This window comes from Acinonyx jubatus, chromosome C1 (assembly GCF_027475565.1).
Source record: "Acinonyx jubatus isolate Ajub_Pintada_27869175 chromosome C1, VMU_Ajub_asm_v1.0, whole genome shotgun sequence".
Taxonomy (NCBI): Eukaryota; Metazoa; Chordata; class Mammalia; order Carnivora; family Felidae; genus Acinonyx; species Acinonyx jubatus.
Genome location: NC_069381.1, coordinates 17,441,868 through 17,502,815, shown reverse-complemented (window position 1 = coordinate 17,502,815; position 60,948 = coordinate 17,441,868). Strand labels below are relative to the sequence as shown.

Genomic DNA, 60,948 nt, shown 5'->3' with positions numbered 1-60,948 from the left:
AATGTTTTGGCTCCCTCCTTCTCTAACCTTTTTTTGTTTTCCCCTCCCCCACGGTCTTCTGTTAAGTTTCTCAGGATCCACATAAGAGTGAAAACATATCTGTCTTTCTCTGTATGACTTATTTCAGTGACCATAACACTCTCCACTTCCATCCACGTTGCTACAAAAGGCCATATTTCATTCTTTCTCATTGCCACGTAGTATTCCGTCAACCATTTTTAAGTGTATAATTCTCAGTGACTTTTAGTACTTCCTCAGTGTTGTGCAACTACTATTTCAAAGATTTTTATTATTCCAAACAGAAACTCTGAAACCTTGAAGCAATAAGTCCCCATCCCTCTCATCCCCACTCCTCCAGCCCATTTTTTTTTTAATGTTTACTTATTTGAGAGAGGGGGAGGGGCATAAATAGGGGAGGGGCAGAGAGAGAGGAAGAGAGAGAGAGAATTCCAAGCAGGCTTCTCGCTGTCAGCGCAGAGCCCAAGGTGGGGCCTGATGCTACAAACTGTGAGATCATGACCTGAGCCAAAATAGAGTCTGAAAGTCAACTGACTGAGCCACTCAGGTGCCCCCGGTCCCTGGTTATCTCTTCTACTTTCAGTCTCTGTGAATTTCCTAGATACTTCATGTAAGTAGAATCATATTTGTCTTCGGTTACTGGCTTATTTCACTTGGCTAGTATTTCAAGGTTTATTCATAGTACAGCCTGTATCAAAACTTCATTCCTTTTTAAGGTTGGAAAATGTTCCACTGTATGTGTATACCACATTCTTTTTATCCATTCACAATTGATGGACATTTGGATTGCTTAGACCTTTTGACTACAGTGAATATGCTGCTACAAACATTGACATGCAAGTTATCTCTTTGACTTCCTGTGTTTCATTCATTTTGGATGCGTAACTAGGAGTGGAATTGATGGATCATATAGGAATCCTGTGTTTAGCTTTTAGAGGAACAGACAAACTTTTCCAGGGTGCTTTGTACCATTCTGCATTCCCACGGGCCATCTACGAAAGTTCCAGTTTCTTCCTGTCCTCATCAACACTTGCTATTATCTGTCTTTTTTTTTCTGTATTTTTGATTATAGCCATTCTATTTTATTTGAAAAAAAAATTTTTTTTTACATTTCTTTATTTTTGAGAAACAGAGTGAGACAAAGCGTGAGCGGGGGAGGGGCAGAGAGAGAAGGAGACACAGAATCTGAAGCAGGCTCCAGGCTCTGAGCAAGAGGTCAGCACAGAGCCTGAGGTGGGGCTCGAACCCACGAACTGTGAGATCATGACCTGAGCCGAAGTCAGACGCTCAACTGACTGAGCCACCCAGGGGTCCCGATTATAGCCATTCTATGGATGTGAAGATGATTTTATTTTTGAGCCACTTTTGAAAGTTATAATTTTCTAGGAAATCCATTTCAACCAAGTCTTCAGATTTATTGTCCATAAATTTGGAAACTCAACAGTGCAGTGTCTTTAATTCTGTCCTCTTGTTTTATTCGTGTTTCTTTTTTTTTTTTAATCAGTGTGGTCATAAGGCGTTGGCACTGTTTTTAGTCTCAAAGAGCCAGTTTCCTTTTTTTTTTTTTTTTTCTGATTGGATGATCCTCTCTCAGTTGTAACTTCTTCCCTCTTTCATTCAAATTTGTACCTTTTATTTTATTCTTCACTCTACTTACTTGGTGTTTTTTTCTGGTTTTTTTTTCCTCTCTCATATTTGAGTTAAAATACGATTCCAACTGAGAGTGGCCCTGAGCAGACTCAAGTACATTTGCTAGTATTACTCATTCAGTAAGTATTTAGTGCCAGCCATGTACCTAGTATTGTGGACACCACAGTGAGCAATCAATTAAAGTCTCTGCCCTTTAGGCATTCACCTAAGAGCTGGGCTTGTAAGTAATTTACATTTGCAGAATTTACTAACAAGTGCTTTCAGGAAACAGACAGGGAATGAGTGAATCAGACCATCTGTGATAATAATTAGGAGGGGTGGGGACAGGAACTGGCAATGGCATGCTTTGCCTAAGAACAGTCATCGTATGGTGAGCGTGTGTGCACTTTTTTATTAAGGTAAAACGTACACAGCATAAAATTTACTATTTTAACCCTTTTGAGTATACAGTTCAGAGGCATTAAGGCACATTGTTGTGCAATCATCTCCACTATTCATCTTCAGAATGTTTTCATCTTCTCAAACTGGGACTCTGTACCCATTAAACAATAATGCCTCATATCCTTCTCCCCTCAGCTTCTGGTAACCACTCTACTTTGGCAAACACCATCTTCCTAGGAGGAATGTCTATTCACATTCTTGCCATTTTTTTTTTCAATGTTTATTTATTTTTGGGACAGAGAGAGACAGAGCATGAACGGGGGGAGGGGCAGAGAGAGAGGGAGACACAGAATCGGAAACAGGCTCCAGGCTCCGAGCCATCAGCCCAGAGCCTGACGCGGGGCTGGAACTCACGGACCGTGAGATCGTGACCTGGCTGAAGTCGGATGCTTAACCGACTGTGCCACCCAGGCGCCCCACATTCTTGCCATTTTTGAGATGTTTATTTGTTCTTGAATTTTAGGAGTTCTTTGAATATTCTGGATATTAAGCACTTATCAGATATATGATTTTCAAATATTTTGTCCCATTTTGTGGGTTATTATTTCATTCTTGATGGTATTCTTTGATGCACAAAAGTGATGAAGTCCAATTTCTCTGTTTTTCCTTTTGCTGCCTATGATTTTGGTGCCATACTCAAGAAATCATTGCCAACTCAAATGTCATGAAGCTTTTCCTCTATGTTTTCTTCAAAGAGTTTTGTAGTTTTAGCTCTTACGTGTAGATTTTTGATCCATTTTGAGTTACTTTTGTATATGGTGTGAAGTAAGGGTCCAATTTCGTTCTTTCCGATGTGGATATCCAATTTTCCCAGCATCATTTATTGAAAAGACTGTCCTTTTCCCCACTGAATGATCTTGGCATCCTTGTTGAAAATTATATGACCATATATACAAGGGTTTCTTTCTTGGTTCTCTATTCTATTCTACTGATCTCTATGTCTTCCTTTATGCCAGTACCACACTGTTTTTATTAATATAGTAAGTTTTGAAATCAGAAAGTGTCAGTCTTCCAACTTTGTGCTTTTTTTTTTCCCAAGATTGTTTTGGCTATTCGGGGCCCCTGGAGGTTCCACGTGCATTTTAGGATGAATGTTTCTATTTCTTCAAAAAACATCATTGAGATTTTAATAGGGATTGCACGGAATCTGCAGATCACTTTGGATAATACTGACATCTTAACAATATTGTCTTCCAATTCATGTACATGAGATACCTTTCCATCTATTTCTGTCTTCTTTAATTTCAGGAATTGTTTACAGTTTGTTCATAGTTTTCAGTGCACAATTCCTGAAAGTCAAAAATAAATATGTCATAACAGTCATGAAAATCATAAATAAATATTTTATTTTATTTTTATTTTTAAAATTTTTTTTAACGTTTTATTTATTTTTGAGACAGAGAGAGACAGAGCATGAACGGGGGAGGGTCAGAGAGAGAGGGAGACACAGAATCCGAAGCAGGCTCTGGGCTCTGAGCAGTCAGCACAGAGCCCGACGCGGGGCTCGAACTCCTGGACAGTGAGATCGTGACCTGAGCCGAAGTCGGATGCTTAACCAACTGAGCCACCCAGGCGCCCCTAAATAAATATTTTAAAATAAATTAAATGCCGTGCTAGTATTTTGAGGTCTGATTCTGTCTGTTAGCTGCAGGTTTGAGAACTCTGGGAGTAGTTTTTGGTGCTGAGGAAATTTTTGGTACTATGGAAGCATAACAGAACACTTAACAGGTCATGTTCTTTCCCTAGCTAAAATCTGAGCCCCCTGATGGCAGGGACAGTGCCTTCTCTGACTCCCGTAGGACTGCCAGTTAATGCATTTACCAGCTGGATACCACCCACCCAGTAGCCACAGTGACTTTTCACTAAATGGAAATTTGATCATCTCTCTCTGCTTAAAACCCATCAAATGCATTGTTATTAGGATAGCTGTTAATGTGTTCTCCAAAGCCAGTGGTATGGTCCCTGTCAATCTCTCCCATCTTAGTAGAAAGTCCCATCCTTGCTCTGCGTTCATTCTGGCCTTCTTATCTCTCTAAAACAGTGTTTTTCAAACATTTCTAAATTACAGCCTACAGTAAGAAATTTAATTTACATTGTAACCTAGTTGACATATGTAAGAACAAACAAAAGATTTGCAAAGCAGTACTTAGCTTTACTACTATTTTCTCCAATTTTTTCTATGTTTTAAAAAAGTTGGCACCTGCTAGATTAACGTTATGACCCATTAATGGGGTACAACAGGCATTTTGGAAAACACTGCTCTAAGCATTCAATTTCTTTGCCCCAGGGCCTTTGCATATGGTTTGCTCTCTGGAAAGCTTTTCTTGTGTCCTCTTTACCTGGATAAATCTTACTCATTCTCAAGGTATGAAATCAAAGGATGTTTCATGCTCACGCGCACTCCGTCTCTCTCACTGACTGCCTGCATTTGAGTCCGGGAGGTCGTGATGAAAGAGTTAATACGTGCAAAGAACTCAGACCTGAGCATGGCAAATAGTAATGCTTCATCTTATTACTTTCCACTCGGAACTGGAAGGGTATTCGTGATTACTGCTAAAGGTAGTAATTATGCAACTATTTATGTGATTATTAATGTCTTCCTACAGCTCCCAGACTCCAAACCCCTTGATTAATTTTTGTTCATCTTTATAGTCCTAGCCTCACTTCGCCATGGCAAGTAGAAGGCACTCAGAAAACGTAATGGATAAGGAACAGCAAGCCAGAAGAAAGAAAAACAAACTGGAAACAGGGTCAGCTGAGGGTGTCATTCCGCCGCACCCGAAGCCCCGCCCCAAAGGCAGGGGCACGCCCACCTGGCGGCTGGCGGTCACGTGAGACTCAGCCGAGGTCCGCGGGGGAAGCTGGGCCAAGATGGCGACAATGAGGAAGGTCCTGCCGCGGAGACTGATGGTTTTGGCGTCTCTCCGGGCTGTAAGTGCCCCGGCCCGCCGAGGGGTGGCCCTGCAGGCACCGTGACGGTCGGGTTCGGGGCCCTGGCCCGTGGCGGCTGCTCTTTGAGAGCCGAAGCCGGACAGCTCCTCAGGCCACCGTCGGGAGGAGGGCCTTGGAGTCATGGATCCTCTTTGTCCCGCCCAAATGCCTTGAGGGGCACAGGGAAACTGAGGCCCGGAGATAGGGAACGATTTGCCCGGGTCATGGAGATCTGGGCCTCTTCCCGGCGACCCTAGCACCTCGTCCCTCCGAGCTCCGACCTTGCCAGGCTTCTCAGTAGCGAAAATCACGAATACCCTTCCAGTTCCGAGCGGAGAAAGCAAGGCCCTCGCCCTCCCTCCGCCGGCATTGCCAGCTCTGGTTGCATTTGGGGACGCTTGGAGAGCCATCCTAGCGTGCCAAGTAGGACTGGGATCGCGTAAGACTATTTGTGATTCCCTTGGAATCGTACTTTGGGCATATTCGAGCCTGATGTTCCTGCTCAGTGAGTGGAGGGAAAGTGTCGGAGACCTAGTTGAATAAGGGGTTGAATAAATTGTTTTGGTTAGAGTTAGAGCTCTGGTGCCCAGTGGTTCTGCCCCTTTCTAAATTGAGTGACAATTATTTACTCTCTAAACCTCCGTTTTCTCGTCTATAACTTGGGTAAACATTACCTCAGGGTTCTTTGGAGTGGAAGGAAAATGTAGGTAAAGCATTTGACATTGTTTTAGGTCATAGTAAGGGATAAGTCAGTTGTGTTATTTTTGCCTTAGATTGTTTAGGAAGAGTGAGAAGAGTAAGGTGGGGAAAATGACACTGTCTTGGCAGTGGGCCCCTGGGAAAACCACTCTAATGTCTGCTAGGCCACCCATCGCTACCAATTATTAATGCGTAGAGATGGTACTTCCAACTTGAAAAATAAAATTAAATGAGATGGTGGGTATCAACGTGCTGTGAAAAAAAATTCCTGGTGTGATGATGTGGTGGTAATAGGCCCTTCGTGGGGTTACTAGCATAGGGTTGATAGCAGAAGCAGATGGTTCAAGGTCAGACTTCTTCACTTGCTAGCTGTGTGATTTTGGCTAATCTTTCTGAGGCTGCTTCTTCCTGTACGGAGTTGAGATGATGATAGTCCCTGCCATGGAGGTACTCAATGCGGTACTGATCCTGAAGTTAGCGTTGGACCTTAGTTGTTATTAACTGTTGGTATCGGTATGCTGTAGCTCGGGAGGCTTGGCCCAGGACTTCTGTGGTTAGAGGAGATCATCTCTGGGCAGAGCTGTACGGAGGGAATGAACTGGGTGATTAATCAAGACAAGTAGAAGACTGGGGGGGGGGGGGGGGTGGAGACAGAAAAGTGGCAAAGAGCCAATGTGGCCTAGGGGTTAAGAGCAAGCGTTGTACGTCTACATTGCCAGGGTCAGATATCGATCAGTGGGTCAGCTAACCATATGACCTTGGGAGAGTTATTTAATCTCTGGGCTTCACCTTTTTCACAGGAAAAAGGAGATTGTAATAGGCCGACCTAATGAGGTTGAGAGGATGGTATGGGTTAATGTGTAAAAGGCGCTGATGAGTGCCTGGCAAATATTAAATGCTTAATAAATGTGAATTATTATTTTATTATGTGAAGAGTTGTTATGGGGAAGGAAGTGGAATTGAGTCTGTTCTTTTCTAATAAAAGGACATTGGAAGCGGGTCTTGCGTGATTTCAACAACATCCAGCAGTTATTTGCCAAACCCGTATATGTCCCAGGGCCTTGGAAATACGGCAATGGATAAAGCAAAGTCCCTGCCTCATGCAGCTTACATTCCAATGGGATCAATTTAGGGCAATGGACTAGCTTAGGCTGAACATCCCTGTTGTAGTGGCATTCAACTTGCAGAGACCTTCCAACCTAGCCTATTGACTTCATGAAATTCAATGGCTCATCGCCTTAGTCTCTGACTAAAAGCAAGGCCAGTTCAGGTGAGTTGTTCAAGTTCTCGCTGATTCATAGCAGGGAATGTTTCCTTCCTTAAGGGTTTCAGGAGTTGGCGATCCTCAGCAGATTACCCAATGCACTTCTCTCCCGCGGCCTCATTGCAGTATGTTTATCCAGATTAATTATGGTAACATGAAGTGAATTTGAAGAGTTGTAGTATTAAGAAGAACAGAGGAGAGGGGCGCCTGGGTGGCTCAGTCGGTTGAGCGTCCGACTTCAGCTCAGGTCACGATGTCACGGTTTGTGAGTTCGAGCCCCACGTCAGGCTCTGGGCTGATGGCTCAGAGCCTGGAGCCTGCTTCCGATTCTGTGTCTCCCTCTCTCTCTGCCCCTCTCCCATTCATGCTCTGTCTCTCTCTGTCTCAAAAATAAATAAACATTAAAAAAAATTAAAAAAAAAAAAAAGAACAGAGGAGAGAGGGGAGAAAAGCCTCGTATTATTTGGTGGTAAGGAGAGGAAGATTTGGGGCAGACTTTAAATGGAGGAGACTCAAGGACTTTTTTTAATGTGTTCAGCTGTTGGTGTCCTCTCCCCTCAAGCCCCTTCCTTGTCATCACCCAGCCTATGACTAACAGAACAAGTCCTCCTCTATCCCCCAACCCCACGAAGTCTAAGACTAACTACTCCCCATACCTAGTAATTGCCCTCCTCTGGGGCAGCTATGCCCCTTCATGCATTTATTTGTTGTTTCAGTAACTTTTTAATGAGTGCCTGCTTTGTGTGCCAAGCACAGTGCCAAACACAAGGGGTGGAGTGGAGGTCGAGACCGAGCCTCATAGAGCTTATATTCTACTGGGGGAAACATTGAGTAGGCATTATTTGCAGTGCTCTGAAGGAATTACTGTTTTGATACGGAAAATGATGAGGGTGAGGGGATTGGCAGCTTTACAAAGAGTGGTCAGAAGAGGCTCATCTGGCTGAAAGGTGAGAAGGAGCCAGATGTGGACGAGCATTCTGGGAAGAGGGAACAGTAACCCTCGAGGCCCTGCTGTGGGAGGAAGGCCATTGGGACTGCAGTGTAGTTACCCCACTGGGGAAGGTGGGGCAGTGGGAACAAGTAATGGGTTCACTGGGAGGTGGGGGGGTGTGGGACAGTAGAAACAAGTAATGAGTTCACTGGGATTAGCAGGAGCCAAATGGTAACCTTCTAGCCCACGGTGAGTGGGGTCAGGGGATGAGTCAAGTTTCTGGCTTAAGCAGTAGAATGTATGTGATGATTTTTACTGAGAAAGCGTGAAGTCAGATGGGGCTTCAGGAGAATTTAAACAGTTCTGTTTGGGGACTTCTAAGTTTAGGAGGGGCAAATAGGTTTGTGTAAGAAACAACCTAAATGCTCCGCTGACAGACAGTTGGAAATGGACTTTTACTAGGAGCATGAATCTCTTGCCCATTCCTCAGTGAAACATTTTTGTTCTTTTTGTTCTCAATTCCAAAATGAACCAAATGTGAGAAATATTTACTGTTCAGTGAGAAATACTGCTTCTTGTCTCAGTGAAGGTGGATCCATTCTTTTAAATCTGTCCCCCTGGGGACTTGGGACAATCTCCTCTGGTTACTTTTTGTTTCCTCTTTTAAACCAAAGGTCAGCACCTCTTCTGCGGATACTTTCCCTAAGCAAGTGAAAATTGTGGAAGTTGGTGCCCGAGACGGACTACAAAATGAAAAGGTAAAGATGGAAATCATCCAAAAGAGGTTTTTCAAGCAGTAAGAGTGCCCTGTGGTGGGCACAGCCGGGACGGACAGAGCTATGCAAGACACGATTGTCCCAGCCAAAGTCCAGGAGGCCGGGCAGGCACCTGTGACGGTAAAGCAATCTAAATTGGTGGTGAAGCGACAGGTGTGGTGTCCCCAGGGGGAACATCTCAAGGCCCAGTGGGGCAGACCGCAGGAGAGTAGAATGAAGGTGAGAGCATGCCTTTTATCCAGCAATTCCACGCAAGGGGACCTATTCAAAGGAAGTCATGAAGGCCACATGCAAAGATTTAGCCTTAGACATGTTCCTTCCAACCCCCTTGTAACAACAGGACAGTTGGAAACCACCTAAATGCTCAGTGTGGGGAATGTTAGATCAAGTACTTAAATGACTTCATAAAATGGATTATGAAGTTGTTACTAATATAGGTGTATATTAAGTGACTCAAGCTGATGGTAAGATAATATGTATATTCTTTAATCTTACACTTTTACTTAAGAAACAAAAAAGTTGATATGTGTGTGGGAACATCTACCTAGAAAAGAGTCTAGAACTGTCCTGTCCAGTACAACTTTCTGTGAAGATGGAAATGTCGTAGATGTGAGCTGTGCTGGACATGTGGCTGTCGAGCACTTGAAATGTGGCTAACGTGGGGTGCTGTGGTGGCTCAGTCAGTTAAGCGTCCGAGTTTGGCTCAGGTCACGATCTCATGGTTCGTGAGTTCACGACCCGCATCGGGCTGTCTGCTGTCAGCACAGAGCTTGCTTCAGATCCTCTGTCCCCCTCTCTCTTGGCCCCTCCCTTGCTCACACATGTGCCCCCACTCTCTCTCTCTCAAAAATAAGTAAACATTGAGAAGAAAGAAAGAAAGAAAAGAAAGAAAGAAAGAAAGAAAGAAAGAAAGAAAGAAAGAAAAAGAAAAGAAAAGAAAAGAAAAGAAGAAAGAAAAAACAAAAGTGACTAGTGTGACTGGAGAACTGAAAGTTTGTTTTTATGTAACTTAAATTAATGTCAATTTAAATAATCACATATAGCTAGTGTTTAATGTATTGGATTACATGGATCTAGAAAGCTACATTATCAGGGTGTTACCGTTGTCATCTCTGGGAGATTTTAAGGATGGTTTTCTTCTGGTTTTGGCATGTTTTTTGAAATAATCATGTATTATTTTTTCAATCAGAAATGTCTTTTTTTCCTTCTTTCTTCCTTTCCTTTCCTTTCTTTCTTTCTCTTTCTTTCTTCTTTTTGAAAAGCCAAGTTTTAATAGTGGGAGCTTATTTCTGACAATAAACTGTAAGCTCTGTGAGGGCAGAATCGTTTCTCTTCTGCTCACTGCTGTATCCCTAGCACCTAGCACAATCCCCGGAACGTGGAGGGCTCTTAAAAATTACGGAATGAATTAAGGTAAAGCAATGGGAGAGAAATTAGGGGGTTGGGGTGGACGGGCCTGGTGAGAAGGACTGAGTTCTTGGATTTTTTACCTAAACCGGTAAGTACTAAGGAGCCACAGAAGGCTTTTGAGCAGGAGAGTGAAACAATAGAGACTGTTTTAGAAGGATTCCATGTGGGAGGAATTGGTAGAGTGAGACCATGCCATAATATACATGGGAGAATGATAGTGGGTTTGGAAAGGGGGAGCCATAGAACCTAGTGGAGCAAGTAGGCGTGGTGGGGGAGGGAAAGAAAGAAACAGTAGGCTGACCATGTGAGGATGAGGCCCTGAGCCAGTTGGGAGGTGGAAAAGGGGGCAGTGTGATACTTTAGGGGCCCCATCTCCTAGGACCCAGAGAGTTAGTCATCTGTGCCCTTTCGAGCCATCGCACATTGATCTCAATTTGTTTATGATGGGTTCATAAATTAACAGTTAAGAAAAAGCCTTTAAGGCAGAAAAATTGTCATTTCCATGTAAATATTTACACCTTTTCAGGCGAGAAGTTGCCTCCACTGCAAAATGCTATCTGTAGAACTTGAAGATGTACCCCACCTACTGGCAAGGATTATGTGTGAATTCATTCATGCTTAGAAGTTGAGATAGTGAAGTGCATGCTTTAAGCAGAGCTTTGAACTAACGGGCACTGCATTTTGAGACCACTGTATTCCCAGCTTTGCTAACCTGTCTTTTCTGGTGTTTCTGTCTCCTCTACAGAATATTGTGCCTACTCCTACAAAAATCAAGCTGATAGACATGCTTTCTGAAGCAGGACTCCCTGTTATAGAAGCCACCAGCTTTGTGTCCCCCAAGTGGGTTCCCCAGGTGAGCCCCAGCCCTCAGTAACAGGCATTTCTCAGATGAAAGAGGTGTAAAGTTCTGCATTTGCCCTGAAAGTAGGTAGAAGTTGGGAACAGAGGTCTCCTGATCTCTGGCTTGGTCTCAGGTGACTTCTAGTAGCATGGTGCAGCACAGGAACATAAGGAGGAGGCTTGCCCCTTCCTTGCTTGGGGATCTTGGTGAGGCCTTCCCCTCTCCAGGTTGAGGGTGACCTCTCAGGTCTCTTCTGGCTCTGGAAGTCTAGAATTTCTAGACCTGTCTAGAGATGTGGTGTCTGTGTTTGTAAAAGGGAAGGACAACTGCTGCTTCACAGAAACAGTCAAGTGGGAAGAAAGATCCTGTTTACCTGAGTAGTAAATAACAGAGTATGTTCTCATTAAATGGCTGGTAGCGTCATTGCTGCTTTTCCTGCTTATGTAAAGCTGACAGTATTAGCCATATGGAGAAATTGGGGGAATTACCTGCACCGAGGAGCCTTCTGGCCCATCAGTGCAAAACAAATAGTAAAGCACTGGGAAGACGCGGCTCTGCAAAAGGACTTCTTTTCCAGGGGTTCTGGACAACAGAGATCTTGTGATAAAAAGGCTTTCTGTACCTGAGCTCTCTGCCTGCCTTTGGCAGTGACCTGGCATTGTCTCCTTTGGCTCCCAGATGGCTGACAATGCTGAAGTCTTGAAGGGCATCCAGAAATTTCCTGGCATCAACTACCCAGTCCTGACCCCGAATATCAAAGGCTTCCAGGCAGCGGTAAGAGACTAGCTTGATGGCGGGGGCCTCTGAAATGAGATAGACAGCATCGGTCCCTGTCTTGTCCCTGAGCCCCAGTTCCTGTTGTGGGATGTCTGTCTGAAGGGCTTTCTCCAGTAATGATGAGCACTGTCAGACAGACCGGGCCCTGCCACCCCCAGCTCTCTGATCTTGACCGGCTACTTAATCTCTCTGAGCCTCAGGTTTGGCCTGTAAAATAGGGCTAATCATAGTTACCTGATGCTGGGAGGATTTCAGAGGATAGAATGCACCTATATTGCTTAGCAAAAGCCTGGTAGAAGGTAAGTGCTTAATAAATGTTAGCTCTTGTTAATACACGTTTCCTCTTTAGAGAAAGGGAATCGTGCTCCCCACAGTGGTTGCTCGTATCTGCTAACTTTCTTACAAGTTAGGACAAAAGCATCATTGGGGATGTTGATTCTGAATTTAGGCAGAAAACTGTCCTTCAGGGTGATTTGCAGGGTGGTGATGGCAGTGATAGTGTTGGCCTTTGGGGGAAGGCCACGGGTGGTGGTGGGGTTTTTTTTTTTAAGCTTTTAATTCTCTATTTTTGAGAAAGAGAGAGAGAGTGCAAGCAGGGGAGGAGCAGAGAGAAGGACAGAATCTCAAGTAGGCTTCGTGTTGCCAGCGCAGAGCCTGATTCGGGGCTCGAACTCACAAAACTGCGAGATCATGACATGAGCCGAAATCAAGAGGCAGAAGCTTAACCGACTGAGCCACCCAGGCACCCCAGGTGGTGGTGTCTTTTCAAATGAAGATCTAATTCACAGTGTCAATTTCCTAGGGCTACCATAAGAGAATACCAAAAGGTAGGCAGCTTAAAACAGCAGAAATGTATTCTCCACAGCTCTGGAGGCCAAAAGTGTGAAATCAAGGTGTTAATAGGGTTGGTTCCTTCTGAGGACTGGGAGGACAACTCTGTTCTCTCTGCCTCCGTCTTTACCGGCCATTTCCTCTGTGTGTGTCTTCACATGGCCTCCGTCTTAGAAGGACACCAGTCCTATTGAAGTAGGGACCAGGATGACTTCATTTTAACTGATAACTTTAAAAAAAAATTTTTTTTTAATGTTTATTTATTTTTGAAGGAGAGACAGAGTGTGGGGGGGGGGGGGCGGGGGGAGACAGAGAGAGAGGGAGACACAGAATCCGAAGCAGGCTCCAGGCTCTGAGCTGTCAGCACAGAGCAGGACACGGGGCTCGAACCCCCAAACCACGAGATCATGACCTGAACTGAAGTCGGGCGCTCAACCGACTGAGCCACCCAGGCGCCCCTTAACTGATTACTTATACACCCACCCTTTTCCCAAATAAAACCACGTTCTGGGGTACTAGGGATTAGGACTTCTATAAATCTTTTGTGGGGAGACACAATTCAACCCATAATATTCATATATTATAAAATTTGCCATAAGACCAGAGTGTTTGCCACGCTGGTGTTCCTCGAAGGGAAAAAGGCTGAAAGGAGCTCACCCGGCTCTTGGCAGGTTGCTGCTGGAGCCAAGGAAGTGAGCATCTTTGGAGCTGCCTCGGAGCAGTTCACTAAGAAGAACACCAACTGCTCCATTGATGAGAGTTTACAGCGCTCTGATGAAATCTTGAGGGCGGCTCGGGCCGCTGGTATCCCTGTGCGCGGGTGAGTGAGACCACATCAGTGCCTTTCCCTCGGCACCATTCTGGAATGGGGCCAGCCTCTGACTCCACACCCTCCTCCCCACAAACTCCTTATCCTGGGTGCAGGCAGCCCACACTCCACACCTAGCCATCTTTCCTCAAGTAGATGTGGTCAGAAGAAATCCTGGCAAGTGCTTTCTCCAAACCTGGTTTTGTGGGCAGGTCACCAGAGGAATCCATCAGGACAGGACACTAACTGGGGTTTGCGGAGGCCAGATTAATCCTGGCTCCACCACCCTCTCCTCTCACATGTCGGAAGAATCCCCTCGGCCTCTAGGTCTCCAACCTCATATGTATTTTTTTAAGTTTCTTTATTTTGAGAGAGAGAGCATGTGTGCGCACACAAGTAGGGGAGGGGCAGAGAGCAGGAAAGAGACAATCCTAGGCAGGCTCCTCACCATTAATGCAGAGCCCGACGTGGGGCTTGAACTCATGAACCATGAGATCATGACCTGTGCTGAAGTTGGACGTTTAACCAGCTGAGCCACCCAGGCATCCCTCCAATATCGCATCTTTTTTTTTTTTTTAATGTTTGTTTATTTTTGAGAGAGACACAGAGTGTGAGCGGGGAGGGGCAGAGAGAGAAGGAGACACAGACACTGAAACAGGCTCCACGCTCTGAGCTGTCAGCACAGAACTGTGCTGTGAGATCATGACCTGAGCTGGTCAGATGCTTAACTGACTGAGCCACCCAGGCGCCCCAACATCACATCTTTAACGGCAGGAGTGCCAGGCACTGTCCATGTGTTATCTAACTGACCTCACAGTCACTCAGCAAGGAAGGTTGTCCCTACTTCCACATGACAAAACTGGCTCAGGAAGGCTGGGGAGTGCTCTGAGGTCACATAACTGTCCACACTGCAGCCAGAGTGTTCTTTCAGAAGCGATCACCTCACTCCCTGGTTAAAACCTTTCAGTGACTCCCAACCCTGGACTTCTCAGCAGGCTTATAAGACCCTGTCTCTCTGCAACGTCATTGTTCACTTCCCCGTCCAGCCCTACTTCCTCTGTATGCTGCATTCCGGTCCAACTGCGGCTTCTTTCCTTGTGTCACATGCTCCCACTGTCTGGCCTCTGGGCCTTTCCATGTGCTTTCCATAGACTGAACTCTCTTGCTCCTACGTCCTAACTCCTGCTCACCCTTCACATCCCCTCTGGGAAGCCATTTCCTCCAGGAAACTTTCTCTGCCCCCCCTACTGGAGTTAGTGCCCCTCATCCAGGCTCCCATGGCCCCCCAGACATCCTCTGACATAACATTTAGCTGCGTGTTAGCTTCTCCCCGCCTCCCACCCCCGCTAGACTATGCTCCCCGTGAGGGCAGAGCCCACATCCTGAAGTCCCTGGTGGGCTCCCTCCCACAGCCCAGGGCCAGCGCTCGGGGGTGCTCAGGAAGGAAAGGGTGGGTGGGTGAATGGGGAAGCAGGGCCTCGTGGGGTTTGCCTGACTCCAAGCTTGTGCTCTTTCCCCAGCATATCTTGTCTCTTCGCCTTGCTTGGCAGTGATTGGAGAACAAGGCAGGCAATGGAATTGGGAAAATGCACTGAGATCTTTGAGGCAGAAACTGTGTATCCAGCAAACATTTGTTATGCCTCTAACATGCAGAAAAGTGTGCTAGACTCTAAGGTTTTAGTGGAGCCTTAGCTCCAACAGGGCAGGTGGGAACGGAAGCCCACCAAGGTCCAGAGGCCCCGCCTCCTTCCCACAGCTTGCAAGTCGCCACGATCAGGCCTGTGCCCACCTCTGCAGCCACAGGCTGCCCTTTGCCCCTTGCTCTGTGAGCCCTGGCTGTTTTGTCCTCTGTTCTGTGGCTTGAACACCCCCGTTCCTCCATCTTGGGGCCTCCACACCGCTCTTCTCTCTGTCTGGAATGCTCTTCCAGCAGCTCTCCTGCCCCACCCCCAGCTCCCACATCACGGGCCCCAGAGGTCGGCCCCCCCTTTCCCCGGGCCACCCAGGCTGCCACGGACCGCCTGTAGCTGCTCCTGTCACTTTCCCCGTTCTTCCCCTCACAGCAGTCAGTCAGAGATGATCGCATCCACCCCTTGGGTTGCCCTTTTATTGGCTCTCTCCCTAACTGGAGACAAACTCCGTGAGGGTAGGGACCTTGGCGTCTTGCTCACCACATAACCCAGGGCCTGGCACTTAGTGGGCAACTCAGTAGATACAGTTGAGTAAATGAGTGTATGAATCCTCGAGCAGCTCACCGGAGCCGCTGATCCTCGGCCTTCAGGCCAGCCGAGCCCTTCTGTTCCTACTTGGGTTTCATCTGTGCTTGGCCCCCTCCTGTGAGTAGGGGCCGCATACCCTGTGGCTCCGGGACCTGTCATACTGCCCTCTCCCGGCTTCTCCCGGCTGTTCTCTGGCTTCTCTCCTCAGGCCTAAGCAGCCCCAGCTTCCCGAACAGCGCCTTTTAGTCCCCTCCCTGCCCTGGCTCTCCACTGCCCCCTCCTGGCGTGACACGGCATGACCATTCTGACTCCACATCCTTGAATTCGCCTTTCACCCAGACGTTTGACCTGCCCCACTCCGGGGATGTATGTGAAACAGCAACCCTCGACCCTGCGTCAGCTCTGCTGGCCAAGGAGCTCAGGGGAACTGACACCATACCTCCCCTGTCCTCCCACAGGTATGTCTCCTGTGTGCTTGGATGCCCCTATGAAGGGAAGATCTCCCCGGCTAAAGTAGCTGAGGTGTGTGTGTGTATCGGGGCGGGGGTTTTCTGAGGGTCGTCTCCCTTGCCTGCCCCTGGGGTTCTCCTCACCACCCTTTCCTGGTGGGTCACTGATGTCCTTCATTCACCCAGCTCCTTCCTTCATTTCCCCTGGGAGCACAGCCCAGCACTTGCTCCTGGAGGCCCGCCTCCCAGTGCAGCTTGGATTCTCTCAAGCCCCCACCTTCTGCCCCAGTCTGGTCAGTGGACTGGTGATAATTGAGGTGATCTGTGGAGAGGCTCCTCCCCCGGGGTGCCTGCGGTTCCTTGCCGCGTCCCTGGCGTCCTCTGAGCAGTAACCAAGTCAGCACTGAGAAGAGCACGGTGTGGGAATTGAGTCTGAGCCACCCAAGAGCTTACGCCCCTTAGCCCTCAAAGTCACCCCGAAAATTTGGTCGTGTTAGTGTTACTCCATTTTTCAGGCGAGGAAACGAAGACTAAACGACTTGCCGCACAGGTTGTAGATGGCGCGGCTGGGTCTCAGCCCCACCTGCTGTGCCCCCACTCGCGTGGGGAGCGTCGGGCGCAGGTGCCTGCTGAGGGTGGCGGCTGCACGCCGCGTCTCGGCCGCCGGTCCCGCCAGTCCTCACCGCAGCCCACAAAGGCTCGTCGCCGTTTCTCAGAAGCAGAAAAGGAAGCTCCGAGAGGGTCAGCCTTTCGCCGGCGCCCCCAGCCAGGGAGTGGGCAAACTGGGACAGCCACCAGTGTCCGTCACGCCAGAGCCTGCTCCTTCGCTGCGGCCTCCGTCCCCACGGGTCGTCCTCGGCCTGCTGCCCGGGCGGCGGGGGCTCGCCCTCCCATCCCCCTGGCGCATCTCGGCCGAGCGTCCGCTGCGTCCCCTGCGTCCCCGGCCCTGTCATCCCCTCCGCCTTCTCTGCAGTGCAGGGTGGGGCAGCGTCTCCTCAAGCGGGACACACGCTGCCCTGGATTTTCAGTGGTTTTAGGGATTTGCAAATGGGCTTCTAAAAGTTTAAACAGTTGTGTACTTCTATTAACAGTATATAACTAGCACCTCAGACCCACGAGGTGACAGATCTTGCTGAGGATAAAGTTACGTGACAGGAACCCATGGTCCTGGGTCCAGTGTTTGGCTGTGGCACAGGGTGTGGAGGTCGGAAGTGAGGGACCGAAGTCTGAGGCACGGCGGGGAGGAAGGCACAGGGTCACAGCCCCGGGGTTGCTCCAGCGGCTGGCCCTGCTCCCTCACGTCTCAGCAACCTAATGAGGAGAAAGGTTATTGTCACTGCCATTCAGAAAGTCGTAAGGGGCCTATGATGCGACAGGAATTTAGTGTTTCGGACGTGGAGATGTTCCGCATAGGCCAAGAATCCCTGCGTCTGAAGTCTTGGGCCCCGGACCTGGAGAATCCAGTGTCCTCCAAGTACTGCTTGCTTGCTTCCCCAGATCACCAAGAAGATGTACTCCATGGGCTGCTACGAGATCTCCCTGGGGGACACCATCGGCGTGGGCACCCCTGGGATCATGAAGGACATGCTGTCCGCTGTCATGTATGAGGTGCCCGTGGCTGCCCTGGCCGTCCACTGCCATGACACCTATGGCCAGGCCCTGGCCAACACCTTGATGGCCCTGCAGGTAATCAGGGCATGTCCTGGGAGAAAGACCTGTGTCCATTCTCCTAAAGGGCATAGTGGCAGGCCAGCTAGGTTCATGTATTCTTTCAATAAGCTCTCACTGATTACCTGTGTGCCGGGCCCTTGCCCGGCCACCGTGGACACAGACATGTGACCCTTGCCTAAAAGGGCCTTAGGGGAGGCAGCCAAGGGAGTTTTGTGGTAGCCTTCGTGCATTATGACAGATCACAGGAAGAGAGGAAGCACAAGGCTGAGGAAGGCCTCCATCCCAGCCAGGAAGGCCAGAGAGGATTTGCCAGAAGAGGCTTGAATGAGGCTCGGAGGCTGTGAAGAGGTGAGCAGTTGAAAGGGGAAGTGAAAAGCTGACTAGGCAGCCCTCCACTGTAAGGCTGAGGCGGGGTTCAGGGAGGACGCGTGCGCTGGCCCGGGGAGTGTGCACAGGGCTGTCGGGGAGCACACGAGGAGACTGGAAGTAAGGGTAGGCAAAGGTCACTCCGCTGGAGCCTTGCGTGCTGTCCCCTGAAGATCGAACCGAGGCCTCAGGCTGGGTTTCCCTTGAGGTTTGCTTCTTGTGGGCTGGCCCAGAAGGATTCCCTGGACTGGCCAGCCCTAGAAGGAGAGTTCTGAGTGCCTGACTGCAAGCTACCTTGCCTTCACATTGGTCAAGGTCTGACCTATTTCTTTATGTTAGCTAAAGCAATCCTGGGCCATCTTTGGGTTGTTGTTGTTGTTGTTGTTTTTTTTTTTCCTTTGTTTCTCCTTTCTTTTTCTTCTTCTTTTTTTCCCCCCCTCTTATCTCCTAGAAGCTCACGTCTCTAAGCCACATGACTCTGTAACTTTCTGGGTCTGTTTTCTCCACTGTGGGTATCCAGGTTAAGGTCTGGGAGGTTTGAGGAGAGGGAAAGGGGCAAGTGGGCAGTACTGACTCAGGGCTGTGGGATAAGGCCTTCTGGGGCTAGAGGTCCAACTTGAAGTGAGAACAGCCTTGGGCAGGGAAGGAGGGATGGATAAATGAATCACAGGGGTCTGAAATCTCAGCAGTGGGAGGTACTTCCTTTAGGTCTGTGTCCAGGAAGAGCATGAGGAGACCTTTCAGGGTGAGGAGTCCAGCATGAAAGGAACCAGGGATGATACCCCTGGTAGAGGAAACAGTGTCCACAAAAAAGATTCATACTGTTTCATGAACTAGGAGGAGGAACAGTAACAGAATTTTTAGCCAAAGGAAAGAATAACTCTCAGTGGAATTTCAGCCAGCAGTTGATTGGGAGGTTTGCAAAGACTGGCTTTGTAGGGCCCTGGTCCCCACAATGACAGCCATGTTTCAACCCCTTGTGTTTCCAGATGGGAGTGAGTGTTGTGGACGCCTCCGTGGCAGGACTTGGAGGCTGTCCTTATGCACAGGGGGCATCAGGAAACTTGGCCACTGAGGACCTTGTCTACATGCTGTCTGGCTTGGGCATTCACACGGTAAGCACGCCTGCCCCCTGGTGGTGACAACCCTGAACTGACTAGAGCTCTCCCTGAAGCCAGAGGACAGAAGCTGATAGTTTTTAGGTTTTTTTTTTGTTTTTCTTTTTGGGTTTTTGGGGGGGGGGGGGGTGGTAGGGAGGGCACTTAAGAGGGCAAGGCTTTCAGGGGGTTAGGGATGTTTTATTGTACTTTTTTTTTTCCAATATAAGTTTTATTTATTTTGAGAGAGAGTGCGCATGAGCAGGGGAGGGGCAGAGAGAGAGGGACAGACAGAATCCCAAGCAGGCTCTGTGTTGTCAGCGTGGAGGCCAGTGTGGGACTTGCACCCATGAACCGTGAGATCACTACCTGAGCCAAAGCCAAGAGTCAGAAACTTAACCGACTGAGCCACCCAGGAACACCTATTGTATGTTTTTGAGGTAGCAGAGTGTGGTTGATGGAGGCCACAAGGCCAGGCTCTCAGTTGGACAGGTCAGTTGGAGGAGGCACCAAGGTGTAGGGAAAGGGCCCTGAAAGGAGTCACATCCATTACCTGAGTCATTTCCCCCCAAACCTTTGTTTCACTCCGTGTAGAATGAGGGCAGAGGTAGCCAGCCCTTCCCGGGGCTCCATCAGAGTCAGTTAAGAGCCCTCAGTGGTGGGTTGGAAGCAGTACCACATCTGAGCTTTGGGACCAGATAGAACTCGGTTTAAAACCTACTCCTGTCACTCACGGGCTGTGTGACCTGACAATTGTTTCACCTCCGTGGGCCTAAGAAATGGTGATGATAACAGCACCTGTCTCCTAGGGCTGTTAGGATTCGATGGGAAAATGGGAGAATGTGCAGCCCAGGGCTGAGAGCATAGAATGCATCAGTGAATGAGAGTTACCGTGATGAACAGAGGTTTCCAGGGTGGCCCTTTGAGCTGGTGTTTTTGTCCTAGCTCTCCGCCTGTGGTCTTTATTACTTCAATATGGAGTTTTTGACCACTGCAGGCCAGGCCGGGTGCTGGGCGCTGGAGATGGGGTACCAAACAGGACTGACCAGATTCCTGCCCTGGTGGCAGCACTAGAAACCATTTCCACATACAAGGAGAGTCACAGGGATAACCCCTGATGGCACAAGGATACAGTCTTGTGGGCAGTCGGGGTCCCACCATAAGAGGAACAAGACCCGGTCTGTCTTTACCTTTACTTTCTCAATATCAGCTTTCTGTCCAGTCTGTTTCCCTGGGTGTTGGAAGGCAGGTCATGACTTAGTGCATCGTCTCACTTGTTTCTCCAAGGGTGTGAACCTCCAGAAGCTCCTGGAAGCTGGGGCCTTTATCTGCCAAGCCTTGAACAGGAAAACCTGCTCCAAAGTGGCTCAGGCTGCCTGTAAACTCTGAGCCATTTTGCTGCCTCAAGCGCTGGGGACAATGTGGGAAAGAGGGGCACACGTGAATGATTCCGGACAGGGCACATGGAAATGGGAATGAAATTCACAGGAGCAGGCACCTCCGGGGGGGGGGGGGGGGGGGGGTAGGGTCTGCACATAGGGCTCCTGCAGAACGGAGGCAGGAGGGCAGGAGCTGCTTGGCCTCAGGCCTCCTTGCCAGACCCAGGTGTGAGTGAGAAGCCTTGGGGGCTGTAGGTCTCCCTGCCCCATGAACCCCCCCCCTGCCCCCCCCCCCCAGGAGCTGAATGCCTGGGGGTCCCCTGGAACCCATTCCCTGGTGCTCCGGCCTCATCTCTGGGTGAAATCTGTCAGCTAGCTACACTACACAGCTTGACCCTGTCATGGCCCTGGGGCCATCGCTGACTCTGTAGAGCAAAGGGGCGTGGAGTTTTTCCCCAAGCCGGCAGAGGGGGCGAGGGCTGAGCTTCTCTGGTGGCCACTGCCAACTCTGGCATCTCTGGAAAATCTCCACTCTGAGCATGATTTTCGAAAAGCGCTTATGTAATTAAAGGTTTAATGACACGAAGCATTCAGGCATTCCGTTGTGCAGATGTGTGTACGAATGGGGGAGACTGGTGGGGAATAAACCACCTTTACAACATGGCATCCTGAGAGGAAAATGGAGACTTTGAGCTGGTTTACTGGCCTCTGGGTTTCCTCCGTTTCCCCACCCGGGCCCCAAATTTATAATGACTGGAAATCAGTGGCTTTGGGCTCGTTCAGGTCTGGCCAGAAACCCGCGGAGAGGTGGTTTCTGAGGCTCTTGGCCCTGAGAGCCGGGAGGCGCGGGTCCGGGCGCCTTGGGCTCCAGCTCCGGCGCTACCGTCGTCATTCGTCCTTGCTGGACTCCAGGCCCAGGGCATTCCGGGCTGGGCACGGCTTGTTTGCTCGGGTCGTCAGGACTTCTACGCACAGTGCCCCAGCCCTGCCCCTACTTTCAGCAGAAGCACGACACCGTCTTCTAGCCCACTGTGGCAGGCACGGTGCGGACGGACCGTCCCCAGTGGTCCGTGCGGGTGCTGAGCGCAGCGAGCACTGCGGCGTCCGCCCGAGCTTCCGATTGCCCTCCAGCTCTCTGGGTGGTTCTCGAACCAGACTTCCCAGAGCCCGCGGCCTCTGGGCGGCCGCCCCTTAGGGCCTGGGCTGCACGCCGTCGCTGATTTCCCGCTAGGCTGGCTCGGAAGAACAGGCGGGGCACGTGCAGAGAGGCTGGCGAACGGGCGGTGAGCGGGGTGGGGGTGCCCCGCCTTCGGCCTGTGGCTCCCGCCGCGGAACAGCCGCCGGGCACCCGGAGCCGAGCTCCCCGGGCCAGGCCGCGCCTCCCCTCCGCCTTCCGACACCGGATCGGACCGCGCCGCGCAGGCGCCTAGATGTCGCGGCGCCCCTGGGCCTCCCGGCGCCCCGTAGTGCGCACTCCCCGGTGACACGTTTCCTTGGGGGCGTGGAGGGGGCGGGACCAGGTGGGCCGTCTGCTCTTAAAGGGACCCGGGCGCCGAGCGCGGGAGGCGGCGCCGCTGGAAGCAGCGCGGGGCGCGAGGTTCCGAACAGGTTCGCAAGGCGAATGCCGGTGGGGGGGGGGAGGGCTAGAGGGCTCGCGAGGGGCCGGGTGGCCTGCGGGGAGCGAGGGTTGGTTTCAGGGGTCCGGGCCGCGTTCCGGGCAGAGCCCCGCTAGGGCGGGCTCGCCCGTGCCTGTGCCGCTCCCAGCTCCCGCCGCCGTGGCCGGGGCGGCCCGACTTCATTCATTCCCGACCCGGGAGCTCCGAGCTCGGCCCCCTCGGAGCCACGGCCCACATCCCAGCCCGACGCCCATCGCCTCCTCCCCTCCATTTTGCAGACTGGGAAAACCGAGGAGGCGACATCCGACCGAGGTCACTCCGTCGGTCCGGGGCGAGTTCGACCTCACCACCCTTCCTGCCTCCCGGGGCCCCTCCGCGACCACTTTTCGGGCTTCCGCGAGGCGGGGTGGGGGCGGGGGCGGTCTTGGCGTCGGGAGCAGAGTCCAGCGGGAAGCCATGGGGGGAAGAGTGAAGTGCGAGGTTGGCTGGCTGTGAACCTGGAGATCCGGATTCTAGGGCGGCTATAGTAGCTGTGTGTCCTCGGGCAAATTACTTGACCTCTCTGACCTTAGTATCCTTCTCGGTAAAGTGCCAGCACTAACACTTGCCTCATTAGGATGTTGGGGGAACACAGGGAGAAAAATGCAGAAGTGCCCGGTAGGAGCCCGCCACTCAGCAGGAGCGCAGTCAAGTGGGTGGGAGTGAATAAGCCCAGAGGGGGACTGAGGCAGCCAGGAGGAAGGCGGCTGCGGGCCAGGCCACACCGAATGAAAGGCCTCAGTGTCTGGGGTTCCCTACCCACTCCCCCTCTCTGCCCACAGAGTTTGTTCAGGGCGGAGGTGCACACCTGGCAGTGGAGTCGGGACCAGGGCCACGTCTACAGCGCCCGGCTCGGTGCCGCCTAAAGTTGGGTGGCATCCTTAGCTCCAAGCGGGCAGTGACCCAGCTGGCCCTGGCATGCATTGGTAGAGGCTGAGCCAGCCTGACTGACCTGGGGCGGGTGGGGCCCACTCCGGGACTGTGGTGCTGCAGCCCCAGAGTCGGGCTCCAGTGGGCCTGGCAAAGGACCCCACCCTGTGGCCAGTTGGTATATTTCCTGCTTCCTCCCAGCTGACTCTTGTGGGAGTCAGGGGAGCTGCCTGGAGCGGGAGGTATTAATCACTGGGCCACTTTACACCTAGTGATGGCAGAGAGACTGGGAAGGCCTGAATTTGAGCAGACAGAACCTCTTCCTGGGTTCTTGGGAGTCCCAGTGCTGCTGGCTGTGTGTCCTTCGGGCCAGGACTGTCTAGTCCCCAGACACCTTGGGGGCCTTAGGTTTCATCTTCTCAATCACCGGTAAATTGGGACCAGGATTGTGGTGCCCGTGCATCAGTCTCCCCACCTGTGCCACATTGTGGGCGTTTCAAATCACTCACGTAAGCCTCACAAGATTGCATCGTGTTTGTAGTTATAAACTCCATTTTCTAAAGATGGAAACTGAGGCAGAGAGGATAAGTGATTTCCAAGGCCTGAGGCCAGAAAGAGATGATGTCCAGACCCGGACCAGGGCTGATTCCAGATCCACCCTATTAGCTGAGACACACTACTGCCTCCCTCGGACATTAGGCGGGGGCCCTGAGTGGGCCATCTCGACCACCTCTGACACCGTGTTCTGCGCCAGGTGCGATGGCAGAGAAGGTGCTGGTGACAGGCGGCGCTGGCTACATCGGCAGCCACACGGTGCTGGAACTGCTGGAGGCCGGCTATTTGCCTGTGGTCATTGACAATTTCCATAACGCCATCCGTGGTGAGCACAGGGGTGGGGGGCTAGGGCTTTGGGCGGGGACGGAAGGAAAACCTTTTGTTCTACCTCCACCTACTAGGGGTGTGTGTGTGTGTGTGTGTGCGCGCGCGCGCGTGCACATCAGGCTAGTCCCTTGGGAACCCAGGACCCGTCTTCTCCTTTGACGGTCTCCATGTGTCCAACCAGGAAGGGGCTCCATGCCTGAGAGCCTACAGCGGGTTCAGGAGCTGACAGGCCGCTCTGTGGAGTTTGAGGAGATGGACATCTTGGACCAGGCAGCCCTACAGTGTCTCTTCAAGAAGGTCAGTGCTTGACAGGCAGGCAGGGGGCCCTGCCAAGGGCCAGGGCCTGTAAAGCCACCTCTGACCCTGGCTTTGCACCTGCAGCATCACTTTATGGCAGTCATCCACTTTGCGGGTCTCAAGGCCGTGGGAGAGTCCGTGCAGAAGCCTCTGGATTATTACAGAGTTAACCTGACAGGAACCATTCAGCTTCTGGAGGTGAGACGTGTGACAAGGACACAGACACCGGGAGGCCCCGGCCAGGCAGGCCACGCCAGACACGGTAGATGAGGGCCTGGGGGGCAGAGTCAGGCAGGGCCCAAGCTGTACCACCTTGGACACGTGTCTGTTTTGACTTCTCCGCCTCAGTCTCCCCATCTATAAATGGGAGTGCCCGAACCTCAGCCCCTCTCACCTATAAAGGAGTAAGGGGGTGGGACTAAGTGCAGGGCAGAGGCCACTGACGCCTTTCCTCCGTGACCAGATCATGAGGGCCCACGGCGTGAAGAACCTGGTGTTCAGCAGCTCGGCTACTGTGTACGGGAATCCCCAGTACCTGCCCCTGGATGAGGCCCACCCCACAGGTGGCTGTACCAACCCCTATGGCAAGTCCAAGTTCTTCATCGAGGAAATGATCCGGGACCTGTGCCGGGCAGACAAGGTGAGGGTACCCCCTCCCCGCCCCAACACACACACACACACACACACACACACGCACGCTTGACCCAGCCCTGGCTCCACTCATGGACTCAAGGGCTCCCGTGAACACCCCCAGCTAGGACTCTGGAAGCTGCAGGGGTTTGCCCAAAGTCCCAGCACGGAGTGGGTGGGCCTGACCCCCTGCTGCTTTCCGGGGATAGAGACTAGGCCTGGGGGCGGGGGAAGCAGCTAAAGAGCTCTGGATTCGGCTTGGGCACAGCATGCGCCTCCTTCCCCATCATCTGACCTGTGTCCCACAGACCTGGAACGCAGTGCTGCTGCGGTATTTCAACCCCATAGGCGCCCATGCCTCGGGCTGCATCGGTGAAGATCCCCAAGGCATCCCCAACAACCTCATGCCCTACGTCTCCCAGGTAAGAGAGAAGGGGAAGGTCAGGGGGTGGCCATAGGATTGAAGGGTACGACTGGTGCCAAAGGCCTGGAAAGAGCTGACCTGACCTCCACCCCAGGTGGCAATTGGGCGACGGGAGGCACTGAATGTCTTTGGCAATGACTATGACACAGAGGATGGCACAGGTGAGCCCAGGACCAGGAGGATCCAGGAGGGGGGAGCCAGGGGGAGAGGGAGGTCCGACAGAGACTACACTTAACCCCCACACCCAACCACCTCCTCTGCAGGTGTCCGGGATTACATCCATGTCGTGGATCTGGCCAAGGGCCACATCGCGGCCTTGAGGAAGCTGAAGGAGCAGTGTGGCTGTCGGGTAGGGAGAAAAGGGAGAAGCGAATTTGGTGAGGGAGATGGGGTCCAGAGGGGTAGTTGGTCCACCCCCCTCCATAACCCGTTTTCCTCTCCTGGGCAGATCTATAACCTGGGCACGGGCACGGGCTACTCGGTGCTACAGATGGTCCAGGCCATGGAAAAGGCTTCCGGGCAGAAGGTAGGCCGGAACGTCACAGTGAGCTGGGCCCTTCCCACTAGCCTCCCTGACGGGGATCCCAGCGCCGCCTGGTTCCACCACCTGCCTTAGTGCTGTTAGCGCAGGGTGCCTGCACCTGCATTTCTGAGCCTGGTCGGCAGCGGGGCGGGAGACGCCAGGGCCGGCTCAGCCAATCTCCCGCCGCCCCTTCTCTTGCAGATCCCATACAAGGTGGTGGCACGGCGGGAAGGCGACGTGGCTGCCTGTTATGCCAACCCCAGCCTGGCCCTCAAGGAGCTGGGCTGGACAGCAGCCTTAGGGCTGGACAGGATGTGTGAGTTTTAGCCCTAACCCCTGACCCTGGGTGCTGGCCTGACCCCCGAGGCCAGGAAGGCAGGCCTGGCCAGGCCCCGGAGGCCTATGGGACGAGGACAGGTCAGGGATGGTGGGGACAGGGGCTCGACCGGCTCAGGGGCTGGGAAGGGGCTGACTGGGTCTGGGCATGCCCACCCTGGGCTGCCTGAGGTGGCGGGAACCCCGCATTCCAACGTGGACCCTGACCCCACACCTCCCCCCATCACAGGTGAAGATCTGTGGCGCTGGCAGAAGCAGAATCCTTCCGGCTTTGGGGCGCAGGCCTGAGACCTTCTCCTGCCACGCACCAGTGAAGGAAAGAAACACCTGCTTGTTCTCCAGCCTCCGGTGGGAACCCAGGGGCCTCAGCCTCCCCTACCTCAAACCCCAGACGGGCCTGCTCAGCCCACCAGGCGGGGGGCCAAGGGTTCCACTGACCAGGAGTTGGGGGTCTCTCTTTTCCACAAACCCATCAGGACCACCAGAAGCAAATGTGGGAACGAGGGCCCTGACACAGGAACTAATTTATACTGCTCTGAAAGAGATTTCTAAAGTATTTAAAATAAAAGTTTTCTAACACTGGGGCAGATTCTTGCACATGATCACTCTCTACCCCTCGGACAGAATCATCCAGCCTGAGAGTTGAAGCAATTTAACTTTATCGGAATCCAGGATACAACAAGAAAAACACCCAAAACCACATGGAGACAGAAGACGAGACACAACTCCCCCACCTCCCCCCCTGGCCCTAGAGTGGGGACAACGTGGGAGTGGGACAGCGGGGGGAGACTTTGAGCCTCAGTCCAGCCCTGCAGGCTCCAGGCCTACGGGGGGAACAGGGCAATGGGGGGGGGGGGGGGCAGGGAGGGGCAGGGCCCAGCCCCCACGTTTCAGGGGCCTAAGGGAAGGCCCCCCTCAAAGGACTCTGCCCCCTCACCAACACCCCTGCCCAGGGGCAGGCAGCCCACAGCAGCACGGGGGCCGGGCCATGGACACATTCATGATTGAGAAGCAGCTGGAGAGAAGGAGGAGAGACACGATTATCTGGGCAGAGTCACTTGGGGGGGGGGGGGTGGAGTGGTAGGTGGGGCCCGGGAGGGCCCCATGGGCCAAACCCTGAGGTCACAGGAGGGGGCCCAAAGCGGGGCTAGTGAGTGAGGTCCTGAGTGAGTGGGTCAGCGGCCGGGCCCCTTTCTCCCGCTGCCTACAGCCCCTCCAATACTGCTGCCAGGGGGGGCCCACCTCCGGGGAAATGGGAGAAGAGGGTGGCCCACCCCTGCTGCAGACAGCCAGGTGGCTGAGGCCAGGAAGGCAGGCCTGGCCAGGCCTGGGCCCGCCTGCCCCAGAGGCCTATGGGAAGAGGACGGGTCAGGGATGGTGGGGACAGGGGCTCGACCGGCTCAGATCCGAGATGGCGCCGCGCGTGCTGCGTCCCCCAGGAGCTGGTGTCCTGCGCTGGGGGCCAGCGACTCTGGTTAGACAGGAGGCAGCAGCTTCTCAAGAAACTCCTTCACGGCTGCCATCTCCTGGGGGTGAGGAGGGATCGTGAGGGGCTCCCAGCCGGAGGGAGGAGGGAGGGGTGGGGTGGGACGTGGTCCCCCATCACCGACCTGAGGGCAGGAGCTGTGCATGACACCTGGGTACGTCTTGAACTGGACCCTGGCAGGTGTGACGACGGACCGAAGCTTCTCGGCCGTCAGGGCCCCAAACCGTACTGGAACCATGGGGTCCAGCTCCCCGTGGCACTGCAAGATGGCCAGGTCCTTGGCGCTGCCATTGGCGGCCTGTGGGCCAGACGGGGCTCTGAGGGCAAAGCCAGTGTTCGGCACGGTCCCTGAGCCGCGAGGAGACCCAAAGGCCAGGAGGGGACTCGTGGGGACACTCACCTGGGGGAAGGCCCGATGCAGAGGCAGCCAGCAGCTCAATGCCACGATGCCAGCCAGGGGGTGGGGACAGGTAAGGGCCGTGTAGAGGGACAGGGCCCCACCCTGGAGGGAGGAGAGAATGACAGGCCATGAGGGCACAGCTCTCCTACTACCCCCCTCCCCTTGCCCTTGCTCTCCCCTCACCTGTGAAAAGCCTCCCAGGACGATTCGGTTGGCAGGGATCCCATTCTTCATCTCGTGCTCAATCAAGGCCTTGACTGGGGGGGAGGGGGCATGACTGGGTGGGGGGAAAGCTGCTGGAGGGGCCCAGGGAAGGGAGCCAGATACTGCCCAGCGCTCTCCTGGGGGGCTGGAGGGGGGGAGGGGGCTGCTGAGGAGGGACCGGGGCCTTACTGTTCTCTGCTGCCTTCTTGATGCCGGCCTCGTCCTCTGGGGCATCAGGACTCAGCCCCATTAGGTCAAACCTGAGGGAGGAGAGGCGTTGGCAGCTACTGGAAGACCCTGGCCAGCCCCCTGCAGCTCTCTCAGCAGCCATCCCTGCCCCTGCAACTCACCAGGAGGGCATCACCATCTTCATGTTGAGCGTCACAGGGATCCGGGGTCTGGGGAGGGGCGGCGAGAAGGGCCATCACGCTCAGAAGGGTGAGGGAGCCACAGCAGAGAGCCGGGAGGGGGCAGAGTAGCCCCCGGGGGGGCGGGGGGGCCCTCCCAGCAGGCAAGGCGTGTGTTTAAGGTGTTGCCAGGCAACCTGCCACGTGGGGCCGGAGGCTGGGGTTGGGGCATCAGCAGACAAGCAGAGCCCGACACACTGCGTGCCGGGGTTCCAGCTCGGTCGGTGAGTACTTGGGGAAGGGGCGCAGGAGGCCCCTGGGTCTAGGAGGCCTTAGGGCTGGGGGCTGGGGCCACGGGCTCCACGGGAGTGAAGGCTGAAAATGGCACTTCCGACTGCCCTGGGCCCGGGCCCAGGGCGCAGCTGGCAGGAGAGAACAGGCCTGGGACCACAGGACCACCCCCCAGCTTATCTCCATCCTCAGCCCCTCCCTTGCTGGGGTGACACTCACGCATGGGGACAGATGTACTTGACGTGAGGGAGCCGGATGGTGGAGAGGGCGTCAGCCCAGCTGTGCCTGTAGGAAGGAAGGGAAAAAAGGCACCGATGTGGGGAGGGAGAAAGGAGGGCACGGGCCTCTCTAATCCTGCCCACTGGGCCCTTCCCCACCTTCCCAAAGAACACCCCCTCTCCAGCTCACTTACCCTGTGTCTCCAAGTCCATGTAAAAAAATAACCTGGAAGAGGGTGAGACATGGGGAGGTGGAAAGAGGGCAGTCACCCCCCTGCTCTCATTCCCCCTCTGTCCTCCAACTTCTGGCCACCCTCTCACCCCCGAGGGCCTAGGGGGAAGTACAGGAGCAGCCAAAGAGATTACTACCTCGCTGCCGCCTGGCTTCAGGCTGCTCCCTTCTCCGCACTGCACCTCCATCTTTCCCACACGCCCCCTCCAGCCAGTTACCGGCAGCAGCCGGCCTGGGGGCTTCCCAGGGTGGGAGAGGACCCTTACCGCAGCCGTTTCCCGCTCAGCTCCAGACACAGTGGCAGCATCGGTGAGCAGGGGCACAGACATGGTGTTACCACACATACACTGCAGGGCTCCACGGCTGGGGCCTGTGCAAATTCGAGGGAGTGGTCAAGAGCTAGGGAGAGACTCCTGACACAGGAGAAGAGCCTCAAACCCAGGGCCCACTCAGGCCGTCAACCCCCCAAAGCACCCCGGGTTCTGTCCTGGCCACAAAGAAAAGGCAGGAAAGAAGTCTCGGGCCACAGGGGGTAGGAAGTTTGCCTCTATTCCAGGCTGAAAAGCAGAGGCGGCCACCCTAGCGTCCCCGGTTCTGGTCCACCCCTTAGCCTGAGCTTGCTGGAGAGGGGCAGAAGTAGGGCTTAGGGACGGTGCGGGAGGGGAGGGGCAGGGCATCCCCTGCTGTCGTCCCCCCACTAACTGCCTCCTCCCTGCTTTCCAATCATCATGCCTCTAATAGAGCCCCTGGTCCCCTCCTCCCCAACTCTCAGCCCTACTGGGAAACGAAGGGGGGGGGGGGGAAAGCCAGAAAAATATGCTTTCAGCCCCTACCCCCAACCACCCCACACATTTTCTCCCACCTCTCTCCCATCCAGCCCCCACCCAGCCTTCACAAGCAGTTTCCAGCTCAGCCGTTCGCAGAGCCCCAGGGGGCTGCCCAGGTCTCCAGGAGGCGCACGAACTCCCGTCCACCAGCCGTAACTGGCGCCCCACGCCCCGCTGAACGGTGCTACCTGCTGCTACTGCCCCTGAATCCAACTGGGTCCCCCGGTTTGACCATGCTCTGGGGCTCCCAAACACATGAAAGAATGTAAGGCTGGCGGGCTCCTCTCCGTCCTTAGCATCCTCCAAAGTCCCCAGAAGCTTGTGCAACCTGTCCGTAAACGCCTGCCCTTCCCAGCGGCGCCCACCCCTCCCGCCTTCCCCACTGGCTTCAACCTTCCATCTCTGACCCTGAGTGCACCTCTCCACGTGGGATCCCTCACCTCTGACCCTGGGGTCCCTCTTCTCACATGGGAGATGCACGTTTCGTCCCAAGCTGGGATTCCCTTCCCTCCTCACTGGGAGACTTCCACCTCTCACCCCAGGGTCCCCTCTCTCAAAGTAATGCCTTCCCCGCTGACCAGGGAAGGGAGCTCCCCACGGTAACAACTTCCACTCTAATCCAGGCTCTCCCACTCCCTACACTGGGAATGTCTGTTCTGACCAAGGGTCGCCCCCTTCTCACAGTGACATTTTCTACCTTGACCCAGGACCCTCTCTTGTCCACAAAGGATTGTTCTACTTTTGACCCTGTGGAGCCCCCGCCCCACAATGAGATCTTCCACTTCAACCCTAAGTCCCTCCCGTCATAGCCCGGCCGCCTTCTCTCCCCTCTCTCCCCCCAAAGTCCCCAGGACTGGCCAGCGCCTCTTCGCACCTCACTCCCCACCCCCATCCCTCACAACTGCGGTCCCCTCCCCACTCTCCGGGACCCCCGCGGTGCTCCGATCTCCCCCTCTCCCCCCCACCCCCGTGCCCTCCCTCCGCCGGCTGGCCCCGGACGAGGGTACCTCCACTCCCTGGGGGTTTCGAGACCTCTCGGGCGATTCTCCTCTTTCTCCTGCACAGACACACTCTCTTCCCCCTCGGCCGCCCCCGCCGGAACTTCCGTTCGAGTCCCGGGAACCCAGCCATCGCGCTGCCGGAAGTAGCCTGGCCAGCAGTACGGAACCCGGAAGTGGGCGTCGGCGATCCGCCAGATAGAAGCTGCCATGTTGGATACGGTGGGGCCACTCCCCGTAATGAAGCCACGGAGTTACCTGCGGAATCTAGACAGCGCGTCGGTAATCCCCGCTTGCTACCACCGCCCGTGCGCCTCCTGGAGGAAAGCTATCCGGAAGGAGAGGCATACCTCTCCTAGCAGTTTCCCACCTCCCGGTCTTCCTGGGTGGCACTTCACCGTGGTCTTGGATACCCACCACTGACCTCAACGCCCTGTTTCTGGATGGAATCATACTCAGAATGATCCAGGATGTATCATACACTGGAGGGATGGAATCATACACTTAAGACAACCTTAGAGACCATCTAGTCCTCCAGTCTTACTCTAAAGATGAGGAAACTCCCACTCAGAGCGGGGAAGGAAACGGCGATCTCAGGACAGCACTAATGCTGCCTCTCTGCACCTGCTTCCTGAGCTATAAAACACGGTGATAACCACTACCCTGCCTCCTTCACAGCTTTGCTGTTAGGCTCAAACGAGGTCGTGTGGAAATGCTTTATACACTGTAAAATTACAGTGTGAGGATGTAATGACCAAAAAGGACCCTGGGAAAACACAGGTTACATCAGGACAGCTGGACAGGCATTGGCAGCGTTGTCTTAGCTCTGCCCCCCACAAGCAATGCCATGCAGACGGTGCACAAAATACCATCAATGAGCTCCAGTTGTTAAGAACAAAAAAGGCTTCATGTTGTTCCCATTTTGCTCCTTGCTGCACTGATAAAGTGGAAGTGGGTTCAGGGTCCACAGAAAGACTGGAAAGGGAGGCAAACTGAGTCGAAGGCCACATCCCTAAGAGAACACACAGACACCTGCAAACAGGAGATGAGTGACACTGGTACCTCAGCAGCTTAGGACTCATTCTCCCAGCATTAACCTACAGTTTTCTTTGAACTGAAAGAACACTGTAAACCTGGGAACTCAAAGCCCTTTTCCCAGGCTGACAGGCAGTTTGGTCTTAGTGTTCAAAGGGCCACAAAGAGCCTAAAACACCAGGATTCTGAGCAGGAAATCTTTGAGTCCTGAGAAGTGCAACAAGCCGAAGACCCAGACTAGATGTCAGAAAGAAGTGCACGGAGACCACATAACTGCCCCCCACACAGGATCCCTGCTAGGTCTGCTTATGGAAGAGTAAACAATTCCTCCTATACTACACCCCCAATCGCCTGAGATCCTGGGGCCCGTCTTCACATCCTGGAACAGATTCTTCAGAGTGAAGCTTCATATTCAGAAACCCAGTCCCAGGGGCTACCTGTGATTAGATTTTAATTAGTGGAATTAATGAAGGGATAGTCTGCTCTAAGATTTCTAACTTTACTCTTCCCCCTACTCCAAATTTAAAGACATAGCCTATATTTTTATCTCCAAAATGATCCAACTGAAATAAAGAGGCTGTGGCTTACGAGTAGGTCCCTTAGTGCATCAATAATCGTGTTTGCACTCTGGGTGATTTCAGGATTCATTTTAGAAATCTTGAGGCTTGACAAAACGGTGGTGGCAGGCTTTCCGTTGGACAGGCTGGAGAAACAGTGTGGGCCAACACTTTCAGGAGAATTCTCTCAAGAGGATCAGGTTCAACACTGATTCCCATTATCCACTGTTCCTATTTTCTACAAAGGAGAGAATACTGACCATCTCCGATCTCATTTTAGATATTTAAATTCTCTCCAATTGCTGTCTTAACAAAATTGAAGTCCAAGGTCTTGGGTCTGCCGTGTGCTGTTCACTTACTCTCCTTGCTCTCGTTTCTTCTGGTGAGTTCCAGAATCTGTTCTCCCTTGTCTTTGTAAATGTCACTCAAGTTACTTCCTCTCATGAGAAATGGGACATCAGTTTGTAACTTCACCTTCCTCTTTACAAAGTGTGGGTGGGTGGGTGTAGGAGTGTTTTTAGTCCACTGTATCTTTCCCGGAGAAATGATCTAGTCTTGAATATATATCACTGTGGCACTTATGATCTACCTAGTACAAAACAACAAATTTCAAAGTTCCACACAGTTCCTGTGAAGTAAAATTTTCATCAGTACTGCCAAGAAATCAAAAGAATATACAAACATGAAGTCTGGCAAAGATTTATTAGGAAGCTTATTAGTTACGGTGAATAAAAAGCCATGAACAGAAAAACTGAGATCTCCAATTTCTGGCACTGCGCTTATGACACTAGTTAGAAGCTAATAAACATTAAAGATGTCCCGAGGGGAATCTTACCTAAGTCCCAACCTTATCCAACCAGGATAACTCACAAACACAGAAATGATGCCCATGCTCTCCCCAGACTGCTTACCTAGGCAGTAGAAAGACCTTCTCCTCAAGCTATTAAGCATCATCAGGACATTCCTGCTCTCCTAGCTACCATGGGACACTAGTCCACGACAGACAACTCCAAGCCGGGCAACTTGACAAGAATGCTGAACGCTGACAGGAAGAAGGAGCAAGCAGGGACAAGTATTTCTAGTTGGAGACCCTCCTGATGGCTAATAGAAACGCAATGCTGAGGCTTCAGAAAGTTTACTGCAGCCCAGGAAACAGTTTCCATGTTTAAAAAAAACAAGTCACACAAAAATCCTGCCACAAAGCAACAAGACGCTTGGGATCCCATGGCCACACTGACTGGAAGGCAGGCATCATCCAATGACTGCCAGATGCTGACCAGTCCAAGACTCAATTCCTAGGCGCTAGAGAACCAGGACTGTCCCTCAGCACCCACACAACCCTCCCCGGTGGTGTGGTATCTTCCATAGGCCGGGTTTCTGCAGCAAAAGCCCCAAAGACACAGCCTGGCAGAGGCTGTGGCGCCAACTCTCTCCGGAACCCCATCTCTTTGTCCTCCCCAACAGGATGCTGCACGTCTTCACTGACACAGCGCCTCTGTGGGAGCCCTGGCCAGCCTTAGGAAATGAAGTGTGTCTGTGGGGTAACCTGATGGACCCTGTGGTCTGCTGGGTTGGCTGAGGCTTCATAATTGCAGATGGTCACCTCGTGTCGTCGAAGCTGCAAGAAAAGTGAGAGGCTGGGTCAGCTGGCCATTTCCCAGACCATACAGTGGAGTCGTCCTTACTCAGGTTCACTTCTGGAAGCCATCTCTTCCCCCTGCTGATACAATCATCCTAGGAAGACTGCAAAGACCATTATCAATGATTCACCCCATAACTTAGAAGATTCATTCCCCCACTATAATGGTGCCACCATGAGAAGAGGACCTTGTCTATCTTATTATCTTCTCTCTGGTTCCTGACACAAGAAAGGTCATCAAAAATGGTGGATAAAGAAAAGAACCTTAAAGTGAAAAAAATGAATTGGTGTCAATTGGGCTACTTCAACTCCCTTAAAAATACGGACAGCCTGGGGCTCCTGGGTGGCTCAGTCGGTTAAGCATCCGACTTCAGCTCAGGTCATGATCTCGCGGTCCGTGAGTTCGAGCCCCGCGTCAGGCTCTGTGCCGACAGCTCAGAGCCCGGAGCCTGTTTCAGATTCTGTGTCTCCCTCTCTCTGACCCTCCCCCATTCATACTCTGTCTCCCTCTGTCTCAAAAATAAATAAACGTTAAAAAAAAAAAAAAAATACGGACAGCCTGCCAAAGGAGATGGACAGTGTGCAGTAACGAAACCAAGAAAAATTTATAAACAGACTGGGAGCAAGCAGCGTCTCACCTGCTCTCTTTCCTTTCCCTAAAGCGCCCATATGGCAACACACAGATATACACACACATATGCATATATACCGGGGGGCCAGGAATTCCTGCCCCTTCTTACCTCAGTCCACTCTCCTCTTAGGCCAATATACAAGACCTTTGTGGTATCAGCTCCAAAGTTTTTTGAAATATGAATTGAAAGATGATAGACATTTGAAAAACGAGAAATTCTAGAGAATGAAAGGGATGCGGAGAGAAGACACAGGTTAGAGTTCAATGAATATCTCACCACCGGCTCAGAAACAATTCTACTCTAACTTGTGGTAACACCCGGGCAAATGTCAGAGAACACTCTGGGCTCTTAGGTCTCATTCTTCCCTTTTGGATAAGCAATCGATTCAGTACACACTGCCTGAGCATCTGCCAGATCCTGCCCAAGGCAGTAAGAATAGAAAAATGAGTCAACGCTGCCCTGCCCTCAAGGAGCGGGAATGAGAAATGCTGTATGATCAAGCAGCGATTCTAATGCAAGTTCAGTGCCAATCTCACCGACCTTACCATTAGGAAAAAGAGAGCCAGTGAAGAGCTAAAGTGGTCATGTGTAACTCGGCCTGTTGTAAGCCCACTGTGCAAAGAGGAATTCTGAAAACATCTTTCCTAAGACCACCCTAGGAGCTCACTCAGATCTGTCAACTGCTTACAAGAGCAACAGGCCTATGGCTTGCACTGCATCTCTGCCAAAAATTGACCAAGCTGAGGATCAAGCTTCCTTCCACTGTTTTAACTAGTTTCTGATGTTAAGAAAGCAGGAGATGGTCCAAAATTAAACTGCAAGCTCAGTAAGTGCTAATGCATATATATGTTCACTGCAAATGAACACCTGCTGTCCTCAGAAGCCAGAGAATGGAAACAGGTTCAGTGCTTACTTTGTAGCATATTCTAATTCTCCCGTAAGATCCCGATTCAGACTAAAGGTCTGATCTGGCTCCCTGTCTGTATCATCAAAGGACATCTGTGGAATGTTTTTGTACCTGAGAAAGGAAAGGGGAGAAAAATCAAGAATGTGCATTATCATATTTTTCAGTTTTTCAAAACTGCCTATTGACTCAACTGCCTTCAGTTCTATCAAAAGAAGATCAAATTTTAGGAATGGCATTTTACTGGCATTTATACACAAATATCTTTAAACCAGCAGGAAAAGAGCTGAGAACTGCAACATAAGCCAGTGGCATCTTTGAGTGGGTTAAGATCACATGAGAAGCAATATACAAAGAGAAGGCTCAAACCAGGTCACACGCAGCAAATGCATGGAGAAAATCAGCAACTCAGCACATTCACACCAAGCTGAGGAGGTTAAACAAAACAGCTTACTCATGGGAGAAAAATAGTTTGGCAGAAACACATTAAACACAGCTAAGAGATAAGAGCAGGTAACTTAACACTCAAGCAACTTTTGTGTTCAAAATTACCCTATACATAGAGTCATCTTACAGTTTTTTAAACACATAGTATCTGCGGGTTTCCATTTTGAAAAGAGCACAAGGCTGCCAACTCACAATGGGCTTTGGAAAGTCAAGTAAAACTGCTAATGAAGAAATAAATTTTTCAAAGAAATATCTAAGAAACAGCTGTCTCCTCTATAACTCTCAGATTCTAAAGACCTGCGCCACACCCCCACCATCTCCAGAGTGTTTTATTAACACACCCACACAGAAGGGGCCTAGATATTGGCGGCAGGAAAATGCATGTAATTTAAGAAAGCAAGTGTTTGCTTCAAAGTGTTTCTAAGAATGATGCACAGAATAATAATAGTGAACATTTATGAGCAGCATTATGAGAGGCAGCATAGCACTGTAGTTAAAAGCAGTGTCTCTGGAGCCAGACTTCCTGGGCTTAAAGCCTGGCTCTGTCACTTACCCGCTGTATAATTTTGGACAAGTGATTTAACCTCTCCGTATCTGTTTCCTCATGTATAAACTGAGGATGGCAATAGTACATATCTGATACAGTGATGAGATTAAACTGAATCACTTTTAAGATACATGTACTTAAAAATTTTTACTATGGGAAATGTCAAATTATACACAAGCAGAGAGAAAAATACAATTACTCTATCTCCATTTATCACTCAGCTTCAATAATGAACATTATGTCTATTTCCTATCACCCCCATTTTGTTTGTGCTTGACAGTTTAAAGCAATCTGAAACATTTCACTTCACTCACACGTTAGTACATATTTCTAAAAAGCAAAGACTTCTTAAAATACCACTGTTAAAAAGTGATACCACTTTACAAAAATTAACAATTCCTTAACAACATCTAACACCTAGTCTGTGTTCAAATTTCATTAAGTACCAATTTAACTTTTCCAGATGGGTCAGTGGCATGTCATAGTTGAATAGGCAATATTTTTTCTGTATTAATGGTGTATCAGATAATTACATCAATGATATCTTAGATTCGATAAAGTGTAATATAGGTAAAGTGTTTAGATGTGAGGTCTTACGTAAGTATTTGTACCTGCCCTCCCAAAACTGGGCATTTATTAAGTTCCAGACTTCTAAGCTCTTTACATGTTATAGATCATTTAATTCTCTCTACAGTCTTACGAAGTTCCTACTATTACTGTTGTCATTTTACATATGAGAGCACAGAGATAAAGAGAAGGTAAGTAACGCCCCACAGTCAGGGAGCTAGCAAGTGGTACAGACAGAACTGGAACCCAAGCAGTTTATTCCAGAGCCCCCTCTTAACCACAATGCAACATGGATTTCTAGTTTTCTCAAGCCAATCCATCTCCCCAGTAAACAAGCCTCCAAAACCATCAACTCAAATGTACTGTTCCCTTAAAATGATTGCATATGTGGGTTTGCTTTCAAATTTATGTTTCTAACATTCAAAAAGTGTGAGTTTCTTAAATTTCTCATTTAAACGTTTTCAGAAGAAATTCTTTAAAATGTAAAGTTCTTCTGGTATTTGTTTCTCCAGCACTCAAAAGTTTGCCCCTTCTTTTAGGAAGGCTATGCTGGAATAAGGCAAGCTGTCAAATAGGGGGCACCAGCCCTGGTGGCAACAGATTCCTGTACCGCAAGAGGCCTACGGAACTTTGCTCGCTAAAGGGCATGCACACTCAGATGGAGTAATTCCATGTAAACAAAACACATGCAAAGATTTTTAACTGTGTGAAACAACAAGGGTAAATTTGGAAACTAACCCCAGGAGTAGAAACCATAAAGACCATTTGAGATCTGCAGCTGGGTTACTAAGGAAACTGCAAAGTCATCAACAATTGGCATTTATAGGATGCTCTCTGGATGAATGGTTGGCACAGCAAAAGCATTTTGAAAAGACACAAGCTGTTGGCCTTAAAGACACTTAATCTAAAAAGGTCGTTAATTCAGGAAGAGATAAGTGTATTCTGATGCAGAACAAGATCAAGATTTTTAAGAGGGGGAGGAGGGGATATTTAACCCAGTAGAAAACAAAAAAAAAAGGGGATCATTCTGGAATAAAGTGCTACCAGAGAAAAGAGAACTCCGAGGCTTCTTGAAGGCCTTGCCACTTACAGTCTCATCTCAGAGGGGTGTGAGTCATCGTCCTCTCCCATTATAATGATGCCTTTGAGCTTGACATTGCCTGTAAATCTGCCAGGATGCAAAAGAAGTTGTCAACCTGGGTCTGAACTTCTGCTTAGCTGCGTGACCCCAGGCAAGACCCTTCCCCTTCCTGGGTTTCAGGTGACTCATGTGTCAGACTTGTACCAGAAAATTTCTAAGATCCTGTCTGCCTCTGGCATCCTGCAATTCTAAGAAATTTACCACGGCTTCTCAGTTATCTTTCAACCGAAACATCTTTACGCTTTCCTCCTCAAACCCACCACACTGTAATCTCCCCCATTTCTAGAAACACATGTGTGCTCTTGACACAACCAGTGAGTGAATCCTGATAAGGATTCTGGGTACAGCCTATCTAGCCTGAGGCAAACACCAAGGAGGTACTTACGGAATATTAAACAGAAGCTCTTCATCTGCATCACTTTCAACAAACTGGAGGGGATGGGGAGTGGGGAGGAGAAAGCAACAAATATTTGCTGAGAGCCTACAATTTTAGGCATCTTCCACCCTGTTCTACAACTGGGAGTGCAATGCAAATAAATAGTCGACCTCCCTCGGTTTCTCAGCACTCACTACCTTGATGCTAACGAGTCTACAGGCCATCCTTTCAGAGGGTTCTTAAATGGGGAGCCCATGAATGAACCTCCAGGCTCGACGAGCCTGAAACTGTGTGCAAAAGTATGTGCCTATGGGGTCCACAGCTTTTAAATGGCTCTGTGACCCCACAACGGTAAATGCTCTAGATAGGATAACACGCTTCATCTGCCTACGCTGTCTCTGGTCTTCATCAGGTGATATGATCAGGCAGCCACTGGGACTGGTAGTCAAACAGTAGAGAAAACGCCCTACAGCCATCCTCCCGAAAGCCCTGGAAGAGAATGTCGGCTTCCTAAAGCCAAAGCGCCCCTCTCCCTCTCCGGGCCTCAGTTCCTCTACCTGCAAAATGGGGAGACTCGACGCTGTTTCCCTCCCCAGGGGCGGGCAGGTGACAGGCACGGGAAAGCGCTTGGCAAGCGGGCTGTCGTTATTTTTAACAGCAGGACTGAGGCCGACAGAGCAGTCGGGAGGCCTGAGGCCCCGCGCGGGTCCCCGCCTCGCCCGCCCGCCCCAGGCCCCGAAAGGCCCACCTTGGAGCGGTCGGTCCGCTCCTCCCACGGCTTGAAGACGCCGCGGCCGCTGCCCTCGCGACTCTCGTTGAGGCACTGCAGCCGCTCCAGGTCGATGCGCAGGTACAGGCCGTAGGCCAGGCCGCGCTGTTCGGGCGGCTCCTCCCGTTCGGCGGCGCAGCGACAGCCGCCCCCGCCGTGGCTGTGGCCGTGCGACATGGCGACGCCGCCGTCCGCGCGTCCCTTCGGCCCTGCCGCCGCCGCCGCCGCCCGCGCCGCGCTCGCTCCGCTCCGCCGCTAAGCGCACCGCGGCCGCCGCGTCGTAAAAGGCGCCCCTGTGCGGCGCATGCGCCCGGGGCCCGGGGCGGGGGGGGGGGCGGGGGGGGCGGGGGGCGGGGCTCGGCGAGGGCTTGACGTTCGATAAGCTCTTCCAGGTGCAAGGGAGTTCCTGTTGACTCAGGTCTGGAGTCCGCGGTCCTGTTGCTCTCCCCGCTTCCCAGGTGTGGAAACTGAGGCGCAGAGAGATGAGGCTCGTGTTCCAGTAAATGATGGGGCTGGAATTCGAATCCTCTTCCCCATTAGGCTAAAGGCTCTTTTTCCACCAACGTTTTGGGGGAGCTGGTCGCAGAAAGCGTGTACAGCGATAAGGTCCTGATGGGCTGGGAGCACAACGTTATAGCTGCTTCCCACGTGCACGTGTAGGCACTTAGAGCGCACACACTCACTTCCATAACCACTCCATAGTGGGCTTAGGGGTCGAAACCACCGGATCTGAAGACCGGTCCTGGGTCTGCTACTGACAGTGTGACTCTGAATAAGTCACTTTCCCCATCCCGAGACTTCGTTTTGTCATCTGTAAAGTGGGAATGATGCTATGTTTCATAGAATCACAGTGAGTATTACATGAAATAAGGAAGTGAAAGAACCCAGCACAGTGGCTGACACATGGTAACAGCTGAGTCAGATCTTGGTTCAAATCCAGGCACTGCCAACTTGCTAGCTACGTGGCCTTGGGCAAGTGACTTAACTTCTCTGAGTCTCCATTTACTACTTGTAAGGTGCCAAGAATTGGACTAAATGACCTTTAAGTCCCCTTGCCGTGTGACATATCAGAGCAGGGTTTTTTGTCAATCGGCTGGTTGTGACCCATTAATAGGTGTTCAAATCCGTTTAGAGGATTGTGACAAGCATAAAATAGAATATAGTTAACAATTCAGAATATATCACACATTTTGAGTCTCAATTTATAGAACTTTCATTTCAGTTTGTGTTTGAGTACCCAGGTGCAATGCAAAGTGTTTTTCACGTCGTGGGTTGAAGTCAAAAGAATTGGCAGCCACTGTTTAGAGTTGAAATGATTTTTGGATTCAGGGTCAAATGCATTCTTACTGCTGGTGGGGAGAGGGAAAGACGGAGGATGTAGAGAGAGTTATGGGATACTCTGGACACCCCTTGCCCTTCATGTCTGGCTCTGGGGTGTCCAGACAAGAATGGGGGCAGGTGAAATACAAATCAAAAGATCCATCTGTTTAAGTTCCATTTGGGGCGCCTGGGTGGCGCAGTCGGTTAAGCCTCCGACTTCAGCCAGGTCACGATCTCGCGGTCCGTGAGTTCGAGCTCCGTGTCAGGCTCTGGGCTGATGGCTCAGAGCCTGGAGCCTGTTTCCGATTCTGTGTCTCCCTCTCTCTCTGCCCCTCCCCCGTTCATGCTCTGTCTCTCTCTGTCCCAAAAATAAATAAAAACGTTGAAAAAAAATTTTTAAAAATAAGTTCCATTCAAACATATTTTGATGTCCTAGTTCAATTTTGTGTGAAATAGGTGAGCTGGGTTCTGGTTCAGAACCGCACAATGTCATGAATTATTCCTGCTTTCCTATCACAGTTTCAGGCCAGGGGCCTGGCACATGGTAAACACTTTAGTAAATATTTGTTTAATTGAATGATACTCTCAGTAGCCTTTCTTTGGAAAGACCGTGGGACTAATACAGGCCTTACTCACTCAGGATATCTACTCACTTCTGGTTTCTAGCCTGTCATTTTCATCTTTGTCATCCTTTACTGATTTGATTTTTTTAATTTTTTTTAACGTTTATTTATTACTGAGAGACAGAGAGACACAGCATGAGCATGGGAGGGATGAAGAGAGGGGGAGACACAGAATCCGAAGCAGGCTCCCGGCTCTGAGCTGTCAGCACAGAGCCCAACACAGGGCTCGAACTCCCAAACCACGAGATTATGACGTGAGCCAAAGTCGGACACCTAACCGACTGAGCCACCCGGGCGCCCCTCCTTTACTGATTTATTGAGCACTAATGTGCCGAGAACTATACTCATGATTTTGTAGACTACCTGGGCAATTCTTTTCTGGGCCAGTTTGGCTCGGGCTGGATAGCTTGGAATGGCCTCACTCACATGGTTGGTTGGTGTTGTCTGTCAGCCGAGGTGATGGGAGCCATATGCCTCCAGTAGGCTACCTGAGCTTAGTCACATGGTAGGAGCTATAGAAGCAAGAGAGGGAAGACCCAATTGCACAGGCACTTTTTAACCCTTGCTTCCGTTATTTTTGCTAATGTGCCATCAGCCAAAACAAGTTTCGTGGCCAAATCCAAAGTCAAGGGTGGAGATACTGACGTCACCTTTTGGTGGGAAGAACTATAAAATGCTGTGGCTCCTTTCCCCCTCCTCCCCACTATATCTGTATTAATTATATTTTGTTGTGTGAAAAACAGTTAACATGTATCTCAAAGTTTCTCTGAGCCAGGAATTTGGGAGTGGCTTAGCTGGGTGGTTCTGGCTCAGCTCTCTCACGAGCTTAGGGTCTTTCAAGGCTTGACTGGGGCTGGAGGATCCACTTCCAAGATGGCCACTTACATGGCTGTCAGGTTGCTGCAGGCTGTTGACTGGAGGCCTCAGTTCCTTGTTATACACACCTCTCCATAGGGCTGCTTGCGTGTCCTTAAGACAGGAGAGCTAGCTGTCACCAAAGCAGAGAGAGCAAGGTAGAAACCACAATGTATTTTACAAGCTAGCCTTAGGAATCACATACAGTCGTTCTGGAATATCCCAGGGTTCCACAGATTTGGTCGGCCAAATTCAAAGTGTGAGGGAATTATATAAGGTTATGAATGCCAGGAGATAGAACTCATTAAAGGCTGGCTACAACACTACCATACATATTAAGTGACTGTTGACAATATCTTTACTTTTCTCTTATACTTAATTGGTAATTTGAAGATAAAAGTCGTTTAGAATTTTGAAGATTTTGCTGTTTTCTTCTAGCTTTGAGAAGTACAATGCCATTCTGGTTCCTGATTTTTTATATGGATCCCCCCCCCACCACCACCACCGCTCCCTTTCTGGAAGCCTTTAAGATTTTCTCTCAGTCCCTAGTATTAGAAAATGTGATGATGTTGTGCTTTGTTGTGGCTTTTTGTGATCCACTGTGCTGGATATCAGATGGACCCTATCAATTTAGAAACCCTAGAACAGGGCGCCTGGGCGGCTCAGTCGGTTAAGCGTCTGACTCTTGATTTTGGTTCAGGTCATGATCTCATGGTTGTGGGATCCAACCCCGTGTCGAACAATGCACAGAAAGCACGGAGCCTGCTTGGGGTTCTCTCTCTCCCTCTCTCTGCCCTTCCCTTGCTCTCTCTCTCTCTCTCAAAATAAATAAACATTAAAAAAAAAAAAAAGGAAGGAAGAAAGAAAGAAACCTTAAAACAGAATCTGAGCACACAGGTTAGGACATCTGCACACATGTGCCCAAGTCCCCTTGCAGGGAAACATACTTAAAGGTATAAGGAGAAGAAGAGGGGAGGGTGGTGAGGGTCCTGCTTCTCTCCCTTCCCCCAACTTCTAGTGCAGAGCTCTGAGAAGCCCAGAAATTTGAACGTGGCCTTCCAGGTCATTGTGAAGGTTTATTTTTGTAGGTAGCAAAACAGACTGTATTTTGTATGACAGTTCATGAACTCCATTTATAATTTTTTATTTTATTTTATTTTTAATTTTTTTTTACATTCTTCTTTTTTTTTTTTTCATTTGTAATTTTTTAAATATGCCTCCAGTTGTACTTTTGTCCCCATCCTACAAATATTAGGTATGGCCTGCTGGGCAAGTTGCTTAGTTTCTCTTCTCAGATTTGTCATATCTAAAATGGGGCTAGGGGTGCCTGGGTGGCTCAGTCGGTCGGTTAAGCGTCCGACTTCGGCTCAGGTCACGATCTCACAGTCGTGAGTTCGAGCCTCGCGTCGGGCTCTGTGCTGACTGCTCAGAGCCTGGAGCCTGTTTCAGATTCTGTGTCTCCCTCTCTCTCTGCCCCTCCCCCGTTCATGCTGTCTCTCTCTGTCTCAAAAAATAAATAAATAAATAAAATGGGGCTAATAAGAATACCTACTTTGTAGGGTTTTATTATGCGGGTCATAAGAGAGCATGCATGGAAAATGTTTGGAACAACACCTGGTCAGTAGATTGGAAAAGGTTGGACAGTGACTGTTAGTCTCTACTAAGAGCAAGGTTTTTGACTCAGCGCACCCGTGTGCTTGGTTGGGAAACTGCAACTGCTTCAGCGGGCCGAATTTGGAGGGAACCAGCAGTTACAGAGTATTTTGGCTCTGAGTTGGAAATAATGCCCTTTGGCCTCTGCTAACTGGCCTTACTCAGCCTGTCCTTTCTCTTGGACTCCTACCTTGCAGGGACGTCTGAGAACAAATGGACATCCTCACTGACTTCTAGGACTGCCTGGGGCAGGTAGGAAAAGTTTCCAGTTTGTTTCCTTCTCTCATTCCCAGGTCCCTTGTAAACTTTTCTGCAGTTCAAGAACTGCTAAATTTGCACCGGCTGTCTTAATTAGGCTGGGAGAAACGAACTGTTTTACTTCTGGATGCCTCTGTGTGGCTAAGAGTGTGGTAAAAATATAGCCAGCAACCACACGGTGCTAATAAGGCGCCAAACACTGTCCCGAGGGCCTTGCTTATATTATTTTCTAATCTTTATAACTGCAAGTGTCCTATTATTATCCTCATTTTATGGATGATGGAACTAGAGCACAGAGAGGCTAAGTAACTGGCCCAAGGTCACACAGCTGGTTAGTATTGTAACTAGGACTTAAACCCAGGCAGTGTTTATGCTCTTAACCACATTGAACCTTCTCCAAATATTAATTAACATTACTGAGTACTTACTAACTGCCAAGGGGAGACCCCAGAGCTCAGGCCCTTAACCACCATGCTGTACTTACCAGCTAGGTGACCTTGGACAGTCATTTTCCTCAGAGCTTCAGTCATAACAACAACCCTTTACCAAATGCCCCTTCCATGTGGGGTACTTCACCGTATTCATCATCAACATCCTGGCTAACATGTCCTGAACTCCATGTCTCAGGCACTGTTTTAAGCACGTTACACATTTTAACTCATGAAGTCATTACTTAATAGCTCTGCAAGGTTCATATATTTTCCTCCTTTTTGGAGGAAGAAGCAGAGATACAGAGAAATTAAGTGACTTGCTCAAGGGCACACAGCTAGGAAGTATGGGATTTGAAGTTGGGTGGCCTTGTGGATTATCTGAGGATCTAGGCTGTTGTAATTGCTTTTGGAGTCTTTGGTGCCGTTAGCAAATATTTCCAGTTCCCTGTGTCCACGCACACGGAGGGATTGTACTTCCTTATCCCCTTGAATTTAGGTGCAGTCAGTGAAACATGATGGAAATGATGGCTGTCACTTCTGGACTTAGCTTAGTGGCCAGTGCAGTATTCTTCATTCGTCTTGGAAACCTTAGCAGCATGGGTGGGTGCCTCCCTTAGCCTGGGTCCCTGAGTGAGGATGATGTAAAGCGAAGCCCCAACAGACCCAAATTGGACATACAGTTTCAATGAAAAACAGACCTTTGCTGTTTTGAGCCACCAAGACTTGGGAATTGTCACTACAGCATGCCCAAGTCCAGGGTTCCGTATCCTCAGTACTATTGACATTTGGGGGTCAGATAATATTTTGCTTGGGCGGGGGGGCTGTCCTGCATGTTGTGGAATGTGTAACATTTTTGCCACGTGTCTTGGTAGGGGTAGAATCACCTCCGGTTAAGAATGACTGCCCAGCCTATCCTAATAGTCTGAATATCCTGCCAGTCCTAAGTAAACCCCATTTAGGTATGATTTCCGTTTTATTTTTAAATTATATTTATTTCTCTTTGAAAGAGAAAGAGAGAGGGAGGCAGAGGGAGAGGGAGAGAGAGCAGGCTCCCCGCCCAGCACAGAGCCCAACACGGGGCTTGATCCCGTGACAGTGACATCATGACCTGAGTCGAAATCAAGAGTCAGACGCTCAACCGACTGACTGAGCCACCCAAGAGCCCGTTTCATTGTTTCGATATGTTGTTAGATTCTGCCAATATTTAGGGTAATCACGCCAATATTCATAAATAAGATTCGTCTGTAATTTTTCTTTTTTTTGGTTCAGTCTTTATCCATTTTCCATGTCTGCATTATCCTAATTTCAATAGCACTCTCCTTCCTTTTCTTTGCTTCGGAATAGTTTAAGTGGCGTTGGTATTACCGGACTTTAAGGTTGAAAGAATTTCCCTATGAAACCATCTAGAGAAGAGGCTCTACAACCGGTTTGTCTATTTCTTCTGTGGTAAGGAGGCTGTTTAGACTCTAGAGGAGTCAGCCTTGGTAAGTTGCTTTTGTCTGGGAAGTTATTCACCCCGTACAGGTTTCCTGATCTGTTTCATACAGTTGTGGCTCAGGGTTTTAAAAACGGGGAAATTTTACAAAGAAGTCTAGATTTCTGTCTTGTCTTTAAAATTCCAAAGACATAGCTGCAGGTGGAGCTATAAATAGCTTTCATTTCCTGTTTCCCCACCCCCCTCCTACCATCTTATGCCAAATTCCTGGCATGTGAGTTGTGATTCCTGAGACAAGAAGGAATTAGGTAGAGTCTGCCTTTTTCGTGGCTGTTAGGGGCTATATAGCATAAGGACCTGAAAGAATAGACGGGAGTCCAAAAACAGAAAAGCTGAAAAACCCTGTCTGAGGCAGCATCGACTAGGATTTGGGTGATGAGGAAGGACTTGCTGACCTCTAAGTGGTTCGCAGCTCGTGACCCTAAAGCTTCAGTTCCCATCTATAGGAAATAAAGCTTTTCCTTTCATTCTAAATTTAGAGGGAATGAAGGAAGGACATTAAAACGTATTGAGCTCCCTTTCTCTCATTGGATCCTTACAAGAATTCCTATGGGGTGTGATCATTCCCATTTTACAGGTGAGGAAACTGAGTCAAAGAGGTGTCACAAAGCTAAAGGATAGTGGAGCCAGGATTTGAACCTGGACCTAACTCCCTTTAAAAGCTCATGCATTGTTTTTCCATTACACTAGGCATTCCCAAACCAGGCTGTTCATCAAACTCACTGGGGAAGGCCTATGAAAAGTATTTATCTCCAGATCCTACCTCTGACCCATTTGAACAGATTTCTGCCGTGGGGCCCAGAAATCTGTATTAAAAAAAATTTTTTTTTAAGTTTATTTATTTTTAAGAGATGGAGAGACAGAGTGTGAGTGGGGACGGGGCAGAGAGAGAGAGGGAGACACAGAGTCTGAAGCAGGCTCCAGGCTCTGAGCTGTCAGCACAGAGCCTGATGCGGGGCGCGAACTCACCAGCCATGAGATCGTGACCTGAGCCGAAGTCTGACTGAGCCACCCAGCACTCTGAGAAATCTGTATTTTAAACAATGATTTGTACAGTTATCTGGTTACTGTTTTCCTCTACTAGATGGAAGCTCCAGGAAGGTAAGGGCTGTGTCTGTCTGACTCAAGGACACGGAGCGGGGGCAAAGTGTACTGTGTGATCAGATGTATAAGCTTCCCAGCTCTGACCGGTGGGCCAGCTGCAAACAGCTTGTGGCAAATTAGCCAGGGCAGTTCTCAAACTTTTTAATAATGTACATAATATTTTAATAATGTTAATAATGTACAATAATTTAAGAATTACTTATTGTTTGGGGAGCCTGGGTGGCTCAGTCGGTTAAGCATCCGACTTCAGCTCAGGTCATGATCCCATGGTTCGTGGGTTTCAGCTCTGCATCAGGCTCTGTGGTGACAGCTTGGAGCCTGGAGCCTGCTTTGGGTTCTGTCTCCCTCTCTCTCTGTCCCTTCCCCGCTCACGCTCTGTCTCTCTCAAAAATAAATAAACATTTTTTAAAAATTTAAGAATTACTTTTTTTTCTTTTAATGCACACTCTGGGGCCCCAACCCCAGAGATTTGAGAGTTGAGAAACAGAGGTGTAGCTATATTAAATTTTGATGTCTGAACTTTCCACCCAAGTTTTTGAAAGGGGTAAAAATAGTAGGCATCACAGAAAGGGAAGTCCAGGAACCTGTGAGGACAAACTGCCTGTTTCACCATTTAGCCAAATAATCTGAGAGAGACTCAAGTGGATGTAGAACCCTAGTGGAGATAGGCTGTGAAGGGGACATCTGTCAAGGTGATAAGCCAGCGAGAGGGTTCTTTTGGGCATTAATTACATGCAGCCAAGAGAAGAAATCATTCTTTTTTTTTTTTTTTTAACGTTTATTTATTTTTGAGACAGAGAGAGAGCATGAACAGGGGAGGGTCAGAGAGAGGGAGACACAGAATATGAAACAGGCTCCAGGCTCTGAGCTGTCAGCCCAGAGCCCGACGCAGGGCTCGAACTCACGGACCGCAAGATCGTGACCTGATCCGAAGTCGGCCACTTAACCGACTGAGCCACCCAGGCGCCCCGAGAAGAAATCATTCTTAGCAACAGTTAGGGGATCTTTTTGCATCGGAGGTCAGCTTTGCTCCAAGGGCCCAACCTGGGGACGTGTGATTATATAGGAGATGGGTAAATGTCACTGACAACACGTGCTTGGGACAAAGGCCGACACACAGCGCTGCTCACTACCGCTCATGCTTGTGTCAGCTTGCACACCTTCTCTGTGCTTCAGTCTTCTCATTTTAAAAATGGGGCCCTGACCACCTACCATGAAAGATCATTGTGGTAACCGAGCGAGTGTATAGGAGTCAGAGCAGGGCCTGCCCCCCGTGGCAGGTGCATCCCCAGTGGGCCCGGTGACTCTTACCAGACCGCGCGTGCCAGACTTGTGTGCCACTGTGTATCCCAGGGTCCAATCCGGGTGCTGGCTCCGCAAATGCTGAATTAATAAGTAAGGGACACAGGGCTAACTTACAAACTCCGGGTCGTCATCCATCAGATCCCATGTTCCATTGTTTAATGTACAGAGAACTTCTTACAGTGAGAATTCGATCCAGTAAAGGCTGGGAAGAGGTAAGCCCACACGCCAACAACGCCCTCTTCAGGAGAGAAGGGTAACAACAGTGTGCCGCTGGGGGATTGTAGGTTTGATGCAAGATCCAGCCCCGTGTCTGCAGGGGCAACAAGCTGCAAGCACCCGAGCCCTGGCTCCTGATGCTGGGTAGTGATGGGTAGTGATGTCCAGACGCTGAGGCTCCTGCAGCTCAGCCAGGGCAAAGGCGCGGGTGCTTATCAGGTCTTTGCTGACACGACCCTTCTGCACAAGTTGTCATCATGCTCCTGTTAGGAAATCAGTGGAAGATGGAGGAGACAAACCCGGTCCTTCCCACCCCGCAGTGACCGACTGACAGGTAGGGTGGCACACACTTTACAGTCAGAGAATCTGGGTTTCAAATCCTTTCCTTTGCTGCAGGTTGGCTGCGTTATTTCATCCTTGAGCCTCAGTTTCTGGCTGTAATAAGGGGTTAATCTCTCAGTCTCAGGATGACAAGGGACAGTGTCTGGTACCTGCAAGGTGCTTGTTTTCATCTGAGTTTCCTCCCTCTGCTCAGGGGTTCTTTACCCTCAATTCCCATCCCCCAGTCCTGCTTTGCTACAGACCTAAAACCCAACATCCTTGACGAAGCCCAGGCCAGGGATTAAGCTCTCTGCCTCACAGCCTGGGAACCACACACTCTGGTGACCAGCTGCCATTCTGGGACACGGTAAGGGAGAAAGGAAAAAAGACCACAGCGCGTGGAGTTTTGTTTTGTTTTTTATTTAGACATGGAATTGTCCTTCCTTTTCATATAACTTATCTAATTAAAATATTCATCTTGGTAGTTACCACAAAAAAGTAACATAGAAAATTGTATTTACATTTTGGGACCAAAATACAAAGGAAGAGCAGGCAGATACCTTGCTCTGTTCCCTCCCACTTCCCGGAAAGAGAAAGCCCGAAGAAACTGCTCATTACACCAAGGATCACAAAGGGCTCATTTGTAATTTGGTGATTTGATTTGTATGTAGTGTAGCACAGGAGAAACAAAATTGCACACGTTTTCACAAATGAGACCAAAGGTTCGACATCATCCTGTTTTGTGTCTGCTCTGCAGCCATTTCAATAACCCAGGTGAGAAGGTTGTTCAGAAATTCGGCTTTTTCTCTTCCCTCCTTACGCTTCTCACCAAGTCACATCCCTGATGCAGACACTCTTGGAGGAGGAGGAGGGAAAGATCTGGCTCTACGCAAACAGGGCCGATCAGAAGTCTTTATGTGCTAAAAATGGGTAGTGACGTCGGCGTGAACAAACAGATGTCCTTTCCTTCCTCCCTGCCTAAAGACTCCTAACAGAGGAAATTAAATCACACACAACCGAATCTGCAGTGTGAAATACCGGTTTCAATGACAAAGACTTGAACACGCGGCTAAGAGACAAATTCAAGCTGGTGGACACCTATGGGAAGCTACTCCAGGCCAACAGATGTCTGGCACCTGACCCAGATGTTCACTTGGCATTCGGTAAGAGGCTTCCTAATGCCAGATTTGGGGAGCAGGCCCAGGCTGGGGGTGGAATGCCATACAAGCGATCAAGAGAAATCATGTTTCCCCCAATTCAAAAACACAGCAAATTAAAACAGGGCAACCCTTGTGTCCTGTTGCAACAGGCACCCTGCACAGCAACGCACACTGAACAATGCAGCTTCTGCTGCACAGATTCTCTGCCGGCTCCGGAATCTTCAAGGTTAGCCTGAGGTCTCCGGGATGGTTAAAAGCAGTGGACCCCATATTCTGGGCTCTGAGGGGGCTTGTCAAGAGGGAGCCTGCCAAGCTCCCGACGCTGTCCTACTAACCACGCCCTCAGTCTACCCCTTGGGTGTCTGGAGGGCAGGCACCTCAAACTTACAGCATCTGCTTCTCCTGGGTCACAACCAAGCGGGTTCCTACTAGACCAGCGCTCTCCAGCAGCCAGGAAGAGCGCTGACACTGGCCTCCTAAGTGATATCATTCCTCTGTCAGCTTGCAAGTGAGATCCTCCCTTCTCAGACCTGATGGGTGTCCCCCGCGTTCTCCCCCATCCTGACACTAACAGCTCAGACACTTTGCCTAAGTGGGCCGTTCCCTCCAAATTCTGGCTTAAACACCCTAGAAGCAGAGAGTGCTTCAGCTGCAGAGTTCTCTGCAAAACAGCAAATTCCTGTGCTCTCCCAATCACATGATCTTACCTTTTAAAAGAAAGGCAAAAACAAAACCCATTTCCAACCCAGCGTTACAACCTTTAAAACCACTCACTTCTGTTAGCAGTTCACAGGGAACACGAGATTAAAGTGCTGGCTTTTCAACCTCTGAAGTTGTGGCGGGCGGGGGCGAGGGGGGGCACAAAAAGCCCTGCCGTGTGTTCGTGTCTCCCCCATGCAAGCGGGCAGGAGGGAAGATAGGGGAGGGAAAAAAGCCCTAAAGTTTTGACTCAGAAATTGTAAAAATGTTGGGGTTCTGTGCAAATTGATCCCCCAAGTTTGTGTCCTCTAGTGAGCCTCAAAAAAGTGGGAGCTGGCAAAAAGGCTGGGGAAAAGACTCGAGACCTTTACAAATAACCTCCTTTAATAAATACTATTTAATGAGGAAGAAAGAGATGCACCTGCATAGGAACTCAAGCAACACTGAGAAGGGCCTCCGAGGCGCAGCGAGAACACTCCACGTCGAGGCGGCCCTCTAGGGCGGGCAGCCCAGGACCCGTTCCTCACCCTCCGTGCAGCAGGCAGCACACAGGCTCTGAGGATGCCCAGCCCTCCCTCTGGACCAGGGTCCACTCAGGAGAGCTGAACTGGGACAGGGGAATGGCTTTCACTAGGTTTTTATCTAACTGTAATAAAGAACCCTGAAAATAAAAGGCTAAGTGTTTGATAGAGGACCTAAAAAAAAAAAAAAAAAAAAAAAAAAAAGGAAAGGAAAAAAAGAAAAAAAAATACTGGGGGTAATATAAATACAATCTGGGGGCAATATTTATTAATTAAAACTATGTCTTATGGTTTACAAAGAAGCTAATTAACAACAAAAGTATAATTGACCTTAAAATCCTCAGTAAGACTGAGGCTTCACATCTTCTCCAGAATTCTGAAGTGTTCTCCAGGCAGGGAGGCAGTGGCTGCGGCACACAGGTTCACAGGTGCCCACACCTGCAGACCGTGCAGGATTCGGAGACCAAAAGGTTCCTCGGAGCAGAGGATTCTGGTCTCCTCTGGAAGTTCCATTCCCTAACCCCCATTGTCCTTGTACTCCTCCCCCAGATTTCATCTCCAAGGTGAGTCCTCAGTTTATCGTCGGGAAAACCTGTTCTTGAAAGCTTTAATCGTCTTGGCCATCATTGGGGCGATTTCTGTGGGAAGAGAAATAAGGCGGTGGTTTCAGATTGTGGCAGTTTAGACACACACTGTGAGTGGTTCACAATCAAGGCCAAGCCTTGCTGCTCTTGGCTCTGCACTACCAGAGGAATGGGTACAGCGTTAACCATTTCTGATTTCTAGCACCACAACAGCTCCACTTCCTGAGCACCTGCCGGGCCCTTGCCGATCCCCGGCTCTAATTCCAACCACGTCCCCAACCTCCCAAGAGACTGGCCGACCTGCCCCTGGTTGTGCAGTAAGCGGAAGGACTGGAATTTAATACCTAAAGGCCAGCCTGGGCCATAATTTTACTCTGTTCCACCACCCCCCGCCGCCAGTATCCAAACCAGCAAAAAGCAGCCCCTCTCACTCCCATCTGTCCAGTGCAGCAACAGGTCTAAGATGTGCTCAGTGCAGACATCACCTGTGGATGGCTGGCCTGCCCTCTTGGATGCTTAACCTGAGCACAGAAGCTTCTGCCAACACTTCTACCTGCCCGTGGGTCTTGAAGTGAATCCAGAAGCATGCTTTTTTAAATGTTTATTTTTGAGAGAGACAAAGAAAGAGAATAGGACAGGGACAGAGAGAGGGAGACAGAAGATTGAAGTGGGCTGTGCATTTTAAACGCTTATTTTTTAAATTTATTTTTGAGAGAGAGAAAGCGTGAGCAGGACAGTTGTAGAGAGAGAGGGCGACAGAGGATCTGAAGCGGGCTCCGAGCTGACAGCGACGAGCCCAATGTGGGGCTTGAACTCACGAACCATGAGATCGTGACCTGAGCTTCTGAAGTCAGATGCTCAACCAGCTGAGCCACCCAGGTGCCCCTTACAGAAGCCTGGTTTTAACAGGCAGACACCCCCTTAGAATACTGGGGACAGTCTATGGTAAAACTTAATAAAATATAAAATACGCACAACTAGATATGAAAACACAAAACTCAGAAGCTGGAATGATAGGTCGTAAACCCTCAATAAGATGGACTACAAGCAATTAATAACCGTCACAAACCCCTGGAGAAACAGGTTTACACGTAGGTAAACGAAGCGGCGTGCCAAAATGAGTATTCACCGCAATCATTATTTGCAAGAGGACTCGTGCACTGCAACCAAAGCAGGGGAAGGAGGCACCCACATCGAGCCCAGCCATGCGCAGAGCACGTATGCCTCGTCTGGCACGCACGGCGTAATACGACGATAAAGATGCTACAGAGCTCAAATACCGTTTTGAAATATCTGGGCGTGAACCCCAAGTCACTTACTCTTCACAGTCGGTTTCCTAGGATCATAGGAAACAGTGCTGAGCACGGGAGCCAAGTGGGCACCGCTGGTGCTCGGACCATCATAGGTGGGCTCCTCGGGGCTGGCGCTGAAGCTGTTGCTGCCACTGCCGGAGGGAGTGTGGCTGTTTCCTGTGGGGTATGGGGCCGGCTTAATCCTGCAACACAGAGCAAGCTAGTTAGTCCTGAGTGTGACGGATCTGCCCTCAGCACCGACAGCCTGAAGCTGGCCTCTCTGAGGAAAACCCAGTTTTGTGGCTCTGACCAGTGGACGCGAGCACCCGAGATCCTGGTGATGACACAGAGACGACAGAGTTTAGCCCTTCAGAATGAATGATCATCTCAACTCAATTTTCACCCTTTAGGTGTGAATCCGTATTTTTCAAATGCTAATGTGACTTAGATTATATAGTCATCACAGCAGCATGGTTTATTTATTTATTTTTTTTAGTTTTTAAAAAAGTAATCTCTACCCTCAACATGGGGCTCAAACAACCCCAAGGTCAAGAGTTGCATGCCCCACTGACTGACCCAGCGAGGCGTCCCAGCCGCCGTTGGTTTAAATGGGGAAAGGGGAAAGCATGAGGGAGTATCTCCCAGAAGCCAGGTCCTGTTCTCCATTGACTCTTGACCCCCTGAGAGGCAGGAATAATTGTCCACTTACGCTGCAGTCACGGAAGTGGTGGCTTGGGGAGGGCACGTGCTGAGCTGGTCAAGGTCGGCCTCCAGAACCCTTGACCTGCACTGCCATGCTCTCACCCCAAAAGTGAACTGCTTCCTGCCCCTGGGCTGCCTCGGAGGGTTGGGTAACAAGCTCCCGGGGTTCTTTTCCGGGGGCGCAAGGAGACCCTGGAGGTGCAGAGCTCACCTAATTTTCTCAGGCACAGCTGCTCCTCCAGTTCCAAACTTCTCCTGTCTCCGCCGAACATCACGAGGGGGCTTGGCCACAGAGTTGACAAAGGCCATCTTTGCCTGCCGGCCTGTAGAGAAATAGGGAGATCGATACCTGCCTTTTTGAGCAGAGACGCTACTGTTCTTTTAATAATGTACACTGGTAAGAGACAAAACCTTCCCAGGTGCTCCCAAAGCTAGGAGATTATCAACGTTGAAAACCCCTGTAGGCAGTAAGTGTACTGACCGAAGACACACTCCATCCCTGCGCCCCTTCTGCAAAAGCAGGCCAGATACAGGAGCCAGAGGCTACATGAGCCCAGCCCACCAAGGCCCTGCTGTCGATCAGAGGACAGGGCTCACTGTTTCGCCAGATCACCTCATCCTGCTCAGCTCCCCACTGCCACCCCCTCGCCCCCCTTTACCTTTGGGCTTATTGGCATGTGCAGATCTGATATTCTTTGTCAGTACTCGTAGCCGCTGCTCCCGGGCATCCTGAAGCCGCAGGTACATCTCCCGCCACGACTCATACTCTTCCGGCCTTTCTTCCTTAAAGTCTCGGTGACAATGAACTTTCCATAATTGATCTGTTTCCTCAATTAATACCTAAAATCAGAACCAGGGCATCATTTATATGTAAGCACTCTGACAGATTTCTTTTCCATCCTCCATCACCTCAGGCTGACCACTTTCCTCCTAATGATTTTTCTTGGTCCTTGTAGTAGTAGTATATTAAAATACCACAATTCTAGAAAAAAAAAATCACTATATTAAAAACACGTTAAGGGGGCATCTGGGTTAACCCAGGTTGGTTAAGTGTCTGTGCTGACAGCACAGAGCCTGCCTAGGATTCTCTCCCCCCTTCTCTCTGCCCAACCCCCCCCCCCCACCTCAAATAAACTTAAAAATGTTAAGTGCAAGGCACTGTACTAGCTGCTTTTGGGGGGTTGTGGGACTAGGAGAGAAGACAACACAGGAACTAGCTTAAGATCAGTCTTTCTCTGGGGCTCCTGGGTGGCTCAGTCGCTTAAGCATCTGACTCTTGATTTTGGCTCAGGTCAGAAGCTCATGGTTTGTGGGTTTGAGCCCCATGTTGGGCTCTGCGCTGACAGTGTGGAGCCAGCCTGGAACTCTCTTTCCCCCTCTGCCCCTCCCCATCTCGTGCTCAAGCTCATGCTCATGCTCTCTCTCTCAAAATAACTAAATGAACTTTAAAAAGGAAAAAAAAGATTAGGCTTTTCCTTTAAGGAAACCAGTGACAGGTAGACCTGGCCTGAAGTCACATCCAGGCACTTCCCCGGCACTCCCTGCAACTGTCACCCGCAAGGGTTCAGAATTAGAGACAGCCAGCTAATGTGATCGAGTGACCTTTATGTCCCGGCGTTACAGAAAAGATATTTGGACAGACCTGGATGCCTCTGGGACACACCCAGCCAACCTGTGCTCTTCTATATTCACCAGATACCCGAGTGTCGAAAACAAAGCTCTGTCCCTGCCCTGGATCCCAGAGGCCGAGCTGCCAGAATTCTCCCTTGACCTGTGACCAGGCGAGCTAAGGAGAAGGGTGGGTAACATTTTCCCGGTCCTTTTGAAGCTCACTTTGAAGCCAGAGCAGGTGCTAAAAACACGCACGTTTACAGGCCCACGGGCAAACCAACAGGCCCACAACAGTGAACCGACGCGTGCCACCGCCCTTCACCCACTACGGATTCAGAGACAAAGCTACTTCTGGAGACGCGAGCCCGACGAGGGCCCTCTCTGCACCCAAACAGGATACTCACGTGATTGCATTCCTCTATGCGGTACAGTTGATCAGGCGTACACCTCTCCAAAACGGGTTCGAGGACAGAATACGGGACGCCTCCCACTTCAAAGATTGCTGCAGAGAATCAAAGGTGGAAGTGTCGAATATTGGCCGGCCCCGCCAAGGCCACAACGGGGTTAAGAGCAAGAGAAAAGCGTGGGACTTACAATCGATGTTGTTTTTAAGAACCCGGATGCACTGCTGGTGCAAGGTCATCATTTTGGGGAGATAGGCACACTTGGAGCCAGAATACACCTGCATCTTGGAATTCATTCTCCGTCCGGTGAATCCAGCTTCTTCCTCTTCCTGGGGTGAAGACAGGGCTGCAGGGCAAGGACAACAGGACCGTGCGTCACACAGGGCACTAAGCTGTGCAGGGAAAGCTCTCCTCCTCTCCCCCCTCCTCAGCCTCCCACTGCCCTTTCCCAAAGGCCACCAGGGCTACCGGTTTCTTGTGTGTATTCTTCTAGCGAGTCTATGCAAAAATAAGTAAATATGTATTTCATTCCTTTTTCACCGATTAAAAAACCTCCACTATCAACTTTTTTCATTTGCCACATTTTAGAAATCATCCTATGTCAGACACAGACCTTCCCACATTTTTTACAGCTGTACAGGAGGCCACTGTGTGCGTGACCACGGTTCATGTGATTTGTCTCTTGCTGAGGGACCCTTATGTGGCTTCTAATTCTTCTGCTATTAAAACTAGACCTTTTTTTTTTTTTTTTAAAGATAAAAAGCTCATGTACAACATATGAAAGGTAGCTAGTAACCGCAGCAAAGATTTACTGAACATTCACCCTGTGGAAAAACCCAGAGTTAAGAGCTTTACCAGCATTATCATTTTTAATCCACTTAGTAAGTCAGACACCATTATCAGGTCCACTTATGGAGCATGAGACTGAAGTCCGAGGAAATGATTACCCAAGTTCATAGAACGTGAAGCCAGAGCTGGGATTCACACCCAAGCCGTCAAACTCCAGAGCCCAGGACACTAGAAAGCTCACCCAAATCTTATGACATCGTGAACAAATTTTTAAAATCTTTGTTCCATTCAGAAAAGAATGCAGAAAATTACCTTTTCGCTTTGGTGGGAAGGAGGACATCAATTCCAGGGTAGGAAGCGGCCGGTAATTGGCCTGGATCACGGGTAACGGGAGGTCTGGCAACACGGGCAATGCATCAGCGGGGACCTGCGGTGAGAACACCAGTAACTGGACAGCCCGCTGGGCAAGCACAGCTCCCCGCCCTCGGCCGACTGCCAGCCGCGGTGACCAGGCAGGCGACTTCACGAGCAGACCCAGGCTGGAGGAGGGCCGTCGGTCAGGTCTGACACCACCGAGGGCAGGAGATACACCGGGATGGGCCCAGCACAGCGGGACACCTCCGAAAACACTCGTCTTGGGTACTAGCTACACCCTGGCAGCACCTCCAAAGGCCTGGAGGCGATTACTTCAAACTGAAACGGCAGGCCACGAAAAAGCCAGCCAAGCATGACAGCGGCAAGACAAGTCCTGGGAGCTGTGCGGGGCCAGATGCTCTGACTGGGAAGCCACCAAGGGGCTGAAGGGCTTACCTTTTTCAGCTTGGCTGAATCGGCTCCAACTGGCTGAAGCCTCTCGGACTTGTTTTCATTTACCTTAGGTAATTTCTGAACGGAGTCCAAGTTTTTATTAGTGCTTTTCGAATCAGTTTTTTTAAGTCCTTTTTCTCCAAGAGTCGTGGCTGAGGCTTTCACAATCTTTTTCTTTTTCTTCCGGGGCTGGTCGTAGCTGAGGTAGGACTCAAAAGACATAGTGGGCTGCTCAAATTCATCATCCATATCTGCCTCCTCAACCTTAGGGAGGGAGCCCACTGACTTTCTATCTGAATGAGAACTTTTTACCTTCCCTTCTGAAGTTTTTAGGTTGTTGGAACCCCTCTCTTTCACCTTGGGCAGTGGGTCTCCTGCCCCCTTTCCTACATCTAAGCTGTCTAGACTCTGCTTATTTTTGTCTGATTTGGTTTTCTCTGGGTCTCTGTGCTTTGGCTTGTTTTTAAGGTGGTTGTCTGAAGCAACTTCCAAGGGGGGTAAAAACTTCTTCTTGGTGCTGCCCTCTTTCTCCTTCTCTTTCTTGACACTAGAGGGTGGTTTCTCCTTCGTGCTATCCCCTGAGAGCGGCCTTCGGTTTTCCTCTTTGGAGACAGACTTGTGTGATTTCTCTCTGCTTAAAGACGCCTTCCCGTCTCCCCTGGCATCCACTGGACGTTTTTCCTTGTAAGAAGATCTGTGCTCCTTGTTCTGACTCACAACCCCTTTCCCCTGGGGATCCCCCAGGTGTCGGTCCTGACTGACCCCCAGTCTGTCCTGAAAGGCATTACTGTGGCCTTTCCCAGGCTTCTGATGTGGGACAAAGGGCTCATGATCTTCCTCCGGGGATCTGTAATGGTCTGTGGACATTTGATGGGGACTGGCAGATGACGGAGGGGACTGAACATGGCCGTAATCAGAAGATTCGTGGTCTGAAGAGTAAACCGGGGAAACTCTATGGCACCTCTTTCTCTCATCTCTCCTCTCTTGAACGTGAGACACTTTGTGAGTTCGCTCAGGTTCCGAGAGTTTCCTGTGTTTTTTCTGCCTGTGGTCAGGACTATAGGATTGGCTACTGGAGGCTTTCCAGTTTTCCTGGTAGTCCCCCTCTATCTCCTCCTTCTGAACAGCATCCCTGGGGCGCTTCCGGGAATTGCTCTTGTCAAAGTCCTGTTCATCAGGCTCGGAGTTTCTAGAATAAAAGAAAAAGCAGATAAAGCAGATATACATCTCAGTGTAATCTTTGTTCAGAGGACAAAGTCATAGAACCTGAACTCACAAAAATAGATGGAAACCGATGCAGAGTTAGACACAAGGTCTTGGGAGGAGGGTGAATGGATTCTGCTCTATGATACTCCACTGTTGTGAGACTGGGAAAACTCAAATATTCAACAGATGGAAAACGATATGTTTAAGTACAGGATACAAAGATCAAATATCTTGGGGACATGAAAAATGCTTTGAAGTTTTTCAAAACAGGGATAATTTAACTTGTTATGTTAAAAAGGGGGCTGGGGCGTCTGGGTAGCTCCACAGGTTAAGGGTCTGACTCTTGATTTTGGCTCAGATCATGATCTTGTGGTTCATGGAATCGAGCCCCACATCGGGCTCTGGGCTGACAGTACAGAGCCTGCTTGGGACTCTCTCTCTCTGCCCCTCCCCTGCTCACCTGTGCAGAAGTACGCAAAATAAATAAACCAACCTTTAAAAAAAAAAAAAAAAGATGGGGGTAGGTGCTATTGCAACACCTGGCTGGTTGGAGGATGCCACTCTTGATCTCAGGGTTTGTGAGTTCAGGCCCCATGACAGGTAGAGATAAGTAGAGATTACTTAAAAATGAAATCTTAAAAAAAATGGAGGGGAGCAGGCCATTATTTATATAGTTTGTTCCCAACTGTATACAAACATTTTTTAAAAAGAGGGGAGAGGAATGTCTGGCTCTTAATTTCAACTCAGGTCATGATCTCACAGTTCTGAGATCAAGCCCTGTGTTGGGCTCTTCAATGAGTGTGAAGTGAAGCCTGCTTGAGATTCTCTCCCTCCCTCTCACTCTGCCCCTCTCCCCTGTGTGCATCACACACTCTCTAAAAATAAAAAAGTAGAAAGAAACATATCAAAATACTAATAATGCTTATGTTCGGATGGTAGAATTACAAAAAATTTTCATTCTTATTTCCATTTTTTAATATTTTCTAAAATCCTATAATGATCATGAATTATTTTTATAATCAAGGCCAAATAAATGTTTTAAATAAGAAGGCAGAGAAGGAATAATAAAACGTATCCTGTCTGTAAACATTCTAGGTACCATATTGAAGCATGAGGTTGAGCAAACCTACAGAGTAATCAACGTTCTTACCGCTCCACAGGAACCAGCTTCTTCCACTGGGCCACTAGGTCCCTGGCAAAGCTTCCGACATGCTCATGTTTTCGTAAGCTATTTACTGTTTTCCCAACCCCGGTCTCCTACAAATTTGACAGAAGAACTGTTAGAGTGTCGTGGAACTAGGCTCACAACTTTCTGAAGAAATAAGGCCTCTTGCTTTGAGAAACTCCTTCCTTAAACATATGTTGCAAGTCTCAACACAAAATTACTTTGTGTCTATGCCTCAAACCTCTAATGACACACAGTAGCAAAGCACAGGACTCCAAAGAGAAAAAACAATATATTAAAATACTTCCAGAACTTTAACAATAAATAACAAGAGTGATTATGGCAGGTGGCAGGCATTGAGCTAAGAGCTTCGCATACAATGTCTCAATGAGTCCTTAAAACAACTCTGTGAGGCAGGAATCTGTCCAGTTATTAGCCAGAAGTCCTAGAACGTGGATCTGAATCCAAGACTAATTGATGCCAAAGTCAAAGTTCTTTTAATTTTTTTTTTAAATTCTAAGATAAAATTCACCACTTTATTATTATTTTTTTCAATTAGCAATAATCGTACCTTGGGTAAACCTCATTGGCCATGATAATGCCACACTGCGCAAAGCTCATTTTAACCATTTTAA

General features: G+C 50.1%; 5 protein-coding genes and 1 pseudogene across 8 annotated transcripts in view; 2 read left to right on the top strand and 4 right to left on the bottom strand.

Annotated features, from left to right (window-relative positions):
* The first annotated feature begins 4,891 nt into the window (after window positions 1–4,891).
* HMGCL (3-hydroxy-3-methylglutaryl-CoA lyase) lies at window positions 4,892–21,147 on the top strand. The gene is made up of 9 exons (XM_015075174.3): window positions 4,892–5,040; window positions 8,609–8,692; window positions 10,866–10,973; window positions 11,640–11,735; window positions 13,241–13,389; window positions 16,055–16,118; window positions 17,543–17,731; window positions 19,072–19,197; window positions 20,467–21,147. Exons 1-9 carry the CDS (start codon window positions 4,981–4,983, stop codon window positions 20,566–20,568), a joined length of 978 nt encoding a protein of 325 aa, XP_014930660.2. The 5' UTR covers window positions 4,892–4,980; the 3' UTR covers window positions 20,569–21,147.
* Window positions 18,023–26,759, top strand: GALE (UDP-galactose-4-epimerase). Of its 3 annotated transcripts, XM_027060100.2 has the most exons (12): window positions 18,023–18,397; window positions 19,072–19,197; window positions 23,838–23,963; window positions 24,147–24,262; window positions 24,347–24,460; window positions 24,726–24,902; window positions 25,201–25,314; window positions 25,411–25,477; window positions 25,580–25,665; window positions 25,765–25,842; window positions 26,041–26,155; window positions 26,405–26,759. In XM_027060100.2, exons 3-12 carry the CDS (start codon window positions 23,843–23,845, stop codon window positions 26,461–26,463), a joined length of 1,047 nt encoding a protein of 348 aa, XP_026915901.1. In that variant the 5' UTR covers window positions 18,023–18,397; window positions 19,072–19,197; window positions 23,838–23,842; the 3' UTR covers window positions 26,464–26,759. The 3 variants fall into 3 exon arrangements, with proteins under 3 accessions (XP_026915901.1, XP_026915900.1, XP_014930661.2); XM_027060099.2 differs by lacking the exons at window positions 18,023–18,397; window positions 19,072–19,197 and adding an exon at window positions 22,025–22,166; XM_015075175.3 differs by lacking the exons at window positions 18,023–18,397; window positions 19,072–19,197 and adding an exon at window positions 22,220–22,486.
* Window positions 26,760–26,811: 52 nt separating this feature from the next.
* LYPLA2 (lysophospholipase 2) lies at window positions 26,812–31,344 on the bottom strand. The gene is made up of 10 exons (XM_027060101.2): window positions 31,188–31,344; window positions 29,620–29,723; window positions 29,316–29,347; window positions 29,123–29,188; window positions 28,616–28,663; window positions 28,455–28,525; window positions 28,245–28,318; window positions 28,062–28,163; window positions 27,786–27,959; window positions 26,812–27,701 (listed from the first exon to the last, which is right to left on the bottom strand). The coding sequence occupies exons 1-10, from the start codon at window positions 31,309–31,311 to the stop codon at window positions 27,651–27,653; spliced, it is 846 nt and encodes a 281-aa protein (XP_026915902.1). The 5' UTR covers window positions 31,312–31,344; the 3' UTR covers window positions 26,812–27,650.
* A 2,109-nt stretch (window positions 31,345–33,453) lies between these two features.
* PITHD1 (PITH domain containing 1) lies at window positions 33,454–40,084 on the bottom strand. Of its 2 annotated transcripts, XM_027060103.2 has the most exons (6): window positions 39,772–40,083; window positions 39,033–39,076; window positions 38,597–38,674; window positions 35,955–36,059; window positions 35,150–35,258; window positions 33,454–34,388 (listed from the first exon to the last, which is right to left on the bottom strand). In XM_027060103.2, exons 1-6 carry the CDS (start codon window positions 39,967–39,969, stop codon window positions 34,287–34,289), a joined length of 636 nt encoding a protein of 211 aa, XP_026915904.1. In that variant the 5' UTR covers window positions 39,970–40,083; the 3' UTR covers window positions 33,454–34,286. The 2 variants fall into 2 exon arrangements, with proteins under 2 accessions (XP_026915904.1, XP_026915905.1); XM_027060104.2 differs by lacking the exon at window positions 38,597–38,674 and having other exon boundaries at window positions 39,772–40,084.
* A 9,688-nt stretch (window positions 40,085–49,772) lies between these two features.
* The window catches only part of ELOA (elongin A), a 16,699-nt gene continuing 5,523 nt past the window's right edge, over window positions 49,773–60,948 (bottom strand). Inside the window, exons 3-11 of the mRNA XM_027060105.2 lie at window positions 60,299–60,405; window positions 57,946–59,131; window positions 57,448–57,562; window positions 56,537–56,692; window positions 56,347–56,444; window positions 54,991–55,171; window positions 54,543–54,654; window positions 53,657–53,832; window positions 49,773–52,391 (exon numbers count right to left, since the gene is read on the bottom strand). Coding sequence (XP_026915906.1) covers window positions 52,330–52,391; window positions 53,657–53,832; window positions 54,543–54,654; window positions 54,991–55,171; window positions 56,347–56,444; window positions 56,537–56,692; window positions 57,448–57,562; window positions 57,946–59,131; window positions 60,299–60,405 — 2,193 coding nt within the window. The 3' untranslated portion in view covers window positions 49,773–52,329. The remainder of the gene's footprint in view (window positions 52,392–53,656; window positions 53,833–54,542; window positions 54,655–54,990; window positions 55,172–56,346; window positions 56,445–56,536; window positions 56,693–57,447; window positions 57,563–57,945; window positions 59,132–60,298; window positions 60,406–60,948) is intronic.
* Window positions 60,817–60,931, bottom strand: LOC113599721 (uncharacterized; annotated as a pseudogene).

Coding starts and splice junctions, on each gene's coding strand:
- HMGCL (XM_015075174.3), top strand. CDS start 4,981: ATGGCGACAATGAGGAAGGTCCTGCCGCGGAGACTGATGGTTTTGGCG. Junction 10,974..11,639: donor CCCCCAAGTGGGTTCCCCAG/GTGAGCCCCAGC, acceptor TTTGGCTCCCAG/ATGGCTGACAATGCTGAAGT. Junction 19,198..20,466: donor CTGGCTTGGGCATTCACACG/GTAAGCACGCCT, acceptor TGTTTCTCCAAG/GGTGTGAACCTCCAGAAGCT.
- GALE (XM_027060100.2), top strand. CDS start 23,843: ATGGCAGAGAAGGTGCTGGTGACAGGCGGCGCTGGCTACATCGGCAGC. Junction 25,315..25,410: donor TCATGCCCTACGTCTCCCAG/GTAAGAGAGAAG, acceptor CCTCCACCCCAG/GTGGCAATTGGGCGACGGGA. Junction 25,843..26,040: donor AAAAGGCTTCCGGGCAGAAG/GTAGGCCGGAAC, acceptor CTTCTCTTGCAG/ATCCCATACAAGGTGGTGGC.
- LYPLA2 (XM_027060101.2), bottom strand. CDS start 31,311: ATGGCTGGGTTCCCGGGACTCGAACGGAAGTTCCGGCGGGGGCGGCCG. Junction 28,664..29,122: donor AAGTACATCTGTCCCCATGC/GTGAGTGTCACC, acceptor GCCCCTCCCCAG/ACCCCGGATCCCTGTGACGC. Junction 28,164..28,244: donor TCCTGGGAGGCTTTTCACAG/GTGAGGGGAGAG, acceptor TCCTCCCTCCAG/GGTGGGGCCCTGTCCCTCTA.
- PITHD1 (XM_027060103.2), bottom strand. CDS start 39,969: ATGTCGCACGGCCACAGCCACGGCGGGGGCGGCTGTCGCTGCGCCGCC. Junction 38,675..39,032: donor GAGCTTCTGTTTAATATTCC/GTAAGTACCTCC, acceptor GCATCCTGGCAG/ATTTACAGGCAATGTCAAGC. Junction 36,060..38,596: donor CACCCCTCTGAGATGAGACT/GTAAGTGGCAAG, acceptor TTCCTTTCTCAG/GTACAAAAACATTCCACAGA.